This window comes from Ovis canadensis, chromosome 21 (genome assembly GCF_042477335.2).
Source record: "Ovis canadensis isolate MfBH-ARS-UI-01 breed Bighorn chromosome 21, ARS-UI_OviCan_v2, whole genome shotgun sequence".
NCBI classification, from domain to species: Eukaryota; Metazoa; Chordata; class Mammalia; order Artiodactyla; family Bovidae; genus Ovis; species Ovis canadensis.
In genome coordinates this window covers 62584205-62654553 of record NC_091265.1, presented here as the reverse complement: position 1 = coordinate 62654553, position 70349 = coordinate 62584205, and the positions used below count along the sequence as shown (strand labels likewise).

Below are 70349 nucleotides of genomic sequence, written 5' to 3'. Positions count from 1 at the left end.
GAGGTCCGTATAGTCTAAGCCATGGTTCTCCAGTAGTCATGTATGGATATAAGAGCTGGACCATAAAGAAGGCCAAGCTACAAAGAATTGATGCTTGCAAACTGTGGTGCTGGAGGAGACTCGAGAGTCCCTTGGACAGCAAGGTGATCAAACCAGTCAGTCCTAAAGGAAATCAACCCTGAATATTCTTTGGAATAACTGATGCTGAAGCTGAAGCTCCAATACTTTGGCCACCAGATGCGAAGAGCCGACTCATTGGAAAAGACCCTGATGCTGGGAAAGACTGAAGGCAGAAGACGAAGGGGGTGACAGACGATGAGATGGTTGGGTGGCATCACCGACTTGATGGACATGAGTTTGAGCAAGCTCCAAGAGATAATGGAGGACAGAGGAGCCTGCCGCGCTGTGGTCAGTAGGATCGCAAAGAGTCAGACACGACTTAGCGCCTGAACAACAGCATAACACCTCTGCTGGGGGTCAGGTTTGTCTTTTTACTCTGGATCTGGGCCTTCACCTCACCACCCAGACCTCCTCATTGACTCCCCATTAACTGAGTGGGGCGGGGACTTGCCAGTCCCTCCAGAGATGCCATCATCTCCCACTTCCACAAGGAGAAAGCTGGACACAGACAGGTTAGCTAACTTGCTCACAGTCACACAGCCTACATGCAGCTGCCCCCTTGCCTTTGCCCTCTGCCACCCCCGTCTACCTCTGCCTGTGTGCCCTCGCCTCTGGCACCACTGCCTTTGAACTGGTCTTCCCATGGCAGTTGGCGTGCATACCATCTGCACCGTCTACTCTGTGAGCCTGAGTCCCTCGAATGCAAGGTCAAGAGGCTGAGGACCGGGCCCTGCACGCTCCCTGTCATGCATGCCCTTGCCCCTTCTCCACAGCAGTGCTCAGAGCCGACTCTGGGCCTGAAACTCACAGAAACGGGAGGGTGTCGGGGACCCCCATACGACAGGAAGATCCTCAGAAGGAGCCTAAAGCTTGGTGAGCACAGTCCTGCAGGGAGGTCCACCAGTGAAGGGCAAGAGGTCAGTGAAGGGCCACGACATCAGAGCAACTGCCCCAGGACGGGGTGTCTGGCTCAGCCAGCGGGGAACAGAGCAGGGAGGGAGATGCCATGTCCAGGGGTGTCTTCACAGCTGCCCAGGGGGGCAGGCCAGAAAAAGGAGTTGCCATTTAGGGTCAAGCCAGGAGTTGAGGCCTCTCTTAGACTTTCATTCGGTGGAAACATAGAAAGTTCTAAGCACAGGGTAAGGGAGGCCATCGACCATTTAGAAGTGTCCCTGGAGCCCACAGTGCCCAAAAGAGGAAGTGGGGGTGGGTCCCAAGGCCAGGAGGGGATGCAGAGTGGGGCTGAGCAGAGGCGCTCGTTGTGGGAGGCAGGGCTGGCTGACAAGCTGGCGTGGTCCGGGACTTCGCTCACTGTGGTGCGTGTTTTAACATCTTGCCGTGCCTTTGGACTCTGCAAGAAAAGGATGTTTCCAGATCGTTGTTAGAAAGTTCAGTGGCTGTAAGAAATGAGCATCTGATTACGAGCGTGACCCCCTAACTCCCACCCGCCCACCGGCAAGCTGCCCAGCTCTTGATATTCAAGAAACCGATTTGGGAGACTTTCAACACAAGCAAAGCTTGCCCTTTGGCAGGAATTTCTTGTAGGGAAAGAACATCTAAGACGGAATTCAAGGAAGACGGAGCAGTGTCCCAGACCAGGCCCCGAGGCTGAGCTCTTGCAAAGAAGACGCCAGCCCCATCCTGGTGTGGGACATGGTGAGCAGAAATGGAGACCGCCAGACCAGAGCCTGTGTGCCTCCCCAGGGCTGGACACTCGCACCCTTGGGCAGATGAGGGGGTGGGAGGACTACCAGAAAGTAAAATTACACTTTTATGCCAGTGCCCGAGGGAGCCGGGGAGGGCATGGCCAGGGCCCCAGCCCCTGGCATCAGGAGAATTTGCTCCACCCGCTGCAAGAAGGCAGGCCTGCCCGGCCATGGCCCAATGGGTAGGCAGAATCAGCATGCTGGCCTGAGCTATCTTGGGCCAGAATGTGGATGCCACACGTAGCAAAGAGTTAATGATCAACCGGTCACCCCTCTCCAAAAGACTGAGGACTAATAGGGCCATAAAATGTGTAAGATGTCTGGCCTGGACCAGACTAGACACGACAGCTTGGGAGTACACGTTGCTCGGTCTCCCCTTTCGACAACCTGGGGCTAGAAGCTGGCGGCGGAGGTGTGAGTCCAGGGCCTGGGGGCAACCACTTATCTGGAGAAGATTCCCAGGCTCCCACCTCCCCTCTCTAGCCGAGACCTACCGCTCGGGAACACGTATCCTCTCCCAGGCTGTCGTCTGGGGAGACAGCCTGGAGTCATTTAAACAGAACGCACGTTGCCCTTCAAAGGGAAACGGCAGGACGAAGTCCCTGGACAGGATGGTGGGGCATCCTCCAGCCTCCGGTTCTGCGGCAGTGGACACCTGGGGAAAGGGCTTCCCGCAGAGCTGCTGACATGGGCCAATTTAAATGCTAATTCCAGAAATGACTCTTCTACCTTCAATAAAAGCTGAGGAATGTTCCAAAGGTCCGAACAGCTTGTACCATTAACAGACAAGGGAGCTGTGAGCGTGTGAACCTGCCTCAGCCTAAACTTAGGCCCACGTGCTCCTTCAGCTGACTTGGCCCGAACGAAACTGCTTCAGCATCTGAAGCCTCCAAGTGTCCATCTTGACCTTAAGGTCCCTTTCAGAGTAGCCTACTAAGAGAGCAGATTGTGAGATAGACCTGGAGGTGCTGGTGCCCCCAGCATGGCTGACGGACCCCAGAAGAAGTGAGCATGGTCAGAAGATGCAGGAGATGGCTCCCCCATCCACGGCCGGGCCAGTACCCCTGCTCCCCACCCCCTCCCGCCGCCCCAAGGCCTTCCGTCTCCAGAGGCTTGGCACACTCTGTTGCCCGCTCCACTTTCTTGACCAGGTTCCCCTGAGTCATCCCACGTACAGGCCCCTTCCTCAGAGAAGCCCACCCTGACCACCGGAGGGGGTGAGGCCACGGTCATCCACTCAGCGGGAGCTCCACCTTCCCACCTGGTGAGCCTCCGAGTTCTAGCACAATTACGATTTGTGTGCTAAAGTGTTCCGTGTCTTTAGCTACCCTTCAGTGGTGAGAGCAGGGGCCAGGTCTGCCCTATATCCTCAGGGTCTAGAAGACTGTTTGCTGTAGAATATGGGGGGAGGATGGATAGACAGATGGGTGAATAACTGAATGAGCAGTCGGCTGGATGGATGGATGATGGACGGACAGGTGGATGGTCCTCCCTGAGCCTCCATTTCCTCATCTATAAGAAGGGCATCCCATGGGGAGGTGGTGAGGATTAAGTCTAGTAACACGTGCCAGTGCGGTGCCTGGCACACAGGAGATGCTCAGCACACAGGGAACACACGTGTCAACTCATTGATTGTCTGAGACTCCGAAGGGAGAGCTGCTCTTCAGGGAGGCTGGGTCAGAGACGCCCTTAAACATGGCAGAGCCCTCAACCCCCATGACCCCATCGTTACATCTCAGCCCCTGGTTGGTGCTGAGCCTGATCCCGCCTTGAAGAGAACAAGGAAACAGATGGGGCTCCCGGCTTTGCTTTCAGTTGTTCACGGTGCCTGATTAAAGGGGTTGCTCTGACACCTCAGAAAAATCCTGGAGCCCAGGGTCGTGAGCAGCCCCATGGACGCTCACCTCCAACTGCCCAGCTCATGGATTGCCAACTGTCAGTGTGAGCATTAAAAACGTGCATTGGCCCATATCCCCCCTTCACTCAGACCCTGCATGGGCTCCCTGCCTCCCTTGCCCACAAAGCCTCGTGCCAGCCTGCAGTCCCTCCTTCCCCTGAGTGCCTCTGTGCCCCACTCAGCCCCCTGGGCGAGCCTGGACGCACCCAGTCAGCCCGCCTCAGGGTCTTTGCACAGGCTGCTTGCTCTGGGCCATCCCACAGGTCTCCGCCTGGTTCCCACCCATGCTTCCTTCAAGCCTTTGCTGAGATGGCCCTTCATCAGAGAGGACTTCGTTGGCACTGAAAACAGCAGCGCCCCTGGCCTGAATCCCCACCACCACTAGACACACTGAACGCTTCCTCTGCTCCTCTCCACCCGCCTGCCCCCGCCAGAACACTGGGAGAGGCGGGCACGCCTGTCTGTCCTCTGCTCAGCCGCATCCGCAGCCCTGGCACCCACTGGAAGCGCCAGTAAACGGTGTCCAAGTGGATGAACGGATGAATGGATGGGTGGATGGATGGATGGATGGATAAGGGATGGGTGGGTGAGTGGGTAGATAGATAGATGCATGGATGGATAGATAGATGGATGGATAATAGATGGGTGGGTGGGTAGGTGAATGGGTAGTTGGATGGGTGGGTGAGTGGGTAGATAGATAGATGCATGGATGGATAGATAGATGGATGGATAATAGATGGGTGGGTGGGTAGGTGAATGGGTAGTTGGATGGGTGGGTGAGTGGGTAGATAGATAGATGCATGGATGGATAGATAAATGGATGGATGGATGGGTGGATGGGTCAGGTAGTTATTCATTCACTCACTAATTCAATAATAATCAAACCATTCAACATCATAGTAATCTAAGTCTCTGCCCCAAACGCTAATGCTGAAGAAACTGAAGGCGAGTGGTTCCATGAAGACCTAGAAGACCTTCTAGAAATAACACCCCAACTTACATGTCTTTTTCATCATAGAGGATTGGAATGCAAAAGCAGGAAGTCAACAGATACCTGGAGTAAGGGGCAAGTTTGGCCTTGGAGTAAGAAATGAAGCAGAACAGAGGCTAACAGAGTTTTGCCAAGAGAACGCGCTGGTCACAGCAAACACCCTCTTCCAACAACACGAGAGACGACTCTACACATGGACATCACCAGATGGTCAACACCAAAATCAGATTGATTCTATTCTTTGTAGCCGAAGACGGAGAAGCTCTATACAGCCAGCAAAAACAAGACAAGGGGTTGACTGTAGCTCAAATCATTAGCTCCTCATTGCAAAACTCAGGCTTGAATTGAAGAAAGCAGGAAAAACCAGTAGACCATTCAGGTATGACCTAAATCAAATCCCTTATTATTATAGAGTGGAGATGATAAATAGATTCAAGGGATCAGATCTGATGGAGTGCCTGAAGAACTATGGACAGAGGTTCGTGATGTTGTACAGGAGGCTATGACCAAAATCATCCCCAAGCAAAAGAAAAGACAAAAGGCAAGATAGTTGTCTGAGGAGGCCTTGCAAATGGCTGAGAAAAGAAGATAAGTGAAAAGCAAAGGAGGAAAGGAAAGATATACCCATCTGAATGCAGAGCTGCAAGGAGAGATAAGAAAGTCTTCTTAAGTGAACAATGCAAAGAAATAGAAGAAAGCAACAGAATGGGACAGACTAGAGACCTCTTCAAGAAAACTAAAGATAACAAAGGATCATTTAATGCAAAGATGGGCACAACAAAGGACAGAGAAAGTATGGACCTAACAGAAGCAGAAGATATTAAGAAGAAGAGGTGGCAACAATACACAGAAGAACTATACGAAAAAGGTCTTACTAACCCAGGTAACCATGATGGTGTGGTCACTCACCTAGAGCCAGATATCCTGGCGTGTGAAGTCAAGTGGGCCTTAGGAAGCATCACTATGAACAAAGCTAGTGGAGCTGATGGAATTCCAGCTGAGCTATTTCAAATCCTAAAAGATGATGCTGTGAAAGTGTTCCACTCAATATGCCAGCAAATTTGGAAAACTCAGCAGTGGCCACAGGACTGGAAAAGGTCAGTTTTCATTCCAATCCCATAGAAAGCTCATCTGACATGCTAGCAAGGTAATGCTCAAAATCCTTTAAGGTAGGCTTCAGCAATATGTGAACTGAGAAATTCCAGATGTACAAGCTGGATTTAGAAAAGGCAGAGGGACCAGAAATCAAATTGCCAACATCCATTGGATCACAGAGATAGCAAGGGAATTCCAGAAAAACATCTACTTCTGCTTCATGAACTGCATGTGCTTCTGACAGTGTGGATCACAACAAACTGTAGAAACTTCTTAAAGACAGAGGAATAACAGACCACCTTACCTGCTTCCTGAGGAACCTGTATGCAGGACAAGAAGCAACAGTTTCAGAGCGACAGGCTGGGTCAAAATTGGGAAAAGGGTACATCAAGGCTGTATATTGTCACCCTGCTTATTTAACTTATATGCAGAGTACACCATGCAAAATGCTGGACTGGATGAAGCACAAGCTGGAATCAAGATTGCCAAGAGAAATAGCAATAACCTCAGATACGCAGATGACACCACCCTTATGGTAGAAAGCGAAGAGAAACTAAAGAGCCTCTTGATGTGGGTGAAAGCAGAAAATGAAAAAGCTGGCTTAAAACTCAACATTCAGAAAACTAAGATCATGGTATCCGGTCCCATCATTTCATGGTAAATAGATGGGAAAAAAATGGAAACAGTGGCAGATTTTATTTTCTTGGGCTCCAAAATCACTACAGGTGGTGACTGCAGCCATGAAATTAAAAGACACTTGCTCCTGGGAAGAAAAGCTATGACCAACCTAGACAGAAAAAGAGCAGAGCCATTACTTTACCAATAAAGGTCCATCTAGTCAAAGCTGTGGCTTTTCCAGTAGTCATGTATGGATATGAGAGTTGGACCACAAAGAAGGCTGAGTGCCAAAGAATTTATGCTTTCAGATTACGGTGTTGGAAAAGACTGTTGGGAGTCCCTTGGAGAGCAAGGAGATCAAGCCAGTCAATCCTAAAGGAAATCAACCCTTAATATTCATTGGAAGGACTGATGTTGAAGTTCCAATATTTTGGCCATGTGATGCAAAGAGCTGACTCATTGGAATAGACCCTGATGCTGGGAAAGATTGAAGGCAGGAGGAGAAGGGGACGACAGAGGACGAGATGGCTGGATGGCATCACTGACTCAATGGACATAAATTTGAGCAAACTCCAGGAGTTGGTGATGGACAGGGAAGCCTGATGTCCTGCAGTTCCATGGGGTCGAAAAGAGTTGGACACGACTTAGTGGCTGAACAACAAGAACAAATAATGATCAGTATGTGAGTCCCTGTGGATCCATGCGTGATCGAGAGCCGCCTGGGGATGGGGACAGAGCTCCTAGGTAGGTGCAGAGCTGGGAGGGCAGCAGGGCTCCCCTCTCTCAGAAGTGAGATGAAGCTGCAGCCTAAAACGTGGGCTAGAGGGAACGTGTCAGCACGTCCTGGTGCGGCAGCGACAAGGAACACCATCCGGGGCTCAAAACAGCAGAAAACCAATGCTCTCCCAGCCTGGAGGCCGGAGCCTGAGATCAGGGTGTAGACGGGCCTGGCTCCCTCCAAAGGCTCTGGAGGGGCATCCTTCCTGCCTCTCCTAGCTTCTGGGGGCTCCGGGCCCCCTGGGCTGTGGCCTCGTCTGTCCAGCTTCGGCCGCGTCTTCTCAGGACCTCCTCAATCTATGCTCTCTCCTCGTCTGTCTCTTATAAGGATGCCTGTGATCCCCTGACTTGGCTACCTCTGCAGAGACCCCTTATAGACCCAAATAGTGTCACATTCACAGGTGCATGGGTCGGGGCAGAGGGAGCATGACCAGGTGTGACTGTCCCGCAGCGCTGAGGAGTGGGGGCCGCAGGAAGCCCGCCCCATGGATGCGACCTGAAGTAGAGGAGACAAAGCTCCCCAGAGGAGCATCCAGGCACGGGCCATGCCGGACATGTTCACCGCAGGTCCCAGGTGGGCACGGCACTGACATATCATCGTTCAGTCGCTGAGTCACGTCTGACTCTTTGCGACCCCATGGGCTGCGGCACACCAGGCTTCCCGGTCCTCCACTATCTCCCAGGATTTGCTCAAACTCATGTCCACTGAGTCAGCGATGCTAGCAAACCATCTCATCCTCTGTTGCCCTCTTCTCCTCCTGCCCTCAATCTTTCCCAGCATCAGGGTCTTTTCAAATGAGTCAGCTCTTCACATCAGGTAGCCATAGTATTGGAGCTTCAGCTTCAGCATCAGTCCTTCCAATGAATATTCAGGACTGATTTCCTTTAGGATTGACTGGTTGGATCTCCTTGCTATCCAAGGGACTCTAAAGAGTCTTATCCAACGCCACAGTTCAAAAGTATCAATTCTTTGATGCTCAGCCTTCCTTATAGTCCAACTCTCACATCTGTACATGACTCCTGGAAAAACCATGGCTTTGACTAGACGGACCTTTGTTGGCAAAATAATGTCTCTGTGGTGCTGACGTGGGGCTGAGCACACCCCAGGCCCAGCGCACGTTTGCAGCGTCGATGGCAGAGCCTTCCTTGAAGTCTCAGCACAAACAGTGTCTCAGGCCCTGGGGCACATGCCGTGGGGGGGCCCGAGGACCCTCCCTGAATGAGCTCTGGGCATGGGGGGCAGGATCTTCCCAAGCAGCATGGCCTGGGATGTCTTCTCCGTCCCTCACTGGGTCTCGGCTTCCCCAACTCCAGGGGTCCGAGACAGAGGCCCCCAAAACCCATTCCTGCTTCAAGTCCTCCAATTTCAAGGACATGTGGGGCTCGCTTTGCCTAGACACCCACTCGCTAGAGACGTCACCCACCGGCTCACGGAACAGAGAGCTCGTGCTCTGGGCGTGAGCCCCCAGGCGTCCCAGGGGCCCTGCCCAGCCCCAGCCCACCCCCCTGCCCCTGAACCCGTCCATAGGGTCCTGGTCCTGCTGCTGCCTGAAGTCTGTGATCCTTGAAAGCCCCATCACCACGGGCCCCTGTCCCCTCTGCCTTTCTGAGGCCGGGCTCCCCGTGGCCAGACACTGTCTCTGTCACCGTGGGCAAGGGCTGGCTGGGGAGCTGGCCTCCGAGCAGCCCCAGGTTGGACAGCGGTGAGAAGGAGGCCTGAGTCCCCGGGCGGGGGTGGGGCAGGAGGCCGGAACAGGCTCCGAGAATCGCCTGGAGGCGGCTTCCCACAGAAGCTTCCCCGGGCGGCCGGGCCAGCGGGCCCTGGGGGATCAGCCAGTTCGGTTTGGCTTCAAGGATCCGGATGGACTGGAAACGCGCAGCTCTGCACTGGGCGTTCCAAGCCAGGCCTGGAAACGCTTCAAAGGCCCGGGAGCAGGGTCAGGCAGCTGGGTCACAAGGGAGCGGTCACTCCTGCTGCCCGCCAGCCAGCAGCTCCCGGGCCCTGCCCTCAGAGTGGGGGCCTCCGAGTGCCAGCCAGGCGCGGGCCCCTCTCTCTCCACGTCGGATATTAATCAAACGCATCCTGATCATGATCAATGGAGGCGGCTTGGCAGCGCAGGCCTGGCCGGGCTCCAGGCCCACCTCCAGCCACAGGAAAGCCGAGGATGGCAGAAGTGATCTTTGGCAAGGCCACCACATTGTCCTGGGCTGTGGGAAAGCGCTCCCTGCGCAAACGCTTCCTTAAAGCCAGCCACAAGGAAACGTTCGCGATGGCCTTGGCGATGACTGTCCGCTGGGCCGAACGGGACGCAAGTAAATTAAGCCCTCGTCCACAGCTCTGATGCCCAGAGCTCACGAGTCACCAAGTGGAGCCCTGCGGCCTCCAGAGCAGGTGGCCGGGCCTTTCTTTCGGTCTATTTTACTTGAGCATGTTTCCAAATTGCCACCTCTCGGGGAAGCCCGGCCCCCTCCTACCCCAAGGGCCCTGAAGCCCCCTGAGGGCTCCCTGGCTGGCAGGGCTGGGCAGGGGCTGCAGGCGGGGTGGGGGTGGTGGGTCTCGGGGTCGCCACGCAGGAATGTGGAGCCTGGCGCCTGTCCGAACTCGCCAGATGGTCCTGCGTCCAGGGACCCAAGGCGGGGAGCCAAGGAGGAGCCCTGGGGCGAGGTCCGCCCTCCCGGCCCCCCGCACAAAGCCATTTGTCAAAGGTGTTTCCCAAATGTCTCTGGAAGGGGCTGCCCTCCGAGAGGCTGGCTTGGGCCTGAGCCAGGCGGAGCCATCGGGGGCTCTTGGCAAAAGCGACAGCCTTCTTGAGATCAAAAGCCCCCCTCTTGCTCATCCCCCTTTCTCTAGGCCAGGTGAGTCCACTGCAGGGCACCAGGGGGCAGGTGAGGCCAGGGATGTCTGACCCAGATGACCACACAGGGGTCCCATGAAACCCCGGTCACACAAGATCCACAGAGGGGGGTCCCTGCAAACAAGAGCTCCCCTAGAACTGCTCCGTTGGGATCATTAGCTCATCTTATCCCTGTTTTCAGATACAGTCATATTCTAAGAGTCGGTGGGACATGAATGAACCCCGCAGAGCTTCTGGTGGCCGCGTGCTGGTCACAAGAGGACTCAGCCTGGGGGGCTGCAGGAATCAGTATGGTGCCTGATGTTCCAACACCAGCCGCTATTTGACAGAGCCCCAGGGTGAGGGGCTGGGACGCCAGCAAGAAGGGAGGCTCTGCCAGCCGACGTGGCGTCGACACCAGCAGGAAAGACAATTGTGTGAATGCAAAGGGGTCCTGGGAACCCGACACAACGTGAGCTCCGCTCCACGGAGCCCCGTTTCTGAACAAGGGGGCTGGGTGCAGACAGATGCCTGCGCCTCATCGTGCAGGGGTTACTCCCGCTGGTTATTCCAAGGGTGTGGGCACCACACGGCCCAGCGTTCCCGCAGCCCAACGTCCAAGGAAAGACTCTGCGATGTCGTCGATGCCAGAAACCCTGCCCTTCCCCCTCCCCTCATCTCCCAAGCCAGCCGTCCAGGACGGCCCATCTCCTGAAGTGCTGAGCGTCACCATAGTCGCCCAGGTTCAAGCTGTTGGCACTCACCACTCGTAATGCAGACAAAACCCATGTTGGACCAAGACATTCAGGGATCCGGAGGGACAAGCGCCAGGCACCGGTGACGGGCCTCCTCCTGCTGGTCTCTGCTCTGCCGTCCCTGCAGGCTGGCCAAGAGGGTATGGCTGTAACCCCATCTGGCAGGTAAGACGGGGTTTGCACGGCCACCCACGGCAGGACTGGGCCCCTCAACCATTCCCAAGGATGCCGTTCCTGGTCTGATGTGATTTCTTCTCCGTCTTCTCTGTTTCCTTCAGAGGGTCAAGCCCAACGTCGATGGGGGAGGAAAACAGCAGACCCACTATACAGACCAAGACACTGAGGCCAACCAGCTCAGAGATGCACCGACCTAATGGCAGGGCCGGCGCTGGACCCACACCGGGCACCGAGCTCCTGCCCTGATTCCGGCAGCCCCCCCAGGCTGTGGCGTCTTGTGACTAGCACGCTGCCACCAGAAGCTCTGCGGTGTTCATTCACATCCCCTGACTCTCAGAATATGACCGTATCTGAAAACAGGGATAAGATGGGGTCCCTGAGTCTGGTGAGTCCTGAAGCCGACGACTAGCATCCTTACAAGAAAAGAGGACACAGACGGACGGCCACGGGAAGATGAGGCAGAGTTTCGCGGGATGTGGCTACGAGCCAAGGATTGCGGGGGGAGTTGGGGGAGAAGCTGGAAGAGGCAGGAAGGATCCTCCCGCTGAACATCCAGAGGGAATGTGGCCTTGAGCTAGGACTTCGGGCTCCAGGCTGTGGAGGGATAAACCTCTGTCGTTTAAAGCCACCCTCTTGTGGCTCTCTATCACAGCCCCCCCCCGCCCACCACAGGACGTTAGTGAAGCACCCCAGCGTCCCGTGTTCCAAGCAGAAGGGCCAGGCATGTCAGCTCCCACCCTGCACATGACCCTTGGCGGGGGACGTGGGTGGGATTTGTTCTGAAAAAAGAGGAGCAGGTGTCAGAACCCGGCCCTGAGGAGCATGGGTCCCAGGTTGCCCCTGTTGGGTGGCAGGTGTGATCACCCAGCCCAGGCAGGATCGGGGTCCAGCAGGGTCAGCAGAGGAAGGGCCCTGGTCATCGGCCAGGGCTGCGTGTCTGGTGCTCAGGTCTAGGGTCTCCTCTTAACTGGGAGGTTTGCTGTCCGCTGGGCCCAGTCTCACCTGGTTGGTGGAGGGACTCGAATCTGGCTATTCTGAGCCTGGAGGTGCCAGGCTACACAGGCGATCCAGAGACCCTTGGGGACCGTCTCTGGCTCAACTCTTGTTCCTGCCCCTGGAGCGAGAGAGGGGGCTCTGCGGGGCGGAGGCCTGGCTCAGCAGTGCCCAGAAGTCACCCAGGATGCAGCCAGGAACCCCTGCTCCTCCCACCAGAGGCCCGAAGGGGCCCTTCGCCAGCCTGCGCCAGCCTCCTGCCCTCCTCGGGGTCCAGCCTGGAGCCCCGCCGTCCCCGGCTGAGGTCCCCCACAGACCGGGGCAGAGCTCCAGTGGCCCGTGGTCCCGAAGTCTCTGCCCTTCGGTTATGCAGCAAAGCTATGTGCCCAGTGGAAAGCAAATCCATCCAGGCCCAAGCACCCCCAAACACATTCCTCGCATCTCAAAACGCTGCCAAAGGCCTCTGATGAGTGAGCCTGCTCCCGGAGCCGGAACACCCTGTCCTCTGAAACCTTCGTAGAGGCCCCAGCATCGACCAGTCCCCTACCCGCTGCCAGCCCCTCGGGTCTGTAAGGGAATAGGCCCGTTTTCCCCAAGCCCATTGCCCGACAGCACCCTCACACTCTTCTGACAGCGACAATGTCCGCCTCGTCCTGAGCCAAAATCAGTCTCACTGGGGTGACCTTTAACCCTGGACAATCCCCAAAGTAAGTGGTCAATACTTTGCTTTCTGGAAGCAGCCGGCCAGGCACGCACAGGAGGGGGGGTGTTAAGGCTGGGGGTGGGGAGGGGTAGTTCTGGAATGTTCTCAGCCCCTGTTTCTTCCTCTATAAGACAGAAATGAGAACACATAAGCACGTGGGGGCAAAAAGACCCCCAGCAAGTGCCGGTCTGCCCTGCTGCGGGCCCAGCCCCCAGGGGTTTATTTCCGTTTCTCCACAGACATGGGCTTGGACCCTGTCACTGGCCCCCTAACCTCGCCCGGACCTGGGGGGCTGGCCCTGCACGGAGAAGAGGCGGGATGGTCCCCTTGCCTCCTTGTGGCCAGTTGTCCTGGCTGCATCCTGGGTGCCCTCTGGGCACCACTGAGCCGGGCGCCCGCCCCGCAGAGCCCCCTCCCCCGCTCCGCAGCAGGTACAAGAGTTGAGCCAGAGACGCTCAGCCCTCCCTGACCGAGGTCTCTGACTCACCTGTGGCCTGGCACCTCCGGGCCCAGAGTAGTCAGACTGGAATCCCTCTGCCAAGCGGGTGTGACTGGACCCAGGGAACAGCTAGCCTCTCCAGTAAGAAGATGAGCAGGCCCCAGGCCCGAGCACCAGGCGCGCAGCCCTGACACACAGCCGGGGACCCTTCCCCTCCCGGCGCCCCCGACCCTGCCTGACCCTGCCCGAGCACCGGGCATGCAGCCCTGGCCCACAGCCGGGGGCCCTTCCCCTCCCGGCGCCCCCGACCCTGCCTGACCCTGCCCGCGCAACAGAGGGGCACCAGGAAGAACAGCCAGTGCAAAGAGGGAGCTTCCTCCTCTCATCTCACCTCACCGCCCACCCCCCACCGCAGCTCAGGAGCTGGGTGCGGGGCACAAGGTCAGGCATCCATCCATCCATTCTCTGTCCGTTCCGTCGACAGAGGCTTACTTATGGAGTACCCGCTCTGTGCCGAGCAGTGTTCTGGGGACTCGGCCATGGATACAATAACGTCCTTGCCCTCACGAAGTTTACATTCCAGTAAGGAAGGCAAGCAACAAACAGACGCCCCCCAAAGATACGCCAGAGGGAGAGAAATGCCACAGAGAGAGTCAGAGTTGGGGGGGTGGGTGGGGAGTGACAGCATGTGCAAAGGCCCCGAGACACAATCAAGGCTCCGTGGGGAGGGGCCACACCCAAGGCCAGGGGTCACGGCAGAGCCCACCTGAGGCCCAGGTTCCTGGGGAAATAGGGCCGTGTGAATCGAGCATCCTTGGAAGCGCGAGGTCTTTCCAGCCATGATGGAGGGACCCGCACTGTCCCCGCCCCCAGCACCCAGACTCTCGCTGCAGGCGACGGAGGTGCCCGCCCCAGAGAAACGGGGTTCCAGGTGCCTCCACGGGGGCTGGCAGGTGGGGCCGGCACCAGGTCACTCCAGACCTACCCAGAGGGGTCCCTGCCCCCAGAGCGGCCTGGGCCATGTCCCAGCCCTCCGAGCACAGTCACACGTCTCCCCACTTTCAGGCCGAGTTCCCCTGGCCTGCAATTCAGCACCTGCTTCCTGTGCACCCAGTGCTGGCCCCGACACATCCCTGCCACCTCGCTGGTCCTCAGACGACTTAAAATAGTGACAAGTGAGCCCTAATGTAGGCAGCGTCCACCCCAGCAAGTTCCCAGCACAGGCCTTGGGGCCAGGAAGGCTCTGAGAGGAGACCCTTTGTAGAGAGGGAGAGGGGAGGTTGAGAGCGGGGAACCTGCTTTGGGCTGAGCAGGGCCTGGGGCTGGAGTTGGGCTGAGGTGGGCAGGGGTGGTCCAGGCCTGGCCTCCAGGGACCCCTCTTGCTGGGGCTCTGCTTCCCTCTGCTGGCCAGCTCTGGTACTGCGTGTATGCCTGGCCACCTCTCCAGGTGTGTCCTACCTGGCCCTGCCCCAAACACCCAGGGCCTCACCTGTATGCAAATCACCTGTGGGGCCCCCAGCTCCCTCCCAGTAGGGGCAGCAGGAGGAACCTGCATCTCTTGGCACCTGAGCTAGCTCAGCCTTCTGGTGGACGGACAAGGTGCCCACTCCAGGCCCCCCTCACACACCAGGAAGCTGAGACCAGAGGAGGGAAGGGGCCTGGGCACAGAGCGGCCTCCTGCAGGGCTGGAGTCAAGCCCCAGCCTGTGTGACCTCCAATCCAGACTGTCTCCTGGGCTTTACTGTGGATCAGCAAACCTCCCCCTCAATCAGTGGGCCCCCTGGGAGGCCCCCCAGGCCCCTGTGGCTTCAGGGACCACACCAGGATGGCTGGTCACCCACGGAAGGCTGGAACACTCACCTGCACCGTGCAACAGCCTGCCTGACCCATGGACCCGTGCCTTTGGGCCCAGGGCAGGCTGTTCAGGTAGCTCTCAGTACCTGGAAGCCCTGCAAGTCACCCACCCTGTGCATCTTCTCCCCGCTGGCATCTGCACCCAGGCTCCCCGCAGGCCACCACTTAGAGCAGGGGTCCCAACCCCTAGGATCTAATACCTGATGATCTGAGGGCTGTGTGTGTATATGTGTTTGTTGCTCAGTTGTGCCCAAGTCTTTGTGACCTCCATGGATTGTAGCCCACCAGGCTCCTCTGTCCATGGAATTCCCCAGGCAAGAATAATGGAGTGGGGTGCCATTTGGAGCTGAGGTACTCATAATAGAAATAAAATGGACCAAAATGCAATGCACCTGAATCATCCCCAAACCACCCCCATGCCCTAAGTCTGCGGAAAAACTATCTTCCACAAAACTGGTCCCTGGTGCCAAAAAGGTTGGGATGGCTAACTTAGAAGAGTCTCAGACCCAGGCTGCTTGGGCCTAGAGGTGTCCCAGCAGCGGCTTTGGGTCGCCTCACTACGGGCAGCGGGGAACAGGGCAGAACCCCACCTGGTGCTTTTGCCCCTTGAGCCCTGGTCCCTGTGGACGGGTCTGGGCTGCCTGGAGCTTGTGAAAGGACGTCTCCACGAGCTTCGCGAAAACCAAAATCTGCAGCCACTGTGTGTGCTGTGAGGGGCTGCATGAGTGTCCACAGGCGGCCGTGACAAGGTGCCATGGACGGACTGCTGGCTCGAAATAACAGACTGATTCCCTTCCCGTCTGGAGACCAGAGTCCAGAATCAAGGTGCGGGCAGGGCTGCGCTCCCCGCCGAAGGCTCTAGGGGAGGGTCCTTCCCTCCTGCTCCAGCTTCTGGGGGCTCCAGGCATCCCTGGGCTCAGCGGCAGCGCCCCTCAGCCTCCTCTCTGTGTCTCTCGTTCTCTCCTCTTGTTGTCAGACACCCCACTCTGTTCAGGGTGCACCTTGAGTCCAGGGTGACCTCACCTAAAGACCCTTAGCATACTCCCTCCTGCCAAGACCCCATCTCCACATAAGCTCACCATCACAGGCCCCAGGGGTCAGGAGTAGGACTCAGATTTTACGGGATCACCACTGACTCCCCTACAGTGGTGCCAGGGAAGGGAGCACCCCCAGCGGTTCTCAGAGCCAGCAGCAAGAGAAGCTCCCAGAAACTGGTGAGAAACGCAAGTTCCCAGGCTGGTCTCCCCGGGCCTGATGAATCAGAAACTCAGGTGGGGCCCAGTGAGCCATGCTCCATGAGCCCTCCAGGCATCCTAAGAAGCGCTCAAGCTTGGGGACCACCTGAGAGACCCCAGAAGCCTCCCATTCTGCCTCACAGACCCATACACACAAGAGTCTCGCGGGGGGGCCAGTGGCTAAGACTCCGAGCTCCCAACGCAGGGGGCCCAGGTCTGATCCCAGGTTAGGAAACTAGGTGCCACACACCGCAACTAAGAGTTCCCAAGCCACAGTTGAAGAGCCTGCGTGCCGAAACAAAGCTGGAAGACCCCGCACGACGCAACCAAGACCTGGCTCAGTCAAATAAAATAAATGAATCTTTTTAAAAAAAAAAAGTCTCGCTGGGAGTTGCACTATGTTGAAGACTGTGCATGCAGCACGTGGGATCGTAATTCACCAGCCAGGGATCTGGTTAGTGTCCTTGTATTGGAGAGTGGAGTCTTACCCACTGGGCCACCAGGGACGTCCCCGTGTTGTTTAGGTTACGGGTTCAGCAGGTGCCCAAGGGCCCTGGCACCACAAGAGCTACAGACCGGAACCCTCTAGTTTGATAGAGCTTTCTGGTTCATTGCGAAGCAGTTTGCACCTACATTTCCAAAACGGGGGCAGAATTAGCGGGGAAGGGTAGACATTCAGCCCTTTCTGTGAACAGCCCAAGGACAGCCTCACCGGCCCAAGAACTTCCAGGCTTGCATCTCTGCAGACACACCTGCAGGGGACGCCACAAATGACGTTTCCACCTGCACCCCAGCGCTGGGGCATCCCACGGTCACAGCCCTTTGGACTCAGAAACGATTGACAAAGGAGTCGGGTAAACCAGCTCCCCGGTTCTTACGATCCTTTATCCTCCTGAAACTAGAAAGTGCCCAGAGGGGGAAGAGTTGGATTCACAGCCCTCCCCCATCTGCCAACACCACTTCCTGTCCTGGGGCTCGGGGCCACTGGAGGGCCGTACCCCATGACCGAGGACCATGCACTGAGGCCAAGGCAGCCTGGAGGCACCCCCAGCCTCCAGTCGGGGGGTGGGGGGGCAGGAACACCTGAGGCTTTCCGGGGCCAGGTGTGGGTGAAGGGGGAATGCGCGGGGACCCTGGGGTGAAACTGCCTGAAGATCTGTCCAAAGGGACCAGGGGAGGACGAGGGTCTCCGGCAGCGAGCGTCGTGTCAGAGGACAAGCAGGGCGCCTGTCACAGGAGGCAGTGCCCTCTCCGTGATGCCATGGGGCAGGAGAGAGGAGGGCACACCAGCCCGTGCCATCCTGCCCTCGCTCACAAGGTCCTCTGTGCCCGCCCCTGCTGAATGGTGGGACACCCAGGAGGACTTCGGAGCCTGACCTTCAGAGCCAGAGTCTTACCTTCCATCCATTCTAAATGGGGGGCCCATGACATCTTGGAGAGGCTCAATTGTCTGTGGGCCTGGGTGGGCCCCTCAACCCCGCCCATGTCCAGGACTGGACCCTATCTTTCTCCTAAGCGAAAAAAGGAGCTCGTGAAAGCTCACGGGGATAGGGAGGTGGCAGATGAAACCTCCAGAGAGGGGAGCCCCTGGCCTCGGTGACCAAGCCCAGGAGCCTGGACTCTGTCCCCAGCAGTGGAGGGGAGACTTCGAAGCATCCAAGTACAGGTGACGCCCCAGGTAAGACCAGGTGCCCAGCACTGGGGCAGGGGGACTCCAGAGGAAAGGTTCAGCCCTTCCGGGGGGAGCACACCTGAACCCCTCCCTGCCTCAGCCGCCCCCGAGCTCAGGGTGACAGAGTGCTCACCAAGCAGCCCATCGACAGCTGAGGACACGAGAGAAGTCAGTGATCCACCGAGACCCACAGTCTCTACGCTTGAGCCAAGGGCTGGAAACCCGGAGCCAACAACCCGGGAACCCGTGGCTGCAGCCGTGAGGACAGAGGACTGAGGGGGGCTCCGGGCCAGCCCCGGGCCCGCCCTCTGCCTTGCCACTGGTGGGTGGGTATGGGTTGCGCCTCAGTTTCCCCACCTGCAAGGGACAGTGAGCCCCGCCTCCAAGGAGCTCAGAGATGGAGCCACGTGCCTGCAGAGTAAGTCCTGCACCAGAGTTGGCACAAGGGCCTCCTCCAGCCACCCGCCCACCTCCTTTCCCAGCGAAGGAAGCAGGGTGCCAGGAAGCCCAGGCCAGCGTCAAGGTCACGGCAGGCGGCCAGCGGGGGCGCACACCCAGGCTGGGATTCTGGCTGCCCCGGGCTCCCCTGAATGGCAGCCAAGACGGGAGAAAGTCACAAGCAACCCAGCCTGTGCCCCAGAGCTCGCCTGTCACCTGCGTGCCACCTCCCGCCTCCCGTGGTGACACGCGGAGCCTGCCGCGGCCGTGCCGACGCTCCTGGTCCTGCAGATTGCATCTGACGCTGCAGCATCGGCTCTCTGCATCCCCCCCGTGATGTGCGGGCTTCCCAGGTGGCTCGGACGGTAAAGACCCCGCCTGGCAATGCTGGTAGACACAAGAGACACGCGTTCCATCCCTGGGTCGGGAAGATCCCCTGGAGGAGGGCCTGGCAACCCATTCCAGTATTATTGCTGGGAAAACCCCACGGACAGAGGAGCTGGGGGTGCTGCAGTCTACAAGGTCGAACAGAGTCAGAACACGACTGAAGCGACTTAGCAGGCACGCTGACAGATGGGGGGATGGAGACAGAGACAAGCCCAGTAAAAGAGGCGACACCTTCACCCCGTGTGACCAGGAGCAAGTGACTCAGCCTCTCTGGGCCCTCGGGCCACCCCCGCCAGGGGTGCCACAGCCAAGGCCGCCTGAGGATTAAACAAGACAGCACACTGCTGCGTCAAGCGCTCAGAAAAGCGCCTGCAGTGAGCAGCCCCCAAAACAGCGGCTCTCCTTGTTCCTAATGATCATGATCGCTGCTACTGATTCTCGGGAGGGTCCCTTGAGGGACATGCAAGGCTGACACCCACTGTGTGCGCTGCTTCCCAGAACTGATGGGAGGTGACTGCACATCGCCACCCCTCGGGCCCCCACCCCAAGCCCTGAAACTCACGGATGACCAGACCAAGGCTGAGGGTGCTGCTGCGGGTAGGGGCTCACTTCCCAGGAGACGGGTCTGGTCTGAGGCTGGGAGTTGGTGGGTACCCGGCAGCTCCCCCACCCAGCCCAGCCCAGCCCCGCCCAGCACGCCACTCCCCCACCCCCAGGCTGGTGAGGGACCTGGCTCAGCAGCAAGAAGCCTGCTGCCTCCTCCGGCAGAAACTTTTTCCCTTTTCCCACGGGCTGCCAGGAGGCTCAGAGCTGGCCCAAGCATCAGCTGCACACCAATACCACAGGCCCTGAGTGCAGAGGAGATAGTGGAAGCATCCCACTGTGGGCAGGGGGAGCCCTGAGGGGGTGGGCAGCAAGGGGATCCCAGGACTGCGGAGCTGGGATGTGAGGCTGGAGCCCAGCTCTCCCCACTTCGCGCCCAGGGGCCCTTAGTGGGGGTGCGGGACCCCCGAGACTGGGCGGGACCCTAAGAGTCCAGTCAGCTGCCCACGGCCAGTCATGTGGTCTGCACACGGGCCTGAGCCAAGGATGGGCAGCCTGGACCCTCCCGACCAGGACATGTGTCCGGTTGAGCTGGAATCTCCCTGAACCCTCTGCCCAGAGAGGATGGATTGGACAATTCTGACCACCAGGAAGAGGTTCTCTCCATAACGGCCCCCTCCCAAAAGGTTGCTTTTTAAAAATTCACAGAGACCTCCCTAATGCTGGGAAGGATTGAGAGCAGGAGGGGAAGGGGGCGACAGAGGATGAGATGGTTGGATGGCATCACCGACTCGATGGACATGAGTCTGAGCAGACTCCAGGAAATAGCGAAGGACCGGGAAGCCTGGCATGCTGCCGTCCATGGGGTGGCCAAGAGTCAGACACGACTTAGCAGCTAAACACCAACCAGTAGTTAAGAATCTGCCTTGCAATGCAGGGGACGTGGGTCCAATCCCTGGTCAGGAAACAAAGGTCCCACATGTATCAGAGCAACTAAGCCCGCACGCTTCAACTAGTGAATCCATGCTCTCCAACAAAAGATCCCGCGTGACACAACAAAGATCCCGCGTGCCTCAACTAAGGCCAGACACAGTCAAATAAACAAATAACTTTTTAATTTAAAAAGCAAAAATTGATCAACAACAGCTCTGCGTGCTTGTTGCTAAAAGAAAGCAAACTGGAGATGAGGAGGAAAGTTCCCTATGTGTGGTCACCGAACCAGCAGCGGCATCACCCGGTAACTGTTAGAAGTGCAGGTTCCTAGGCCCCCAGATGGCATGTGGGTGGGGCCCAGGACTGGTGCTAACCAGGCCTCCTCCAGGGGATTCTGAGGCCCCAGGAGGTCAGAGCCAGTGGCCGAGACCCCTGCCCGACGCCCAGCCCTCGGCAAGCACCAGGCTTCAGAAGCGGGTGCCGCTCAGAGTGGCTGCGGGTATCCAAGGCTCCTGTCTCCCCACACGTCTTCGTGCCCGCTAACCGCGATGGAAAAGCAAAGTTGGAGGGCGGGTCTGGCAAGTCTGGCTCACCTGGCGACAGGTGTTGCGGGGCCCAGCCACGGATTAGGCAACTGCTGTGGGATCCGGGGCAGCGGCCGGGACCCGCAGGTGTGGGCTGACTGCCCGGGGTGGCTCCGGTTCTGTTTCCCAGGAGAATAACTCAGCCACATGCTGGGGGGCGGGGGGGAGGAGCTGGGTGGTGTGGCCTCTACCAGCCACTTTGATGTGGGGGGTGTCGTGCGCCCCACGCCCCCTTCTTTGGTTTTTAAGAGCAGCGAAGGCGCCTGCCTTCCCATTTTTTTGTTTTAAGCGAGGAATCGGTCTAACGTTTTGATAAGAACCACCAATTATCAGAAAGGCAGGAAACCAAACCCTGGCCATTTTGGTGAAAGACAAGATTCGGAGCAGACCACATGAAAGGCCCAAACTCACCTGCCAGGGCTCGGCTCTGAGGTTCCAGCGACAGATCGGGCCTGCACTCACACCCCGTCCAGCTGCCGGGGCTGGGGGGCGGCCTGTGGGCAGGGCCTGCGAGAGGACCTCAGTGGCCGCTGTTGCTCCCACGAGGACCCTGGGCCTGCGGGGCTGGAGGATACTCACAGATGCTGCCCAGGACCCCAGAAGCACGCAGATCGCCCAGCTGGCCCCTACGCCCTCGCCACCTCCCTCTGCCATCATCCAGGGGTCACACCTGTCCCGCACCCACAGCCAAGTGACTGCCGTGCCCATCCTCACTCCTGTGGCACTGGGTGCTGCCCGGCTGGCCACACAATTTCCCCACATAAGTAACTGACCTTCTCCTGACCCCACTTCAGTGCAGGTCCGTCACTCAGTCGTAACTGACTCTTTGTGACCCCATGAATCGCAGCACACCAGGCCTCCCTGTCCATCACCAACTCCCAGGACTTGCTCAAACTCATGTCCATAGAATCAGTGATGCCATCCAGCCATCTCATCCTCTGTCGTCCCCTTCTCCTCCTGCCCCCAATCCCTCCCAGCATCAGGGTCTTTTCCAATGAGTCAGCTCTTTCCGTGAGGTAGTCAAAGTATTAGAGTTTCAGCTTTAGCATCAGTCCTTCCAATGAAGACCCAGGACTGATCTCCTTTAGGATGGACTGGTTGGATCTCACAGTCCAAGGGACTCTCAAGAGTCTTCTCCAACACCACAGTTCAAAAGCATCAATTCTTCAGTGCTCAGCTTTCTTTATAGAAAAAAAGAAAGCTGACCGCACTGCCCTCCGATGTCACCCCCTTCTCTGCTCCCCTGGGCAGCCAATTCCTGGGGGAAGCCACCCACACCCTTCATCTTTCACTCCCCTCCTCTTTCCATCTTTCTTCATTATATTCTAATATGACATGTGGCTCATATATAAAAGAATACTTGGGGCTTCCCTGGTGGGCCAGGGGTTAAGAATTCGCCTTGCCATGCAGGAGATGTGGTTGGATCCCTGGTCAAGGAATCAGATCCCACATGCCGCAGAACAGCTAAGACCACGAGCTACAATAACAAGATCCTGCATGCAGCAACTAAGACTCAACATGGCCAAATAGATTAAAAAAATTTTAAAGAATGTTTGCAAATGTGTGTCCATTATAAAAGGCTTCTCAGGTGTCTCGGCAGTAAGAATCCGCCTGCCAAAGCAGGAGATGCAAGAGATGTGGATTTGATGTGTGGTCTGGGGAGGTCCCCTGGAGAAGGGAATGGCCTCCACTCCGGTGTCCTTGCCCGGAAAATTCCATGGACAGAGGAGCCTGGCGGGCTGCATGTAAGTTCAATTACATGCCCACTGCATCCAGATGGGCCTTCTCACCTTGCCCCTGTCTCCCTGGACCCAACCTCCTGGGGCCTCATATTTCACTTTTAAGTCATCCTAATGCCCACGTGTACATGCCCACACTATAGTGTTTAACTGCGGTTTTGAATTTTGTAAGTAATATGATGCCACGTGGAGTCTTCTCAACACTGTGCTTCTAAGACTTGATCATGAGGTTGTTTGTGGCTGGAGTTCACTGGGTTCGGTGCTGTATAATATTCCATGGTGCATACAATGCTACTGGGGGCGTCTGTGTTGTGTACAGCTCTCTGCTGGACTCCCTTTGCCCTTTTGGACACTTTACCACCTGTCTCATGTGGACAGGCTATTTCCCTTGAGTGTGTTCGTAGCAAGAGAATGTTGTTGCTGTTGCTGTGTTAGTCATTCAATCATGTCCAACTCTTTGTGACCCCACGGAGTGCAGCCCACCAAGCTCCTCTGTCCATGGGATTCTGCAGGCAAGAACACTGGAGTGGGTTGCCATGGCCCTTTCCAGGGGATCTTCCTGACTCAGGGATCAAACCCAGGTCTCCAGCATCACAGGCAGGTTCTTTACTGTCTGAGCCACCAGGGAAGCAGGGGAATAGTGTCTGTCATATTCCACTAAAACGAATAAAGTGAAATGGTTTTCCAAAGAGAGCTAGACCTGTTCGATTTTGACCTTGTAGTGACCGTGAAATGATGGCGGTGGTGTCGCTCTATGCCTCACTTATCATTCGTGACATCACATTCCTGCCACGCTTCGGAGTTTGTTTTCCTGTGAAAAGCCAGTTCAAGCCCCTTTTTTAAAATTAACTTGTCTGTATTTTCCTCGCTATCTTGTAGGGGCTCTTTATGTGGTCTAGAGACAAGTCCTTGATCAGTTATATCTGTTTCACATACCTTCTTCTGGTTGTGCCCTGCCTACTTTGTGGTATCTTTTAAAGAAAGATGTTCTTGATATGACTGTATTCATTTGATCAATATTTCCTTTTCTGTGTTGTCTTCTAAATGTTGAAAAGTTCACCCTTTATATCTAATGCCTTAATCCAGGTGGGATGTATTTTGTGTTAAGTGTGAGACCAGGACATAATTTCACTCTGTTTTCCACATAGACTGGAATTCCCAGCATTTCCTGGGTAACCTATCCTGTCCCCGTGATTCTCTGCTGTGCACTGAATTTCTATGAATGCGCAAGGCTGTCTGTGGGCTCTGCATTCCATTCCATCTGTCCATCTGTCCATCTGTCCCGCACCAGCGTCAGGCCATCCTGGCTACCACATACCGAAGTATACCGAAGTGCGCGCATGCTAAGTTGCTTCAGGGACGTCCAGCTCTTTGTGACCCCATGGACTGTAGCCCACCAGGCTCCTCGGTCCACAAGATTCTCCAGGTGAGAATACTGGAGTTGGATGCCATTTCCTCCTCCAGGGGATCTTCTCAACCCCAGGGATCAAACCCAGGTCTCTTACGTTTCCTGCATTGGCAGGAGAGTTCCTTACCACTAGCGCCACCCGAGAAGCCCCAAGAGTAACAAATAGAAGTAACTTAGGTGTTTTTTGCATGTAAGTTTCATGTCATTTTTCAGTCAGTTCTTCCATCAATTAGATTCACAGCAAAAGAAAACCAGCACATTCTCTGTTCAAGCCTACAATCACAGATTTTAAAGAAATGGTATAGTTTTCCTATACAGGCCTTGACCATCTCTTGCTCAATTTAAGGACCTTGAAGATTTTACTCTGATTCAAGTAGTACTTTTTATGGTGTCTTTTAAAATAAACTTAGGACAGATTGTTGCTAGTGTTTAGAAAAACAGTGGACTTCAGTGTATTAATCTTACGATAAACCATCTTGCTGAATTCTTACCACGTTTGATAATTTTAGATTTTCTAGCTAGACGATCACCTTATTTGTGAATAAAGTTACATTGCTTGTAGTTCTATTTATTTACTTCTTTAACCATCTGGAAAGCTCTTTCCTGGAGGTTTCTGATCCGGGTGTCCACAGAGCACTAGGTGGGGTAAGGAGGACATCTCTGTGGGGGCAGGGTGGCAGTGGTGATGGAGACTAGTTATTTACGGGGAAATTGATCGAGTGAGTGCATAGATTAAGGGAAATGGGAATCATTCTGAGAAAAATGCTTAATAGCTGTGGAAGGGGAGAAATCGGAGATGCTGGTTGAAATCAGAGGGATTGGTGTAGTTTAGCAGTCAGTACAACAGAGATGGATAGATAGAGATAGATTAGATAGAGAGACAGACAGATGAGCGCATCGATTCCCCAGCTCTGTCCCCTGAGGGAGTCTGGGTGCAGCAAAACCTCAACGGCAGTGAGCACATCTCAGAACCACACCTTGGTTCCTAAAGCTTTTCTCACTTAAAGGAACAGGGGTCCTTGGAGAAATGGCTCGTACCAGGGCTGGGAGATGGAAGGTACAAGATAGGCCTGAAATACCTTTTCATGTCAGAAAGGAAAAGAAATGTTCAAAGGACAGTAGGTACATAGCTAACGAACACAAAAGCTAGGGTGAAGGCCTTTCCCCCTGCCAAAATGATTTGAGCTTGAAATAAAATCCAGTAACAGACTATAACCCACTGAATAAAAGAAACCATGATCCACACAGATGTAAGCAGGGCGGGAGAAGAAAGCTGAGTGAGAAACAGGATATTCACACGGGGTCAAAGCTCCTCCCCTACTCATTCATCACAAATGGAGAACAAGTTACCTTATACGAGGCAGCCTAGCATCCACCACCCCAACCAAGTAGGAAGGCTGCCATCAGCCGTGGAAAACAAAAGCTGCACACCACCTGCCAGAATGCACTCCTGCGGTATTCCTGCAAGGACCGCAGGACCTGCAGTGCATAAGGAAACCTCACAAAAACCCAGTTTGGGAGCCATGCTATTATCACTGGCTGCTCTTCAAAGCTTTTGAGGTTGGGACTTCCCGGTGAGCCAGTGAATAAGGCTCTGCTCGCCCACTGCAGGGGGCCCGGGTTTGATCCCCAGTCAGGGAACCAAGATGCCACATGCCTGAGCTAAGACCAGCACAGCCAAATAAATATTTTAAAAGTCATCTGTCCTGGGAGATCGTAGACATGACCTCAGCACCTCCAGTGGGAAGCTGGGGTCACAGGAAGTTCTTGAGCTAGATGCCCAGGTGTGAACCTGCTCCTGCCAACCCCAGCCCTCCCCTGCAGATCAGGAAACCAGCTCACAGCCGAGGCTCCAGGCAGCTGGTGGTCCCAAGCTGGGTGGGGCGAGAAGTGAGACACAACACCTCCTCCGCCAGATGGGGGCTGCACATGCCAGCTGGACTAGACTCCAGCCCCAGATCAGCCTTCACTTCAGCCCTAGCTCTTTTAGACAAAGGTTCTGAGGCTGACATCACTTGACGCAGGGAAACAATATGCAGAGGTGCCCCAGCCAGCGGTCACGAGGCACCAGCACAGTGGGACCAGCGCCAGCTTCAGTCACTCCCCCCCCCGGGCAGAGCCAGCCTCTCTGGACAGCCCTGTCCCCGCGCCCAGCGTGGGTTGTCTGGAGTGATCTGCTGAGTGACAGGCTAACTACAGGGGGCTTCTTTGCACACAGGCCATGGAATGGGGAGGTGGCGGACCCTCAGGGCTGGGACCAGCCTGAGGACAGGGCAGCGAGCACACTGCCCACTAGAACTAGGCCTGGGTGGACAGGCTTGCAACCCGGTGAGGCCAGGCCCCAGCCTTGTGCCATGAGAGGGCCAAAGAGGCAGCAGGTCTCCAGGGGTCTGGGGGAAACAATGAGCTAACCCCTGGGGATCACGTGTGCGTGCATGTTAAGTGAGTTTAGTCGTGCCTGACTCTAGCCTGACTCTAGCCTGGCAGGCAGCTCTGTCCGTGGGATTTTCCAGGCAAGAATACTGGAGTGGGTTGCCACTCCCTCCTCCAGGGGATCTTCCCAGCCCAGGAATCAAACCCAGCATTGGCAGGTGTGCCACCTGGTTAAGCCAGGGATCACAGCGTTAAGCTGACAGTCATTTGAACCTGAATCCACCACTAGATGGCGCTCAGACCTTGAGCTGGGGTGGAAATACACTGGGCAAACAAGGCAGCCAACCAAGCTGGGTATGACTTCAAAACCACTGTTCCGCAGAGGTCTCCCCACCCAAAAACCAGCCTTTCAGGAAGGCAGACTGCACGAGGAGCAAGCCTGGGAGAGACCTCACTACCCCCAGAGGTCCCCTAAACCTGAGGAGCATCAGATGAATACCCAAAATTTCAGATAAACTCTGGGGTCAGAAACTACAAGGCAGTTAATACACAAAACACTACCAGGAGTTAGAACACCTCAAGCACTGGGGTTTGCAGCCATTTTAGAAGTTCCTTTTTTTTAGCTGAACTTTCCTCTCATCCCATTTCCCAGACAAGCTGGGGACGACGGGGATCACTTCCTGCAGCAGAGTCAGCATCCATGCCCTGGTTTCCCCCTGGGGCTCATGGCAGACATCACTAATAGATCCTAGCACCCCTTCCCACGAAGATTCCAATCCTTCTCAACAGGCCTTCTGGGTGCTGCCACCAACAAACCACTCGAGGCGGCCCTTGAAATGAGAATCCTGTTTATCAATCTGGATCTTCGATGGACCAAATGGCAACGTGGCCTGCCACACACTGCTCGCTTTCCCCTCCTCCCCACTCCAGCCCCGTCACACACAAAGTAGGGCCATCCCTGACTTACATGTGTCTTTATGCAAATTAGAAAGAGGGTCCCTCTTATGGGGTAGACAGCCAAAGCCAGGACACATTTGTAGCTGGCTACTCTTGTGCAGTGCACAACCTATACGACCATACCTGGGGCAGCAAAAGCCCTAGCAATAGTTTTCTTAAGCTTTGATTACAGAGGCATCCACTTCAAACAGAGTATCTCAAACACACTGCCCACCTTTCTGCTCTGAGATTTGTTTTAGAAATCTTTGATTTTGATAACTAACCATTTGGGCCACTTTTTTTCTTCCTTCACTTTAAATTCCTGCTCTTATGTTTTAAATCCACCAAGAGTGAGTCCCCTGAAACCCTCAATCCCAATAAAAGCAGAACCCCAGGCCCATGGTCTCTCTCCACCTGTGACCTCACTGTATGGGCCCAGGTGCAGTAGGTAATTTCCAGGTCTTGTAGATAATAAATCTTTATTTTTTTTCAGTTTCCTGACAGCTGTTGCTGAAAGGCTTCTTGCGAACACAGTAAGAACCACGAGGGCTGGTCTGGCCACAACACTGGTTTCTGACTGGCTGAGCCCTGCCAGCCCCGCTCCACAGAAGCAGTCCGTTCCAGTAGGCAACAACCTCACGTTTCCTGAGGCCTACTGATAAGGATGACTGGCATTCTCACCCAGAAGGAAACACACTCGATCACACTCACACGAGCCGTAAAACAATAAAACAACAGCCCAGCTTCCTGTGTAAAACCAGGATCCCAAGCTTCATGCCCCAGAAAGCTGCCAGTCGGCCAGTGTGGGCCTTGCGCGGGCCCCCGGTCCCTGAAGGCCACCAGCAGCAAAGGCACCACGGAAACGGCAGGGCGTGAGGCAAAGGCCGCTGCGTCTCCTTTCACACGTCAGTGGTCCCTGTTGAGTCACCCGCTGTACTTAGAAAAGGAAGTCCCTCGGAAGCAGCTTATAAAGGAGAGTGGCGCGAACAGCGCCCAAGGGGCTGCGGAGCGGTCCTGCTCGGCTGCGAATCAGGGCCTGCGCCTGTCCAGCCTCGGTCCGCGCAGCGGCTCTGCCCAAGGGGAAGGCCCCTCCTCTGGGCCGCGGCCGCCTCCTCCTGGGCCTGAGAGCCTCCCGAGGCCCCCTGGCCGCCGGCCGCCGCAGCCGGGAAGGCGTCCGGATGTCACCTGCACAGCTGCAGGTGCGGGTGGCGGCTCAGCTTCTCCACCAGCTCCTCCTCCGTGGGCTCCTCCAGGACGTCCCTGCGGAACGGGGGAGACGATGGACGGGGCTCCCTGGGCGCCTGCAGGGGAGCAGGTGTGCAGGGACGACGGAGAGGCCTCATCAGCGCTTCTCGGGACCAGGAGCTGCGCGGAACCACCCGCAGGGGGCTCGGGTCCACCTCTGGGATGTCTACGGGGTGTCCCTCAAAGGCCGGGAGAAGCCCACTCTGTGCGGTTGCGACACACACAGACGCTCAGGGAGGGCGGTGCGGCCGTCGCCCCTCTGAGCCACCAAAGGAACAAGCTCCAGGTTACCATGGGAAAGAGGGGCCGAGGTTTCACTCCACCCACCAACAGGGTCACCTGGAGGCTAACGGCACCTGAGGAGGCTTCCCTACGTACGCTCATGGTGAGAGGAACTCAGCTCCACGGCAGGAGGAGGTCCCACAGGGAGCACCTGCCCACTGCCTCCCTCCCTCTCGGCCCCGCCTCTCGCCCCACGCCCCGCCTCCCGCCCCACCCTCCCTCCTGGCCCCGCCTTCCGGCCCAGGCCCTGCCCCACCTTCTCAGCCCCGCCTCCCGCCCCGCCCCCCTTGTCAACCCCGCTTCTCCTCCTACACAGCGTCCTTTCGCCCCACCTCCTGGTCCTGCCCCACCCCCTCTCAGCCCAGACTCTTGCCCCACGCCCCGCCCTCCCTCTTGGCCCACCTCCCGCCCCAGGCCCCACCCTCCCTCTCGCCCCGCCTCCTGCCCCAGGCCCCACCCTCCCTCTCACCCTGCCTCCCGCCCCGTGCCCGCCCCCACGCACCTGAACGGGAGCTCCTCGGTCATCTCAGAGGTGTCCTCCAGCTCCTCCGTGAGGGACTGCAGGTGGCTGCGGCGGTCCCACTTGTGAAGGAAGTTCTGGCAGAAGGGACGGAGGGATGGGTGGCGGGTAGGCCCGGGCCCTGCATGAACCGCGCCCGTGCCAGCCTGGCTGAGAAGCTCCCCCTGGATACAGGGACCCGAGGCCCGACAAGACCCCCGGCGGCTACAGGAGAAGTTCCCTGAGGGCCACCCCACAGGTCAAAGGTCAGGAGCCTTCAGGATGAGCGGCCCCGAGGGAGGGCACAGCCGCACCCCAGAGCCATGGGAACCCAGCACAAGCTCTTCGACCAAGTTCTAGGTGAACCCCACCTCATCAAGTTAGAAACTCCAACTAAGAAGAGTCTGGGCCAGGGGTGTCCACTACCTCCAAAATCAGAGCCAGAAACAGGTTGACCCAAATGACCGAAGACACCAGCCACCAGAGCACAAAATACACCTCTGACCACCTGTGGAGAATGAGGAGGCCGGGGGCGCCCCTGAGTCCAGCGCAACCCTCTTCCGGACCCACCGCTCCCTGCTCCAAGTCACTGTTTCTGCCCGAACCCCCAGGCTGGCCCAGCCTGGCCTTTAGGGGCAGTCGGCCAGGAAGAGCGGGGCTGGAGCTCAGACCTGGCCCAGCGTGGGGGCCGTCTGAGCTCTCGGAGCTCCGGGCTGGGCCCCTTCACCCCAGGTCACAGGCCCTCCCAGGAGCCACCTGCTGCCCCACAGGCCCTGCGACCCCAGGAGGTTAGACACAGACGCGCACCCCGCGCAGAGCCGCGGTTGGGGCAGCCAGGCCGAGTCACTCACGGGCCCGCGTAGCGCCGGAAGGCGTCCAGGAACACCTGCCAGTTGTTCACAATCATCACGTCCCACAGAGTGACCAGGGCGGCCTGCAGGGAGCAGACGGGGCTTCCAGGAGGCCGCGGGGAGCAGGGGCAGCGGGTGAGGTACCGAGGGGCAGGGGGCACAGGACTCACTGCAAAGTCATCGAAGTTGTTGGGCCAGTACTCCAGCTGCTCAAAGCTCCCGCAGGGCACGGAACCGTTAACAGAGGCTAGGCTGCGGGGAGGGGTGGGAGGGCACAATCCAGTCAGTGTGGGGGCCGCGGTGGGACACACGCCCGCGTGTCCAGCCCCGGCTCAGCCCCTGCTCTGCATAGACCTAGCGGGCCCTTGAGAAAGGGGGACAAAGAGGACATGCCCCCCCAACCGAGGAGGTGCCGAGGGCAGTGAGGCCAGTGCTGTGGACACACGGGCAGATGCGGGTGGGGGAGGGCTGCACAGTTTACGCCAAGTCCTGGACATCCCTTTTGCAGCAAGCAGCCTGGGCTGCAGGTCAAGAAAGGGGCCCAGGGTCAGGGGTCATCCTCAGTTCAGATTCTAGAGGGCTGCTAGAGCGGGGGTGGGGGAGAAGAGCAGGGAGACCAAGTAAGAAAGGGGACCCAGGAGGTCCCTCCTGGGGAGCTGACCCCACAACCACCTCTGAGGCCTCACCCTGGCTCCAGCGTCCCCAGAGACACTCCCCCTACACCCCCAGGACCCAGCTCACCTGCTGTTTCTAGGAGCCACGACGACGCCCCGGAACAGGCTGATGCCAATGATGGCAAAGACGTAGTAAATCACCTGGGGAGGCAGGCGGGCTGTTGGTGTCGCACGCCTGCGGGGGCCCCACACAGCCAGGCAGGGCCTGCTGGGGTCCACATGCCAGCAGGGGTTTCTCCCCAGGGATACGGGGACTCTGCTCCCAGGCACCCCTCCTGGCCACCAACCTGTCCCAGAGGGAAGCCCTGGGGATACACGGGAGCCTGGGGGGAGAGCTGGGGCTGTGAGCCCTCCTCCAGGGCAGGTGCAGCAGAAGGCGGGCCCCACGGAGAACTGGGCAGCGGGGGCCGCAGAAGGCATCCTGGGAAGAGGGCCAGGAGTGGCCACGCCCCTCTGGGAGAAGCCTACCGCCCTCCCCACGCTCAACAGCAGGCGTCTGAGACGCACCCCTGGGCAGCTGTGTGCCACAGTCAGAGAAGCGGCTGCCGGCTGCCCCTGACCCGTCGCTAATGTGTCTGGGGGGCGGAGGACGAGGCGCACCCCCAGGCTAACCCAACCCCTCTCTGGACCTGTTTCCTCCACAAGGCAGACTAGGGCCTGCGGGCAGTGCCTGAAGCAGCTCCCCTGAGCACCCCATGACAGCCCCAGGAGCCCCCTGGTGTCCACAACAGCAGGGTTTCATCACCCTCTCTCCTTACTGCCAGGCCTCGTGACTAGAGCATTACCCGGGCCCCCTGCTCAAGGCCTGGCTCGGGGAGCGCCTGGCCCAGGGTAGGGTATATCGAGATTCTCTCAGCAAAAGCAGCTGATCCTCAAGCAAGGATGGCTGACCACTCACGGGCCTCGTGGGTCCCGGGGGTCCCTGGTCCCTCTGTTTTTCATCTTCTCAGTGTGGCCTAGGGCCTAGGACACATGAGGGATTCGGAAGTGACCAAGAGGCTCTCTGGCCTGGGAAGGCGGTATGGTCGGGCCATGCCTTCCACCAGACCACCCCAGCTCCTCTCTCCAGTGTCCTGCCCTGCCCTGGGTTCCCCAGGCCTCGGTCACCCGCTGCCACCTGAATGCAGGGACCTTCCTTCTGAAGGCCGCCACTTTCCACGGAGCTCTAGCTGCCCACCCAGCGGCCTGGCCTTGTTCCCCCGAGAGGCCAGCACGGGTGGCCAGACTCACCACCAGGATCCCGCCGAAGGCCCGCATGTTCTTGATCAGGTCCAGGATGGTGCTGGCCACCAGGGACATCAGCTGAGACGGCAAGAGAGCGGGTGACCTGCCTCACTTGTACACACACATGCACACCCACACACCACCTGTACACACACCTGCACATGCACCCACAGGCTTCACCTGTACACACACCTGCACACAAACACCTGCACACACATGAACATCTGTACACACACTTGCACACCCACAAACACCTGCACACATCCACACATCGCCTGTACACACACCCACACACCCCACCTGTACACACATGCACACCCCCCTCACCTGCACACACACACACCTCACTTGTACACACACACACACCTGCCTCATCTGTACATACACCCACGCCAACCCTCACACTCTCACAACTATACACACCTGCCCACCCCCACACACAAACCCCTATACGCGCAGACACCTCCAAGACTGCTGGTGAAGCCACGATGTGCAGGGCCTTGGCCCACACTGCCCACCGGCCCACGAAAGCTGATCTGGAGGCTCAAGAAAGGCCGACCTGGAGACGGCCAGTCAGCCCTGGGTGACGGGATCTGAGGTGTGGGGCCTCAGAGACCCAGCCAGGGACCCTGATTCACGTGAATCTAAGCCTCAGAGGCCAGCTTTCCAAGCAGCCAGTTTCCCCACTTGGTAAGTCAGGAGAAACAGCACCGGACGCTAGCAGGCAGGAACTCCGCTGTACGTGTGCACACACGTGATTATACGCACATGCGTACATACGTGTGTGTGTAGATGGCCGTGTATCTGTGTGAGCATGCACACGTGTGTATACATGCACTTGTGCTTATTTTGCGCCCGACTGCATGATTATGTGTATGTGTGGTTACACGCATGTGTAATTGTGGTTACACGCAAATGCACCTGTTGGTGTGTGCATGCGTGTGTGTGAGATGATGTGTGTGATTATATGAGGGTGTGATTACGTGTACATGTGTATGATTTTGTGTGTGCTCTGGGTGTGTGTGATCACGTGCCTGTGTGCATTGCACATGTAGGGTCACACAGGTGTGTGTATGGATGGAGGGCTCAGGGCCACAGTCCTCTGCACCCAGGAACCCCTTCAGATGGGAAATACTGCTGGGTGATGACAGGTCACCCCCGGCCAGGCCAGGTGCACAGCTTGGCAGGACGCACACAGGGGAAGGACCTGGACACTCAGAAAGGGGGCAGGCGTCCTCTGGTTCTTTTCTCCTGAGAAGTGCTCGGGAAAGCAGATGGGAGAGACCCATTCTGCCCTGTGCCGGGTCGGGGCTAGGGGGAAGTGTACACTCTGGACACTCAGAAAGGGGGCAGGTATCCTCGGGTTCTTTTCTCCTGAGAAGTGCTCGGGAAAGCAGATGGGAGACACCTGCTCTGCCCTGTGCCAGGTGGGGGCTAGGGGGAAGTGGACACTCTGGACACTCAGAAAGGGGGCAGGTGTCCTCGGATTCTTTTCTCCCGAGAAGTGCTTGGGAAAGCAGATGGGAGAGACACTCCCGCCCGGACCGTCCCCCCACCCCAAAGTTGGGGCTACTCCTGGCGGGAACATTATGAGAAACCAGGGCTCAGAGACAGTCACAAGCCACTCCACTCCCGCACTGGAGGTCCTTGGAGGGGGCACCACTAGCCACCGGCAGCCCATGCCAAGGCCATTCATAAACTCAGGATGCCTGAGGGCACACTGGCCCCACACAAAGGTCAGGGACCCCGAGGAGCATGTGACCTCCCCCGGGTCCCACCGACATCTCCCTGCTGTCTGGGCTGGACGCCCTTATGCTCCCAACCGCCTCCAGCATCGCCCAGCCAGGACGCAAGGCTGGGGCGCATGCAGAGGGACCCCAGGTACTTGGGGGGACGGTGCTCAGCCCCGGTCCCTGCCCGGCAGGCAAGCCCACCCCCAGAGCGAGGCCCGGCAGGCGCCGGTGTACCTTCATGCTGGGGATGATGCGTAGGAAGCGGAAGACGATGAGCACGTTCACCAGCCGCGTCATGTCCCACAGCGACAGCAGACCCAGCATCGCCGGCTTCCTGCAGAGACACGCGGAGGCGGGTTAGCCGGCGAGGGGACGCCGAGAGACGCGCAGTCCAGAGACAGAGACGCAGAGAGAGCCACCAGGGGTGCCAGGAAGTCGCCCCACAGGCGCCACCGACCGGAAGAGCTCCGCCGAGACGAGAGGGCAGAGCCTGGGCCCGCAGCCCAGGGCGCTCATGGCAACACCTCCCCGGGCTCAGCCCCCACGTGGTGCAGGGCAATGTAACGGGAGAACCCTGGGGCTCCAGACGCCCAGCTCCGGCCCCAGCAGAGCTGGCAGAGACGTGGCCCCAGACCCGTCTCCTATCCTCTGACCCTGTCCCCTGGGTGTCTCTCATGGGCCTTACTGTGCTCTCGTTTCTATTTAAATTTTACCCATTCTCACCCAGGACACACCCCTCACCGCCTCCCAACAGAAGCGTCCTGTGGGTTTTCAGTGCACGTAAGAAACACAGAGCGCTGGCCCCACAGCCGCCGGGCGGCCTCAAGACTTCACTGCTCCCGCCTCCGTCCCCCTCGACACAGACCCCTGCTGAGACCCCAAGGGGCAGGACTCATCCAGCCCATCCTCGTCAGACGACTCAGAAGCGCGCCACTAAGACAAAGGCAGCCCAGCCAAAGGACCAAGAGGCCCCCTGAAGGCGCGAGGTCAGCACGCAAGCTCACCAGGGCAGCTGTGCTTTGGGCAGCAAGACCCCCAAGGCTGCCACACACCACGCTGCAAGGCACCCTGGGACCCCTGGCCAAACGTGTGGCCAGAACTGGGGGCAGCGTGAGTTCAGCAAGCCCTGAGCCACCCAGACGTCTACAGGGAAATGAACTGATGCCCAGAGTGGGAAGTGATGGCGGGGGCCTCCCTGCTTCTGGCCCCCGGCACACCTGGGCCCCAGGTCCAGTCGCAGGGGCACCTCCAGAGCCTCCCACCCCAGCTCTGGGAACACGATCGTCCTGCAGGCGGCCACAAGGCCTTTAAGGCAGAGTCCCCAAGAGCGGAGAAGGCGTCTGACCCCACAGGCCATGGCGGGGCAGGAGCTGTGGCCACTCGCCTGCAAGTCAGGCCTTCGGCCCTAGAGGGGCCTGCACCAGTGGCTGGAGGCAGGACGTACAACCTTCCCTGGGGCGCTAGCCAGGCCTCCCCAGGTTCTCCGTGACACATACCAGCCCCGGTGTGGGAAGCCGTACACAGCCAGAGTGGAGATCTCCAAAACCTTTAATCACAAAAGAGAAGAAGGCTCGCTACGGCAGGCCCACCAGCGGCTCTAACACGTGGGCCCCAAGGGGATCTGGGGAGAAACCACAGCCGGTCCTGCCCCTCAGCTGGTCCTGCTGCTGAGGAGGCCCTGGCCTCAGGAGTGGGGCTGCACGTGCGGAGGGCAGGGCTGGGACAGGGCCTCGGAGTTCCGGGCTCAGGAGAAACTGCGGTCCAGGATGGACCGGAAGGCCCTCCTCTCAGCTGCCTCCCTGCTGCTGCCAAGGGCCCACGGCTCTGATCCATCAAACGCGAATACGTATTGCACTAATATTGCTGCTGTGATGTGCACACCAGGAGCAACCCCTCACTCCCCCGGGATCCAGGGAGACACTTCCCAAGACCCCCGGTGCTTGAGACCTTGCCCGTCCCTCCGCACGCCGAGGCCCCACTGTCCTTGGGGGGGCTGGGCTGGCTGGCGGGGTCTGCAGGTTCCTTGCAGGCGTCCCTGGGGTGTCAGGAGAGGCAGCCTGCCCTCACTCTGCCCCAGCCCCAACAACCCACAGAGGCAGCGGAAACGAGCCTCCTGTAGCCCCCCGCCAGGCAGCTGAACCTGGGGGAGTCAGCCCCTTTGTCACCGGAGGCGGGAGGCCCAGGCCCTACGGCCCCCTGGGGTCCAGGGGCAGCCGAGAGGCCCTGTGCACAGGCTGAGTGCACACCGCCCACCCGAGAGGCTGCGCCTCAGCCGTCTCAGACTTTACCAGCAGGACGATGGTGAGGAGCCCGTCAAACACGTTGCTGGAGTAGGACAGGTAGCCCTGCAGGCCCAGAGAGAACGCCTTGAGCAGCATCTCCAGCAGGTAGTACAGGATGAAGATGCAGTTGAGAATCTGAGAGGGAGAAGCGCGCCCAGCGTTCAATGCCGGCGCCACCCGTGGGTCCCGCCCGGCTCCCCGACCTCCCCAACGTCCCCACCCACAGTGGGGCCGATGAGATCCATGCGCCTCTGCCCACAGGGCCCCGTGGGTCCTGCCCAGCTCCCCAACCTCCCCAACGTCCCCCACCCACAGTGGGGCCGATGAGATCCATGCGCCTCTGTCCACAGGGCCCCGTGGGTCCCGCCCAGTTCCCTGACCTCCCCAACGTCCCCCACCCACAGTGGGGCCGATGAGATCCATGCGCCTCTGTCCACAAGGTCCCGTGGGTCCCGCCCAGCTCCCCGACCTCCCCCAACATCCCCCACCCACAGTGGGGCCAATGAGATCCATGCGCCTCTGCCCACAGGGCCCCGTGGGTCCCGCCCAGCTCCCCGACCTCCCCAACGTCCCCCACCCACAGTGGGGCCGATGAGATCCATGCGCCTCTGTCCACAGGGCCCTGTGGGTCCCGGCCTGCTGCACATGGTGAAACCCGTGGCGCACAGACACCCCCTCCCACGCTAGAGCCACGTGACCCTCCCCTCCCACTTCCTTGATGCTCCTCACACCCTTCTGGGAGGCTCTTCCTGAGCCCCCTACCCCCAGACATGGGCATCGCAGCACCCCCTTCTTGCTCCACATCCTCTCCTCAGGGGACCTGTACCCCAGGCACGGCTTCAACCACAACTGGCACACCTGTACCCCCCAATCCAGGCTCCCCCGGCCATCAGACAGGCCCTCAAACCCCACGCGCTACGTCTCCCTACTCCACAGACGGCTGTGAAGCACCAGGATGGCCTTGCCTCCCAGGGACCGGGGCCCGAGGTGGGGAGGCTGTGTGCTCTGCCTCCTCACGCCCCATCACCCTGGATGACAGCCCCACGACTGCAGAGCTCACCCCTAGCACGAAGTCGTCACGGTCCTTGGGCAGCACGTGTGCGTCCAACACCAGGAACACCTGGGGAGCCAAAGCGGTCGGCAGCTCAGCCCGGGGGCCGGTGAGAGAGCCACCGGGCAGCGACGCCAGGGCAAACCGCACTCACGCAGATGGTCACGAGGTTTCCGAGGGCCATGAGGTTGCCCAGGTAGTCAAAGTAGTGGTGGCCGAAGAGGAACTGGGTGGTCCGCAGAAACGGAGACCGGTACTCGGGCCGCGGCGGGTGCTGGGGGGACACGCACACTCAGAAACACAATGGAGCCAGCCTCGGCCACGGGGGACCGAGACGCCCAACCCTCTTCTCCTGGGACTCAGTCTTCCCACCTTGCCTGCCACCCAGACTCTCCAGCCTCAGGAAAGCCTCTCAAACGGCGTCAGTTTTATGCACAAAGATGATCGCCACAGTCGTCTAACACCGAGAGACGGGGAAATAACCCAGGGCACTGATGCTGCAAGCAGCCCAAGATGGACAGGCATGCAGTCGTCTCAAACGTATGCCAAGTGTCACGTGAAAATGTACGTATAAATTATTTGCTAATAACTATGAAAACTTAGCACAGAACGGAAGTAACTCACACACTGTCACCAGGCTGGAGTAGAGCCTGATCAGAGGAGGGCAGCTGGGCAACAAATACACCATGAAGATGCCTGTGAGACTCTGCACTCCCATGCCACCCTGCTCCCCCTCCCAGAGACCCACGCCAACCTGCCCCCCCCAGAGACCCACGCCAACCTGCCCCCTCTAGAGAGGCCCCTGCCTGTGCACCAGGACAGAGGCGCAGAGCAGTCACTGCAGCACGAGATGGGCTATCCCACAGGGCAGCCACTCACTGGCCATGACCACTTGATTCAAATTTAAATTTGATCAAACTGAACACTTGGCTCCTCTGTCACAATAACCACGCCTCAAGTCGGGGAAGGACACCTGTGGAGCTCTGACCCAGCCCCACACTCAGACGCACGGTTCCCTGGTGACCTACAGCACAGCCTGACCCCGTAAGAATGTCCTCCACGTGGGTACTGGTGCCCAGAGGCCGCCAGCCGGCCCCAGTGCCCAGTTCCCTCTGCACTCCACACGCTCTGCTCATGGCCAGCGCCTACTGCACCCTAGACGGTGGCATCCTGCTTGCCTAGTGACCGCAGAACAGCTCCAGCCCAGGTAAACCAGCAAACATCTCTGTCCCCCTGGGCTCTGGACCACAACTTCTCCAAAGGCGTCCAGACCCTGGCCTTGGGGAAGGGGTCCCCTCCCAGATCTGTTCTTCCCCAGGCATCTTCCTCCACCCTCGGGGACCACAGAGCTTCCCCATATGTTACAGTGACTCTCTTATCACAGTTAATACTTCTCGATGTTAAATTTCTACGTGACTCCTGTCTCCCGCCTGAACCCAGACTGATACATTGGCCAAGAGAGACTCCAGCATTATCCGTTATGTTAAACTATTACAAAAAGGATGAATTCATTCATCACATCATTATTAGGAAAACAACAGACCCTGAAACGATTTCCGTGAAATGACTTCTCGGAAGGTGGACAGTTAGGTGGCTTTTTCTATTTCTTTCTACTATCTATAATGAATGCCTACTGTTTTTAACCTCAAAAGCAACAAAAACAGGGACGTCCTGGTGGTCCAGTTGTTAGGACTCTGGGCTTCTACTGCAGGGGTCACAGGTTCGATCCCTGGTCAGGGAACTAAGATCCCACATGCCGTGTGACGCAGCCAACAAAAGTAAGAGAGAAACAGGCTTTCAGAAGCTGGCATGGTGCCTTCTCTGCAGCCAACTGGCACGGACTGACAAGCGCTGGACCAAGGCCTGGGTGATGGCAGAAGGTGACCGTACGTGGGAGGACTCTCACGAAGGCTCCTGATGTCCTGCTATCAGCCACCTAGAGAACGCCTCTCTTCAGAAGTGATTCCAAAGTCACAGCCTGTCAGGGCACCTGGGACAAGCACTCACGTGCTAACAATCCTTGAAGCACCTGCCTGCCCGCTGAGGGGGAAGGAGGACGTCATAAAACGACGACAAGGACATCACAGCTCCGCAGACTTCTAGGACCCAAACTCCCGCCTCAAACCATAGCTCTGCACTTTAGATCTAGGGCGTATGGGAAGAGAGCATCTCATTAACCACAGCAGGAAAGGCGTGGCCAGCGGAGGGTGTGGGACGAGAGGGGTGTGGTCCGTGGCGGGGCATGGAGAGCGGAGGGCGTGGTGAGAGGAGGGGCGTCACCAGTTGAGGGTGTGGTCCATGGAGGGGCGTGACCAGATGAGGGTGTGGCCAGATGAGGGGCGTGGCCTGCACGGGCGACCAGTCATCAGCCACCACCACAACCAGGAACCTCCTTTTGATATCAGATCCTGACTGAAGACAAGGGGAGAGTTGGTCTTGGACGACCTGGACCCAGCAGCATCCTACAGGCCAGCTGGCAAGTGCCCAGGGAGGGTCTGGCTGGCCCAGCGAACCTTGAGAAAGGAGCCCACCTTCCCAACATTTTCTCACCCAGGTCAGGCTGCACCCAGAAAAGGGCTGGATCACAGCAAATCAAAACAACAAACAGCTGCCAAGAGCTGCCTCCTGGGCCCCAGGACCATCATCTAGAAAGGTGTTTCCGGATTTACTATCCTTTGAAAACCATCGTCATGGTTTCTATAAAACCTGCACGTACTTACTATCTCCTTCGAGTCACCTGGACACAGACAGTATCATGTATGTTAACATACCAAGTGCCCGCCTGTCTGTCCCCATAACCATCTCCTGTCCCCCATGGGTCCTGCAGTGAGGATGCTGCTGACCACCCAGAGGCCAAGGGTACAGCTCCAGGCCAAACAGGACTTGCCTCTGGGGGGACCTGGAAAGGCCTCATGTTCTCAGGGAAAACCACCTCTGACTGGGGCCTGATGCCACAGAGGTTGACCACAGACCTGGAGAACACACTTGTGGGCTAAGGTGCATCCCCCAAAGTTTATATTTTGAAAGCCTAACCCCAGGACCTCAAATGTGACTGCATTTGGAAACTGGGTCTTTCAAGAGCCAACTAAGTTAAAATGAGGTCACTGGGGTGGGCCCTAATCCCGTAGAACTGCTGACCCTAAAAGAAGGGGAGATGAGGGCACAGACACACAACAGAGGGAAACCCACACGGACACAGAGGGAGCAGACGGCGTCCACACACCGGCCCCGCCCACGCCTGGGCCTCCGACTCCAGCCTACGTCCACACACCAGTCCTGCCCACGACTGGGCCTCCGACTCCAGCCTCCGTCCACACACCAGCCCTGCCCACGCCTGGGCCTCCAACTCCAGCCTCCGTCCACACGCAGGCCCGGCCCACGCCTGGGCCTCCGACTCCAGCCTCCGTCCACACACCGGCCCTGCCCATGCCTGGACCTCTGACTCCAGCCTCCAGACCTGGAGACAGTAAGCCCTGGTATTTAAGTACCTCCAGGCTGTGATACTCGCTACAGCAGCTGAGCTGACTGGCTCAATGGTGACACTGAGCTGCGAGGGATTCGATCAACAGGAGACGACTGACTCCACCTCTTCAATCCGCATTCAAGCCCAGCTCGGCCCTGTCAAGGCCAGGTGGCTGGAGCGGCTGGAGCGGCAGCCCTCTCCACGGCCCCACAGTCCGCCTGGGAACAGCTCAGCTGTCTGCCTGCACCTCCTCCCCTGCCGCCTCCTAGACACCTGCCACATAAAATGCAGGCAGGCCGGGGTCTTGTGGACACAGTGTTAAGCTGGATACTGAAGCCCACCTGCTAACCTTAAAAATCAGTGTCAAGGACAACAGACAAAGGTTTTGGACAAACTCAGGCACCTCCAGGGTTAGGACATGTGAGAGGAGAAGAGAAGTCTATCCTGAAGAATGGAGAAAACTGGGAAGTTCCTCTGGGTCAGGACTACGGTCCCTGTGGCCTGGGAATTTCATGAGATCACAAAATCTCCCCAGTTTCCAAGAGCCACACCAGCTCTGCTCCCACGAACACCCTAGGGGCCAGAAACCCTGGGAAGATGAGTCCCGGGGCCGGTCACTAAAAGTGACCCAGGCGATTAACGCCAAGAGACACCGAGGACTTCCCCGCTAATCCCAGGTGCCCCTGGCCCGGCCATAGTTACCTCTTTAACCACCCTCTTTTCAAACTCGTCAAAGAGTTTCTGAAACTCGTCAGTTGATAGCAGGCCGCCGCCACGGGAATGCAGCTTCTGCAAAGCAGGAGCACACGGGTGTGCTGGGCAGCCAGGCCACAGGCAGGAAGGGAGCCGCCCGAGGCCCACCAGGACCCAGCCAGCCGGGCTGGTCTGAAATAACACCCACATGGCCTAGGGAGCCCAGAGGCACAGGTGGGGCGGGGGGAAGGGGGACCAGTACCTCTGTGATGGCCTGTTTGTGGTCACTGTCCAGCTGGACTTTCTGGAGCACTTGCAAGAAATCCTCAGGCTTCACCCCAAGTCTGCGGGGAAGATGCCCTCAGTGAGCCCAGCCAACTCAGCACCCTCAGGCGCCCTGAGGTTGCCCCGAGCAACCCGGGCAGTGACAAGTTCTCCAGGAAGGAGCGCTTGATGGTCCTCCTGTCTCCAAAATCCCGAGACCCCGTGGTCCTGCCTTAAGAGAGGAGCGGCTGAGGATGCTAGAGCGTGCAACCCACAGGCCCTGGGGCCAGTGAGTGGTGGGGACCAGAGCTGCTCTGTGACACTGCCTCCAAGCTGTCACGGAGTGGGGGGGGCAGAGTGGACGTGCATCCCAGGCCTTTCTCGTCCTGGACCCCAAGTCACAGCTCGGGTGTGGGAAGGGCGCCAGGGGGACAGGCCAGAATGTGTGGCCCCCGCCAGACCGGGATCTCAAGCAGGTCATGAGGACATGAGTTAACTCGGACACCAGGACCATGGAACCCACCCAGGGACGCTTGACTCCAAAGGAGCCTTTCTATCCACTGCCAGCAGGGATCTCGGGAAGCGCCCCTCCATGAACACCCCTCCCAGAGCAGCCTCGGGAGAGGGGCGGGAGCCCCCGCTCTCACCGCTCGGGGTGGGTTTCTCCCTCCGCTGTCACGGACGAGAGGACCTTGTAGGCAGCCCGGGTCCCCAGGCGTCTCCGCAACAGTGAGGTCTGGAGAGACATCTGAAGAGGGGATGGGGCTGAGGGGCTTGGCCCAGCCCTGTCCCTGGCCACCCTGCCCCTCGCCCCAGACAGCCCCGGCTCACTCGCAGCCCAGGGAGCAGCCCCTCGCCCTGTGGGCATCGGGGGGCAGTCACAGAGGACAAGGGCCAGGCCCTGCCGGCAGCCACCGCTGTGAAGTTCACTAAGGTGCGCATCCCTTCTCAGGGGACTTGGGGCCCCTGGCCCACCTACAAGGCGGGTGGGGGGGTGGTCACTGCCCCGGGGGTTTTAGTCTTCTTGCTTTCCCCCCAGAGGAGGTGGGGCAGGGAAGGGGCCAGGGGTGGCTGTGGGGCCAGCACCCCCGGGGAGCAGAGAGGGAGGTCACCCACGGCAGAGAGGTGGGGGTCATGCCGAGACCACCACAGGCCCCGCCCTCCCACCCACGTCCACACCCACACAGCCCCAGGCCACCCTGCCGGCCAGCTCCCTGCCAGGCCTCCAGGGGCAGCTCCAGGCACAGCCGGGCAGGGGGGCAGCTCCGCTCACCATCAGGTAGCCCCGGAACTGGTTGTAGATGATGGCCGTCATCAGGTTCATCAAAAACAAGCTCCCTTGGGAGAGGAAAGGCCATGGTCAGCGGGACCACACGGCCAGCGAGGACCGTGCGGGCAGGAGCGGCCGCCAGCCCGCCAGCAGCAGGCTGGCTGAGGGAGCAGGGCAGGGACCCGAGGCCCTCATGTATAGATGGGGGCGCCACCTGGCCTGCCCAGCAGGCACTGAGGCACTGGCGGTCACACAGAGTCATGTGGAGGGGAGGTCGCAGGGCTGGGGAACACACCTAGACCCTTGCCCCAGGTGACCCGCCCCAACTCACCAATCAGGGTGAAGGCTATGAAGAAGATGGCGTAGGCTCGATTCCTGGAATACACAGGGATCATCACTGAAAGAAATCAGAGAAAATAAAACACTCATAAGCCCAACATCCAGCTGACCCCTTTCATCGTCTTAAACCACTGTCTTTTCAACAGAAAGGAGGGCCCTGTGTTGGTGGACCTGGAAGGCCGTCTTGCCCAAATTCTGCCCCTCGCACCTCTGCCTGCACACCAGTGGGGGTGGGGAACTCGCTACCTTCGGGGGATGCTCATCCTGTACACATCCCTGTGAGCACTCCCTGCAGACAAAGCCCAGCCCTCCCTCAGTGACTGGAGGACTCACAGGACATGTGGGGGCAGTGCTCAGGGTCCCGGGCACAGCTCTCACCCGGTATGGAAGCCAGTGGCTGACCTCTTGGGAGGGTCTCTATGGTGGGTGACCACCCCAGCCCAAGACGAAAGGCCCCAGCCAGGCTGGCCAGGCCACAGCTGAGCCCAAGGACTGCAACACCCTCACCTCCTGGCCACACACCCGGCCTAAGCAGACCAAGGCCCTATCAACAACCTTGACACAGTCAATGTCACAGCCACCAGAGACCCCGGGGCCTCACACATGGTAGGGCTGAGCCTCAAAGAGGAGGAGGCCACCAGGGGCCCGCTGAGCCCAGGGGCCTGCTGAGCCCAGGTCGGTCCATCACCACAAAGAAGAGTGTCCACCTCGAGCTTCTCAGGACTCAGAAAATGAGCAGAAGAGGAAAAGGAACAGAAAAAGAAGACCAGAAAGAAAAGGGAAGAAGAGAGTGGAGAGTAGGAGAGAGAAGGATACTCGAAAAAGGGGAAAGAGAAAACCAGCAAAGAGGAGGCAGGGGCTCCACCTTTAATCCCCAGCTCTCGACAAAGACGCTTCGGGGGCCCCCACGCCCAGTGCCAGGCTCAGCTCTAGCTCCGTGCCCCCGCCCACCCCCCAGTGCCGCCCTATTCCCGGCCCCCGCACCGTCGGGATTGTTGGCGGTGGTCAGCAGCACCAGGAGGGTGGTCAGCGCCTCAGGCAGGTTGAAGAAGTAGGTCAGCCGCTCCCGGTCCTGCCCGGCGTCCTGCAAAAGCAGACACAGCAGCACTGAGGAGTCACCGGGCCTCGGGCCGCAAAGCTCAGGCCCCACACCCAACAAGCGCGGACCTCCCGCTACGGCTGCGCAACCTCAGAGCCCATCTCTCCATCTCCTCCCTGTGGGCTCCGAGCTCCAGGCCGGGCAGACCACACTCAGGACCTCTGGGCCTGAGAGACAGTGTCCAGGGATGCCCCACACGGACACCGGCCACTGGGCAGGCCTGCTCGGAGCCACAGTGAACAGCTCTCACCAGCCTGGCAGGCAGCATCACAGCCTGGGCCACGAGGGCCCAGCGGGGACCGGCCCACCCGCTCTCAGCCGGAGTCCACGGGCCATGCGTGTGCCCTGGACACTGCGGGCGGGAGGCGCTCACCCAGGCACAGAAAACCACCTCATCACTCAGGGAGCCTCGCAAGGCCACTGTCCTAGCTGCCACCCGAGGGCCAGCCCTCCACAGACACCTCGGGACCCTCCGTGTTCCCAGGTCAGAGGCCCACCCCTCCCCCACTCCCGGGGGGGCACCCTCGCCCACCCCACCCGTCCTGCGCTCCATAAACAGCGGTGACACTGGGCAGACACGTGGGTCCTGAGACACTTACTGGTCCCACCTCCCAGCCGAGCTGCCCCTGCCACCCAGACTCACACACACACACAGACACCCCATGTGTGCACACACAGTGACACACACACAGACACCCCCATGCGTGTACACACAGAGAAACACACAGCACACACACAGTTACATACACACAGACACCCCCATGCATGCACACAGAGACAGAAACACCCAGCACACAGTTACACACACACACACACACAGACACCCCCATGCATGCACACCCAGAGACACACACACAGCACACACAGTTACACACACACACACAGAACACACACAGACACCCCCATGCATGCACACAGAGACAGAAACACACAGTTACATAGACACACACACACAGACACAGACACCCCCACACATGCACAGAGATAAAAACACACACACAGCACACACACAGTAACACACACACACAGAACACACACACAGACACCCCCATGCATGCACACAGAGACAGAAACACACAGCACACAGTTACACACACACAGACACACACACAGACACCCCCATGCATGCACACAGAGAAACACACAGCACACAGTTACACACACACAGACACACACACAGACACCCCCACGCATGCACACCCAGAGACACACACACAGCACACACAGTTACACACACACACACAGAACACACACACAGACACCCCCATGCATGCACACAGAGATAGAAACACACAGTTACAAAGACACACACACACAGACACAGACACCCCCATGCATGCACAGAGATAAACACACACACACACAGCACACACACAGTAACACACACACACACAGACACCCCCATGCATGCACACGGCAGAGATAGAAACACACACACATACACAGTTACACATACACACACACAAGACACCCCCATGAATGCACACACAGATAAAAACACACACAGTATACACACAGTTACACAGACACACACACAGACACCCCCTTGTGTGTACACACACAGAAACACACACAGCACACACAGAGTCACACAGACATACACACAGACACCCCCATGCACGTACACACAGAGATAGAAACATACACACACAGTTACGTAGACACACAGACACCCCCGTGCATGCACACGCAGAGATAAAACATACACACACACACAGGGCACACGGTTACACATACACACACATACCCCCACGCGTGTACACACAAAGATAGCAACACACACACAGCACGCACACAGAGTTACACAGACGACACCTCCACGCAGCAAGAAGCTGCCGGGGGCTGGGAAGCAGTGAGGGGCTGAGAGGGGAGGGGTCCTGGCAGGAAGGGGTCCCCTCTGGAGAAACAGGCAGGGGCTGAGAGGGGCTCCCTGATGGCCAGTCTGAGAGGCCTCCATCTAAGAGGGGTGCAGAGAAGGAGGGTCAGTGAACAGCCAACTGTGGGTCACCTGGCAGGGTGCTGCCTGGCGGAGCAGAGCAGAGAGCGCAATACCTTCTCGCCGGTGAAGAGCAGCATCCCAAACACGGTGAAGAGACACAGGTGCACGGCCAGCAGCAGCCCGACGCTGGGGGCGGGGGGAGCGGCACTCAGCACCGGGCGGACGCGGTCCCGGCTCTGCTGACCCGGCCCAGCGGGGAGCTCCCTGCCCCGACCCAGCCACCTGCTCAGCTGCTCAGTGCACTCTGGCAGAAGTGCAACCCGAGCAAACCTGTCCCAGGACAGATAGTTCCAAGGACCCCCGGGACTTGCAGAGGAGAAAGGCCACTGCCATCAACCTGGCCCAGCAGTGAGGGGTCAGCCACGTGAGCCATGGGGGTGGGGGTGCAGGGAGCGGGTGGGGGGCCAGGGACGGAGGGAAGTCAGCAGCCACAGCCAAGGCAGGAAGCGCGTGCAGCATGGAGCAGGGGGCAGGGGTCAAGCAAGGCCGTTACGAGGGCTGCCTTAGGTGCGAGACAGAGACCCCCAAGTGCCTCCTGCCCATAAGCCCCCCTGGCCAGAGGAAGGGAGCCCCAGGCCCCCAGCAGGGAGCAGAAATCCCCGCCCCGCCCTGCCAGCCCACTTGACTCAGCGCCCACCTGACCCCAGCGCCCATCTGACCCCGGCGCCCACCTGACCCCAGCGCCCACCTGACCCAGCTCCATCTGACACCAGCGCCCACCTGGCCCCATGCCCACCTGACCCAGCACCCACCTGACCCCAGCGCCCACCTGACCCCAGCACCCACCTGGCCCCATGCCCACCTGACCCCAGCGCCCACCTGACCCCAGCACACACCTGGCCCCATGCCCACCTGACCCAGTACCCACCTGACCCCAGCGCCCACCTGACCCCAGCACACACCTGGCCCCATGCCCACCTGACCCAGTACCCACCTGACCCCAGCGCACACCTGACCCAGCTCCCATCTGACCCTGGTGCCCACCTGGTCCTGGTACCCACCTGGCCCCATGCCCAACTGACCCCATGCCCACCTGACCCAGCACCCACCTGACCCCAGCGCCCACCTGGCCCCATGCCCACCTGAGCCCGTACCCACCTGTCCCAGGGCCCACCTGACCCCATGCCCACCTGTCCCAGGGCCCACCTGGCCCCCATGCCCACCTGACCCAGCTCCCATCTGTCCCCAGCGCCCACCTGACCCCACGCCCACCTGACCCCATGCCCACCTGACCCCACGGCCCACCTGGCCCAGCACCCACCTGGCCCCATGCCCACCTGACCCCACGGCCCACCTGGCCCAGCACCCACCTGGCCCCATGCCCAACTGACCCAGCGCCCACCTGGCCATCTCCGGCAGCGAGCGCCTGATGCACTTGAGCGTCTTCTTCATCATGGAGGAATTCTGCATCAGGAAGAAGGGGCGCAGCAGCCGGCGCACTCGCAGGGGCTGCAAGAGACCCGCACCCGGGACCCTGAGCACAGCCCCCAGGATGGGCCCAGAGGCCCGACGCTCTGTAAGGACGGCCACGGCCCCGGCTATCCCCAGGCTGCCCACTCGGCCGACCTTGACTTCGACGTCCCTCCGAGCCCAGGTCAGAACCCAGGGCCCTCGGGCCCCCCGACGAGCCAGCACCGGGCCAGAGGGTGACCAGCCTGTCTCCCCAGCCCCCCTACCCAGCTCTCACAGATGGGCGCCCTTGGATCTGTCTGGGAAGCCACTGTCCTGCCCTCCAGGGGCTGTCCCAGGCCTCCTCAATCTGCGGCCCCCAGGCCCTCATATGCTCTGGGTCACAGCCTCCCACACAGACCAGACCGGCAGAAAGTGAGCAGGAACCCCACACCACCACGCTCACACACACACTCACACACCTCCACGCTCACACACACCCCCACACCTCCACGCTCACACACACGCACACACACACCTCCACACTCACACACACCCCCACACCTCCACGCTCACACACACACTCAAACACCTCCACGCTCACACACACCCCCACACCTCCACGCTCACACACACACACCTCCATGCTCACGCACACACACACACACCTCCACGCTCACACACATACTCACACACCTCCACACTCACACACACCTCCACGCTCACACACACTCACACACCTCCACGCTCACACACACCCCCACACCTCCACGCTCACACACCCCCACACCTCCACGCTCACACACACCCCCACACCTCCACGCTCACACACACACACACCTCCACGCTCACGCTCACGCACACACACACACACCTCCACGCTCACACACTCACACACCTCCACGCTCACACACACACACCTCCACGTTCACACACACCTCCACGCTCACACACACCCACACCTCCACGCTCACACACACACCCACACCTCCACGCTCACACACACACGCACCTCCACGCTCACACACACACGCACCTCCACGCTCACACACACCCCCACACCTCCACGCTCACACACACACACCCTATACCTCCACGCTCACGCTCACACACACGCACACCTGCACCTCCACGCCCACACACACACACCCGCACCTCCACGCTCACGCACACCTCCATGTTCACACAAGTGCACACACATACCCTATACCTCCATGCTCACGCACACACACCCTATACCTCCACGCTCACACACACACACACACGCACACCCGCACCTCCACGCTCACACACACACGCACACCCACACTTCCACGCTCACACACACATAAACACCTGCATCTCCATGCTCACGCACACCTCCATGCTCACACACGTGCGCACACATACACTATACCTCCACGCTCACACACACCCCCACACCTCCACGCTCACACACACACACCTCCATGCTCACGCACACACACACACACCTCCACGCTCACACACATACTCACACACCTCCACACTCACACACACCTCCACGCTCACACACACTCACACACCTCCACGCTCACACACACCCCCACACCTCCACGCTCACACACACACACACCTCCACGCTCACACCCCCACACCTCCACGCTCACACACACACACACCTCCATGCTCACGCTCACGCACACACACACACACCTCCACGCTCACACACTCACACACCTCCACGCTCACACACACACACCTCCACGCTCACACACACCTCCACGCTCACACACACCCACACCTCCACGCTCACACACACACCCACACCTCCACGCTCACACACACACGCACCTCCACGCTCACACACACACGCACCTCCACGCTCACACACACCCCCACACCTCCACGCTCACACACACACACCCTATACCTCCACGCTCACGCTCACACACACGCACACCTGCACCTCCACGCCCACACACACACACCCGCACCTCCACGCTCACGCACACCTCCATGTTCACACAAGTGCACACACATACCCTATACCTCCATGCTCACACACACACACCCTATACCTCCACGCTCACACACACACACACACGCACACCCGCACCTCCACGCTCACACACACACGCACACCCACACTTCCACGCTCACACACACATAAACACCTGCATCTCCATGCTCACGCACACCTCCATGCTCACACACGTGCGCACACATACACTATACCTCCACGCTCACACACACACACACCCTATACCTCCACACTCACACACACATACACCTGCACCTCCACACTCACACACACACACACACCACCCCCACCCCTCCACGTGCTTACACACACCTGCACCTCCATGCTCACACAAACACACACATCAACACACACCCCTTCCTCTCCCCCTCCTGTCACACCCGAGGGCCCTCCTCCCTGTGCTCAGGGCCCTGGCCCCTCAGAGGCCCCCCCCAGAGCTCTTACCCCGTCCCCACATGCACACACACACCACGTGCTTCAATACCTTCCACTCACAACAAAAAAAACCACACTCCCCTTCGCTCATCTGTTCCTTGTCCTTGTTCCAGCCAAGCCGCCCTCCTGCCCGAGGGCACTGGACAGGCCCGCGGTGACTGCCAAGCCTCTGAGCCCAAGATCACCTCCTGTGTTCCAGCCTGGCCGGCAGGCACCTCCCCCTGCCTGACACCTGGGTCACCCACTCTGTGCCCAACCATGTGCTGGATCCCGAGCCCCTCCTCCCCTCTCGCTGGCCTCACAGCCCAGGGAACTGGTCTGTCCTTGCAGTATTAAGAGCCCCTCCACATTCAATCTACAACCCAAGCTGTCAACTCCAGACATGTCCTAGTGGGCATCTTCTTGTCTCACACATACAAGGCTGATGGCCTCCCCTCCCTGCCCAAGCCCTCCACGGCTGCCTGGAAGCCCACGGCACCCTCCCCTCACCTCCGGCTGGCAGCCCCACTGGGCACCCTCACCCCCGCCTCTGCTCAGCTGGTCGCCTGTCCCCTGCAGCTTGGGGGGATGGGGATAGGGGTCACACCCAGGGCCAACAGTACAGACCTCCCCACCCTGGCCACTGGCATGGCCCAGCACTGGCCCCACTGTGGCCCCCAGGGGGGGACTCGCCAGCCCCACCCCAAGCAAGGCAGTCAGCTGTCCTCAGCAGACAGGCAGGTGGGCGGGCATGGACTCTGCCCCCTGCCCCCCTACCTCTCCCAGGACCACCCCCGAGGACAGTATTTCTGTACCACAGCTGTCCGTGAAGAGGACTCGGGGCCGGTAGGCAGGGCGCAGAGCTCCAGTTACCACGGCGGGCTTGGGAAGCTGCCGCCAGAGGAACAGGGAGGTCTGTGTGGGCTCCGCCGAGGGACATCCAGGACAAACAACTGTCACAAAATTCCAGGAATAAAGAGGCAGGACTGCCACGGACTTGAGCCCCTCAGGAGTGAAGGTCCTTGTGTACAGAGACCCAGGGATGTGGGGCAGGGGCAGGGAGATTGCAAGTGTGAGTTCGGGTCCCCAGCCCCTCAGCACATAAGCCACGCAGTCCTCCCTGCTGGTCGCACGGTCAGTGTCTGTAAACAGTAAGGGCCCTCATGCCTCTCTCCTCCCTAACTTCACCGGCGACGCTCACCCAGAATGTTCAGGGGCACTTGATGGACACCGTGACCACCACTCACAAATGGAGCCGGCGGTGGCTGGGCTGGCCTCTGCCCCGTCTGGGGAGGCGGCGACCCTTCTCTCCGGTGGGGAGGGGCAGCAGCTCCTCAGGGAGGAGGGTGCTCATGCAGGCACGTGGAAGAGGCATGGGGGTGGGGGCAGCTGCAGGGGGCACCACCCCCCGCCCCCGCAGCCCTGCTGTGAGCTGGGAACCCACCCCTAACACCCCTGACACCTGCATCGGCTGCCCCACTGGGCAAGAGGGCACCAGGAGGGGCAGGGGTGCCCCTCGGCCTCTGTCCACGTGCCATTCCCGCTGGCAGCACCCAGGGTGTCCCCCGTCCCCGGCCTCCAGCACCCTGAGAACTAAGTCACCGCCGCGCCTCTTGGGAGCACCAGCACCCCCCAGAGGACCAGAGCCTCTCCCCTGGGCTCCACAGCCCCAGGGCAGGGGCTTTTCCCTCTCGCTTTCTTACTCAAGCCCTGTCTGAGCCCGCACAGTAAATTCTTTTGAAAGCACCTCGTGGGGCTTCTGTGTCCCCAGCCGGCCCTCAGGGCTACAGACGCCCCCAAACCCACATCTGCAAGCTCGGATCTATTGAATCACAGGGCGGTGCCTCTGGGTGTTCTGGGCAGGCAGCGCACCTGGGGGCAGGATTGCAGATGGCAGGCAGACCGGACCCTGGAACTTACCCCCAGGGCCTCACGCCTTCCCTGGGCCTGAAGGTGAAGACAAGGCTTGGGCCTGTGGGTGACTGACATGGGCTGGATGGCGCAGAGCTGGGCCAGAGGGACGCTGGGCCCCAGGGCTCTCCCCTATAACCCACACCATTCATCTGCGCCCCTACCCCCAAAATCTCCCTGCCACCCTCGAAGCCGCCTGGCCACACCCTCTGCAGGGCCCCAGGGCTCTCTGCCATAACCCACACCGTTCATCTGCGCCCTCACCCCCTCTAGAGCTCCCCACTCCCCCTTGGGGCCGCCTGACCACCCACCTCCTGGCAGACGAGACTCAGCGACACGATCCAGTCCAGGAGAGACACAACCAGCACCACGAGGTAGGCCAGCAGCCAGGGGTTCCTCCGGAACTGGGCCCACCCAATCAGGTAGCTCTGCAAGACAGACGGCGGCTCAGCGGGGGCAGCCGGTGCGAGGCCTGCACCGTGTGGACGCGGGGGTCGCTGGGCAGCCTTGGGGAGCCGCGTGGTCCCCACGTGACTCAGAGCAGGAAGCTGGGCGCCGGGTGGGCGGGAGGCCACACGCCTCGCCCAGCCTCCTCGTGACCACAGGCGCGGCACTGACCCGCTCCACCCAGTCCTCACAGCCGTCCTGCCTGTCCGGTCAGCACTGAGGCTTGTGCGTGGGGACAGTTCCAGAAACACCAGGAACCAGCGCAGTGGCCCAGGGGCCAGCCTTGGGAATGTGGGTTTGTCATCTGGGTGGCCGCCGCCTAACTTTCTATCACTGACCCCCCCAGAGGTCACCACTTGCAGATAAAACCCACCCTCTCTCCCACCTTCCAAGACTTCCCCAATGGACCGGCCACTCAAAAAAGGCCAATGAAAACTCACCAGTTTCAGTTCCAGGTTAAAACCCCCAGACCTCCTAACCACATTATAGGCTAAAAAAGGAGAAATAAGACACTGCCCGGGGCTCTTGGTCACACACGCACTGAGGCTCACCCATGCCCCTTGGGGTCAGACCACAGAGGCTGAACCGCCCCCGAAAGGGACCGCAGGCAGGGTGCAGCTGACTCAGCCCTGGACGTGCCCATGAGGGCTGGCGCAGTGGCGTCACCGCTGTTTATCAGAAGTGACGGGAGGCGTGGCCAGCAGCGGGGTCTCACTGCCGAGTCCCTGTGGCTCTGACGCCCTGACACAGCCCAGCTCGCACCCCGCCCCGGCTTCTGGAAAGATCCGGGTCACGGAAGCCAGGCTGGCACACTGGCTGGGCATCTGCCCCGCCCCCCACGCCGGCCCCTCCCCTCTTGGCCGGGGCAGTGAGGGCTGTGAAAAGCCCCCCTCCAGGGCCCGCTGTTCAGCAGGGGTCTCTCCCCAGGGTGGCACTGTGGACGCTCAGCCGCACCCTTGGCGGAAGGGTGAACCCGGGAAGCTGCGGCAGGGCGGGAGGGCAAGATGGGCGAGGTGGCCCCTCACCTTCACGGAGACGTCGGCCGCGAAGACCAGCAGGCAGAGCGCCTCGACGCCCTCGGTCAGGCCGCAGGGCGGCTCCCAGGGGGCCAGGCGGTAGCGCACGTCCGAGGTGCGCGTGAGCGAGGAAGGGGTCTCAACGAAGGCCAAAGCCAGGATCAAGAAAATGGTGACGCTCAGAATCCTGGAAAAGGAACCGAAACTGGTCAGAAGGCACGAACCAGCCACGCTCGGGGGCCCGGAGAGCAGACCAGCAGGCGGGATGCCTGGAAAGGGCAGGCGCCACGGGTCCGAAGGCCGGGCCACCTCCTGCTCTGGGGCCACCCGCGTGTGGTCAGACTACACACACCGAGTCCAAACTCAGGTGCCACGGCTGGCCGGAAGATTCTGGAAAGGAGCCCTCACCAGAGAGGGGCCCTTTCTGCCTCTGCTCCGGTAAGGAGGGGAGACAGCAGCTCCTCGTCCACCCCAGGGAGGGGAGCCTGCCTGCCCCCCGAAACCCCCCCCCCCGGCCCGGCCACAGGAGCCCCGTGGGGCGCGTGCCCGCTCACCACTGGCTGCTGCCGGAGTAGTACCGCCTGTAGAGCCACAGAGACCGGGCGTCCATGCGGTGGTTGATGGAGCGATACTGGAAGTGGAGGCCACACGGGGTGGTGAGGGTCCCCTCGGGGCTGCACCGCACAGCCAGCCCGTGCAGGGCAGCCCCTCACCCCACGACACGTCCACAGCGGGGGCACGACCCGGCGATCACAGAGTCCGCTCCACAGAGACTGGGGGCTCGTGGCCACCTAGCAGGGTCGCGCCCTCCCAAGCCACAAGGTTTCCCGGTAGAGGGAGAACACCCGAGGGCCGGACCCCGGGGCTAGCCGGTGGACGGACCCTGGCCTACTGGATGCACAGCTGTGCACACAGCTAGGTCTGCCCGTGAGGCTCTCCTCACTTCTGTGCAAGACCGACCCCGCCCCGCCTCAGCTGGTCACCCTCCAGGATGCCCCCAGCCTCATCCCTCACAGAGGGTACTGCCGGCTTCCACAGTCCATCTCCCTGATTAACCCGGGGTGTCGTCTGCAGGTGAAGGAAGGTCATGCCACCTCTGGGTATCTTTCAAAGAACCCAGAGCAGTACGGCACACGAAGGCCGGGGCAGATAGTGAACCGGCGAAATGAGTGGCCACGGACCCAGAAGGGCACCTGGCGCACGTCTCCTAAGGAGGGCTGGAGGGGACCAAGCCTTAAATCCCGGTCAGCACGGGGGCGACGACCGTACGGCCCAGCAACCGCAGCCTGGCCCCAGGATGGCAGGGGCGAAGGGGCCAGTGGGGCAGCGCCCGCCCAGCCCCACGAGCCCCAGGGCAAGCACAGGCCCACCCACCTGGATGGCGTCTTCGATGAGGACCACAGCCTGGTCCAAGCACAGATCCCGCCTGGCTGCGGCACCTGCGGGCAGAGGGGACATGGCAGGTGAGGACTGGGATCGGGAGACGATCGCCCAGCCCAGGACTCCTGGGGAAAGCAAGGCGAGGACCCGGATGCGACCTTCCGGAGGCTCTGGAATGAGATGCCTGCGCCCTGGCGGGGGGGTCAGGGTCTGAACGACAGGCTCCGGGCCCAGGACAGGAGCGGCCCCCACGGTGCCCATCACCCCTTGTCCGAGGGGTGTTAACAGCCACCCAGCTGGGCCCCCAAGGTGAGTGCTGGAGCCCCAGGGCCGGCGTGGCACACAGACTGTGTTGATCGCCCTCCCCACCCCGCCCCGCCGCGGGCCTCCGGGCGGCCTTTGTCAGGACACCGCGGCCCAGCTGCCTCAGCTGTGAGATGGGGTGGTGCTCCCAGCCAGCCCTCTGCCAAACAAGGGCACGGGTCTCACAGTGACACGCCACGTCTAGAAGCCCGAGGTGCTGTGTGACCTCCACCGGATACGGAGACCTAAGAAGGGCCTTCTGGGGTCATCGTGTCCCCCTAACTGCCCCCACCTCAGCTCGTGTCACGGGCCCACAGGGCCAGGGGGCCACAGCCGAGTCACCCCAAAGGCAGGAGCCAAGGGAGCCTTCGCCAACCAGACAGGGGCCCTCAGAGGCCAGGGAAGATCGACTACAAGGGGCCTTCGGGCAGGACGAGTCGGGCGGCTCCAACCTCAGCCCGGCACCCCAGGCCCCCCATCAGGGAGCTCTGGGCTGCGCACCTGGTCGGTCCCCTTGGCCGGGTGTGCTGCCTGCCGCCTGGTGAGCACGGGCGCCGCTCCGACTCTGCACGGGACCACTCCCTGACACAGGGGTGTGAGAAAGGCGTGAGGAGCTGTAGCCCAGGGCGACGGGGAAGCCCCCGGGAGAGGCCGCGGGGGGCGGGCAGGGTGCAGCCCAGGTACCCAGGACAGCAGAGCCGGCATGCAGCCCCCAGCAGTTCGCGGGGCTTTGAGACGAGCTGAACTGACCAGTCACCATTCCTATTGAAGACTCTGCTCTCACCTCTGGGCCCTGGAGGTCGGCAGCTGCCAAAACCACCCTTCACGGGTACCGGGAGGAGACAGAGAGGCAGAGATGTGCCCGGGAAAGGGGACGCTGGATGCCTGGGCAGAGCTCCAGACCACTGCCGACTCCTGTCTGCCGTCCCCAGGGAGGCTGTGCCACTGTCCTCTGGGACCGTGCAGCGGGGTCCAGGGACCAATGGGGGACATGGGGGACCATGGACAGAGACCGGGGACAGGACTGTGCCATCACCTTGCTGTGTCACCGAGAATAAGCACCATGTCCGTCAGCACCTTGGGGTCCCCCCACAGACAACCTCCACACTCAACCCCAGGGGCCCAGGCATTCCCCCGGGGCAGGCTCTGAGGGTGGCAACCGCTGCTTCCCCGGAAAGCCTCCCGGGCACGCTGCGATCTGAGGGCGCTCGGTTTTGCTCCCTGCTGCGTCCACTGAGCCCAGGCCGCCGCAGGGCCTGGCACACAGTGGCTGGGGACGCCTGTCGACCCACAGCCAAGGGGTACCCGGGGAGGCAGCACGGTCTGAGGGCCCTCATATCGTGAAAACCCAGGTGAGAGATGGAGCTCGGCCTGAGGGGACCCAAGGAGACAAGCTGCCTGCATAAGACGGGCAGCCAGAGGCCCCAGAGCTCGCTCCAGGACCCAGACTGGGGGCCGCTGAAGGGGCTCGCTCAACTACAGCCACCCGGCCCTCGAAGCGCCAGATCCCCCAGCGCCCTCCCGCCCTGTCCCCCTCTGCAGCAGCCTTCCACATGCACCTCATAGCTTCCCCTGGGTCCCCCCCACCCCAGGAGAGAGTCCACACTCCACCCGCCTCCTCCCCTGCCATCGCTTCCAGCCTGTGCCCTCCTCGACACTCACCCCGAACTTGGCTCCACCGAGGCCAAGCTCTCCAAAGCCTCCACACCCTTGCCCAGGCCCCGTCAGCCCTGCCAGGAGCACCATCCTGCAGCTTGGCAGTCTAGGAACTCATTGCCCCGGGGTGGGGCGCGGGGGGGTGGGCAACCACCTGTCCATACCCCCGTCTCCCCACTGGGCACACCAGGGTAGGATGTCAGAGTACAGGGGACAAGAGGGTTCAGAAACTGTGCCCCACGTCAGCCCTGCTCTGGTCCCCCTGCCCCAACATCCCAGAATAAATCCCCTCCCCCACTGGCTCCAGCTCCCCTCACCCCCTGGCTGGGCCCGTATGACGCTGGGCGAGTCCCCTCACCTCGCTGTGCCTCAGTTCCTGCAGCCCCTACACATCAGGAATGCCGCACAGGCTGAGCGGGCTGCTGCAGCTAGTGTGCTCCACACAGTAAGCCCTGCATCAGCACTTACTGTCAGTGTTCTTCTCACAGCCCCTTCCACAGCACAGCAATCCCTTGTCCTCTGACTTTTCCATAACCAGTAACAGGGTCATTCCCTGACCAGGAAGGGGAAGAGAAAACAACTATCCCCACCCTGAAGTCGTGGTCTGTGAGGAGGGGCTGCATCGGGACCTGACCACAGGGGCCCACTGGGGCCCGAGGGGCACCCAACAGCAGCCTTCCCCCACCTTTGCTCCTAGGACAGTCTGGCTGTAGGCCAGAGAGACCCTGAGTTCAGGGTCCTATCCAGCAGCCCTGCATGGGAGCTGGGGGTAACCTCAGTGAGGGTCCCCAGAGCCTGGCTATAGAGCCTGGCCAGGGGAATCCAGAACACAGGGTGTCTTGTCTGTGTTCACAGAAGCCCTCACCAAGGCCACAGTGTCGGGACAAAGAGCCCTCCCCAGAGTCCCCCCCGCACCAGCCACACTGCCTGCCCCAGTTCTTATCTGTGCAGTGAGGGTCTCATCTGCCTGGCTGTGCATTCTCCCGGGGCTGGACCTGCAATGATCACAGTTCTCTGCTCTGAACAGCTATCGGCACCAGTGAACACCAGCTCTGCCACCTGGCCGGGCACCTAGACCCTCCCTGAATCCTCACCAGGGCCCCCTTCAGGACACCCCTAGTGTCCACCTCTGTTTTACCAAGACTCAGAAAGGTTGGCATCATCGATTCAATGGACGTGAGTTTGAGCCAACTCCAGGAAGATGGTGAAGGACAGGGAAGCCTGGCGTGCTGCAGTCCATGGGGTCGGAAAGAGCCAGACACGACTGAGCGACTGAACAACCACAGAAAGGTTAGACCTGCCAAGGTCACACAGCCGGGCAGTGGCAGCACCAGAAAGGCACCTGGACCTCCAGACACAAAGTCTGCTCCCCCTGAACACCACCATATCCTATGTCCCTCTTCCGGGGCCCTGGGAGGCCTGGCTGGATGGAGAACTGTCCTGGGACAGGCTCTGAGATGGGCAGGTGGGCATGTTTCCTATCTCCGGTCAGGCACCCACCCCAGCAGTTGGGCACACGGCACAGACCCCTGCAAGCAGGAGCCCAGGAGGCCCCTTAAGGAGCACCCCGTGGAGGGCAGCAGAAGCCCCAGGGCTGTGAGCTCGCACCAGTTGTGGGCATTCTGGGGGTCTCAGCTTCCCCCTCCATAAAAGGAGGCTGAGGCCCTTCCCTCCCAAATCCAGCACCCAATGCCCCTGGGATCTGACAGGGACAGGCCTCCACCCTCCCAAGGCCTCCCCAGGAATAAGCAGTCTTTCTGCGGATAAACAGGAAGGGCAGGCCAGAGCTGCAGAGGGCAAAGGCAGGAAGCCGCCCGGGTTTGGGAAGCTTCACAGTTCACTCCCAGCTGGATTTCACCTCGGCCACTTCCTGGCTGTGTGACCTTGGGTAGGGGAACGCCCCTCTCTGTGCCTCACTTTCCCCGATAAGAACTGGAGAAAATGGAAGTACGTCCTCCTAGGAGTCACCAAGGCGATCCACGGAAAGTACGAGGCCCCGAGCCCACGGAGGGGACTGGGGGGTGCGGCGAGGGGGCGGGGCTGGCTGCTCCCGGGCTGAGCGAGGCCTCTCTGTCCAGCCGGTCGGTGGAGCAGGGCGAGACCACCACTCCCCCCAGCGACCCCGCGCCCCCAGCTCCATGCCCAGGCCGGGATCGAGGTCCGCAGGGCGCAGCCGCCCAGCCCTCCGCAAGGCCCGATCGGACCCCGGCCGGGGGAGGCGGGGCGCTCCCGCAGCGACAGCAGGGGCGCGACTCGGGCCGCGGGGACCCCGACGCGCCGCCCCCGCGCGGCCCAGCCCCTCCCCAGGCCGCGGCTCACCAGGGCTCTCTTGGACGCTGCTGCAAGCGGGTACGCCCCTTGGGCAGTCGCGGCCGCTGCCGCCGCGGGCCCGGCTCAGAAGGGGTTCCGATTCTTCCCGGGTGTCCGCCATAGGGTCTCCGCCTGCCACCCGGACCGCGCAGAGGCGCTAAACGCGAGCTCCACTGCGCAGGCGCAGTGCCCCTGCCCCGGGTTCGGGCGGAGGCGGGGACAGCACTGTGATGAAGGGGCGCCCCTTCCCACCAGCCAGTAAGGATGGAGAGCTTGCTCGTGGAGGCGGGACTTACCCGCCCACACGCCCCCTGGTGGGCGGGGCTCAACTTCCTGGTGGGCGGGGCTATAAAGGCCAAGAGGCAGGGAAAAGCGCGTTCTTAACGGGTGGTCCAGCCGGCTCAGTCCGCCCCAAGTGGGCACAGGTTAGGAATGCTCATTCTTGGGCCGGCTCGACCCGCCTTCATTGGAAGGACTGATGCTGAAGCTGAAACTGCAATACTTTGACCACCTGATGCCAAGAACTGACTCACTGGAAAAAACCCTGATGCTGGGAAAGATCGAAGGTGGGAGGAGAAGGGGAGGACAGAGGATGAGATGGTTGGATGGCATCACTGACTCAACAGACATAAGTTTGAGTAGGCTCTGGGAGTTGGTGATGGGCAGGGAAGCCTGGCGTGCTGCAGTCCATGGGGTTGCAAAGAGCCAGACACAACTGAATGGTACCTGATTAGCATCCTTAATTACATCAGCAAAATCTCTTTTGCCATCTAACCCACAACAACCACAAGCATAAAGGAGAGGGAGAGGTCATGGGACCCAAAATTCTGCCTCCCACAGAGTTCTGAAAGATCAATAAGAAAAAGATTAAATTCCCCATAGGTGGTGGCGTTCAGTCGTTAAGTCTTGTCTGATGCTTTGTGACCCCATGGACTGCAGCACACCAGGCTTCCCTGTCCTTCATTATCTAGAGTTTGCTCAAATTCCTGTGCATTGAAGTTGGTGATGCCATCCAACCACCTCATCTTCTGTCCCCCACTTTTCCTGCCCTCGATCTTTCCCAGCATCATGGTCATGGGAAAGGGGCAAAGGATAAGAATGAGAAGCTCACAAAAGAAAAAATATGAATAATGAATGCTTGAAGCAAAGCTCCACCTCATTAAAATAAAGATACACAAATTGCAATAACAATGAAATCAGTGAGCCCATCACTTGGCAAATATTTAAAAGATGATACAGTCCTGAAGGGCAAGACTGTGGTTATCCCAGGATGGTAGAGAAAAATCGCAGGATGTGTTTGTGGGTTTGGTTTGGGTTTTGTTGTTGTTTTTTTTAGTCAGTTTGTATCTTCAAACCTGGGAAAAAGTAAGATATTTTTATTATGAAAAAGCAAATAATAGATGTACACAGGTCTGAGCTTCCCTCTTGGCTCAGACAGTAAAGAATCTGCCTACAGTGCAGGAGACCCGGGTTTGTTCCCTGGGTCAGGAAGATCCCCCAGAGAAGGGAATGGTAACCCACTCCAGTGTTCTTGCCTGGAGAATCCCATGAATAGAGAAGTCTGGTGGGCTACAGTCCATGGAGTTACCAAGAGTCGAACACAACTAAGCAACGAACACTTTGCAAAAATGGCCCATCCCCCAAGCACTCGTCTTTATTGCAATTAAAGAATTCCTTTGGTGTTTATACAAACTCACGAGGCCACAGTGGAATGCAGTGCTGAGTAAGCATTTACGTGGACTTTTTGGTTCAAGAAAGGCTGGTCTGGATACTGAACACAGGGTTAACAGAAGGAGCTCTAGGAAAAGGGAAAATAGGAACAAGGCTTCTGAGATGCCAGTGTATGTCCTTGGTACAACCAAACTGTCCCTGGGGCGCAGACAGATGGCCTCTGGGCCATGTCCATTACTAGCTTTCAGTTAGTCGGTCAGCCTTATGCTTCAGGGTGACTGTGGGCAGAGCAAAGCCTAGGAGGGTCCTCTGGGTAGGCTGCTGGCAGTGCCATGTGTGGACCTCCTGGGAGGGGCAGGGCGAAGGCAGCAGTGCTGGCCTGGGAGTGAAACCAGAGAGACACCAGCCTGCTCTCGATGTGACTACTTCAGGCAAGTCATGGCCCTTCCGGGTGCCTCAGTTTCCTCTTCTATGAAATAGGATCGAAACAAAACCAAGACAGCTGTGAAGCTTTGCATTGGCCCTCAGGAGTCCCTGGGTACTCACAGCTCCCCGCCTCCCCACCCGTCAAAGGCAATGTAACCTTGGCTGAAGTCCAGCCCTTGGGTGAGCTGCCTCCTGCAAGTCTAGCCACTCTGTGAGGTTGACCAGGAGCCGTCACTCAGCCAGTCCTGCCCAGCACGTGTACTGAGCACCCACTGTGCCGCAGACATCAGGCTGGGTGCTAGGGTGCAGCAGTGAACAAAACAGCTGCTGGGGACGCTGACACTGTGACTGCTGCTCCTGCTGCTGGACTGTCTGAGGGCATGCCACACACCCCCTCTGCCTGGCTCCCCGTCTATAATGTGGGGAGAGACTTACAGCAGCCTCACGTGGCTGTTAGATTTCCCTGGTGGCTCAGATAGTAAAGAATTCGCCTCCAATGCAGGAGACCGGAATTCAATCCCTGTGTCAGGAAGATCCCCTGGAGAAGAAAATGGCAACCCACTCCAGTATTAGTGCCTGGAGAATCCCATGGACAGAGGAGCCTGGTGGGACACAATCGTTGGGATCACAAAGAGTTGGATGGACGCAGCTGAGCAACTATCATACACACGTGACTGTTGAGAAGGTTCAAGCAAGGTGACGCATGTCAGGCACCGGACAAAGTGGGGCGCTCAGTGACGAGGGCCAGCCAGCCCTCTGAGCTCCCTGTCTGTCTGTCCAATGGAGGAGGCCGACAGAAAAGGAAAAAAGGGTGCTGTGGCGGCATTCCCCAAGCTTGCAGGGAGGGAGGCAGACTCAGCGGGCTCTCTCACACCCCCCGCAAAAGGCCATGGGATGGGGAAACTGAGGCCAGAGGTGACAAACCTCGCCAGGGCCTCCTGCTATCTGTGGAAGAGGTTGTAGGAGGTCACCAGGCTTCTTACCAGCTCTGTCCGTGGGTCCTTCTGGTGCCCCAGACTGGGAAGCAAGCCTGCAGGAGACCCAGGGTGTCAACTGACACCTCTATCCCCATTTTCCTCTCTCCTTCCTCTTTCTGCCACGGACCTGCTGGCCCTCATCCTCAGCCTGATGCTGAGCAGGGCCCCGTGGGTCTCCTGTGCACAAATATCCCAATTTCATGTGCTGTTTATGGGCTTTCCTGGTGGCTCAGATGAAAAGAATCTGCCTGCAATGCAGAAGACACAAGTTTGATCCTTGAGTCAAGAAGATTCCCCTGAAGAAGGAAATGGCAACTCACTCCAGTATTCTTGCCTGGGAAATCCCAAAAGGCTCCTCAGTCCATGGGGTCACAAAGAGTCGGGCACAATTTAATGACTAAACAACAATTAACGACAAGCAATAAATGTTCCAATTTCACATGCTGCTTATGTGTTTCCTAAGACACATTCAATGAAATATGTATAATGGCTATCTACAGCTGCGTAACAACCCCAAAATGTCACATTTTAAAACCACGTCTGTTGTCTCCCAGCTTTTCCAAGACTGGAATCTGAAGGCAGCTTGGCTGGATGCCTCCCTGCATCTCTTGCAGGCTGTGATCAAGGTGCAGCAAAGGCTGCAGACATCTGCAGGGGCCTGGCTCATTCAGTGGCTATAGGCTGAGTTCAGTTCCTCAAGGGCTGGTGGACAAGAGTCTCAGTTCCCTGGCTGATGGCCTCTCCATAGGGTTGCCAATGACAGGGCAGCCGGCTTCATCAGGACAAGAAAGTGAGAAAAGTCAGAGAGGACTCACACGATGGAAATCGCCATCTTCTAGAACCTAATCTCGGAAGCAACACCCATCACTCCTACTGCATTCTGTTGGTTAGAACGAGTCACCAGATCCAGCCCACCTGAGTCCAGGAGCGCAGGACCCACTCGGGATGGAATGCAGACCGGAGAGTCAGGCCGCCCAAGAGGACAGGCCACATCAGACCAGGCCTGGGGCAGGGCCAAGGGGGGCTGGGCATGGGCCCAGGTGACCCTCCAAAGCCACAGAGCAGCAGCTTCTCCCCTGCAAACAAGGCCAACCCAGAGGAAGCCACAGGCAGTCACAGAATCCCTGGTTTGCAACGCAGACAAGAAAGCGCCTCCTTGTCATAAACTCCATTTCCTGCCCTGCACCTAGGCAAGAAAACAGACGCGAGAGTCAACAGGGGCCAGGGTCCTCCTGTCTCCAGCCACCCCCCCCCACACACACACACACATGCCGTGAATGAATGAGGACTCCACCCACCCTCCAAAGCTGCCTTTCCAGTGTGGCTCTTGTCGTCTGTGTCCCTTGGAACCTGCAGTGGAAGAAGGCGTCCTCTTGGTGGGGACAGCGACTTTGGGTCAGCCCAGGCATCCTTCATGCCATATCAGCGCCACTGTTAGAGGCTCACACTGTCAACAGAAAATTTTCTCTCCCACAGGTCACACCAAACTTGGTTTGAATGATAGAAATGCCCCCTCGACTTCTGTATGCATGCTTGCAGCCATGTTATTTTGGGCAACAAGTTCCATGTCTCATTCCCACATTGTTTCACAGAGAAATAATGGAAACTCTGCCCTAATGAAGCTGAAGCTCCAATACTTTGGCAGCCTGATGCGAAGAGCTGACTCACTGGAAAAGACCCTGATGCTGGGAAAGACTGAGGGCAGGAGGAAAAGGGGACCACAGAGGATGAGATGGTTGGATGGCATCACTGACTCAGTGGACATGAGTTTGAGCAAACTCGGGGAGATAGTGAAGGACAGGGAAGCCTGGTATGCTGCAGTCCATGGGTTCACAAAGAATCAGACGCAACTCAGAGACTGAACAGCAGCAAGAAATGGAGCTGCCCCGGGGAGGCCGCCAGGACATGGAGGAAACCCGAAAGGGGCCCAGACACCCTCCCAGCCTGGGGCTGTGACCAGCGCCCTGGGCCTGCTCCTGACACTGCTTGGCCACATCCATTTCCTTCCTGGATGCACCAGGCCAATGCTCACCACGGGGCTGGGCCTCCCCTGTCAGCTGCAGGAGCGGCAAGCAGACACCCGTGGTTTGTGCACGTGTGCGTGTGTGTGCTCAGCCACTCAGTCGCGTCCCACTCTACGACGCCATGCACTAGAGCCCACCAGGCTCCTCTGTCCATGGTTTATGTGCCCATAAAGCCAATGTAGCTTCATGGTTTAATTCATTCCGTCACTCATTCATCCATGCATCTATTGAGTGCCTTCTGCATGCCAGGGATCATTCCTGTTGATTGAATAAGACAAAAGCTGCTCTTCAGAACAGTTTCAAATGATTCCTAAAAGCACCCAGGAAGGGCTTCCCTGGTGGTTCAGTGGTTAAGACTCAGAACTTCCAAAGCAAGGGACACGGGTTCAATCCCTGTTCAGGAAACTAAGATCCCATACGCAAGTAAGGCAACACCCAAAACAAAAAAGCAAGTAGAAAAACATTTAAATCACCCATCCTCAAAGGGAAAATCATTCAACTCTGAATTCACATCCTTGTCCACAACCACCGTCCTGAGCTCAAGTAGTCCCAACCCCTTGCCAAGCCTCAGTCTCTATTTCCATAAAATGGAGGCAACGAGAGTGGCCACTCCCATTTGCAGAGACAAAGGACATTCAAAGGGACCTCAGACCCCATTCCTGCTCCTCCCCTGCCTCCCTCCTCCACCATCTCTGGGAGAAACGTAACTCAGTGTTTTAAGATCACAAAGAATTCTCAAGGCCCTTGTCATATTTCATTCCTGAAATGACCACCAAGATTAGCAAAGCAACGATCCTACCTTTGCACTTCGGGAAACTGAGGCTCAGAGAGGCCGCATGCTTTGTCTACAGCCACACAGTGAGTGAGGGCCTCAGTGGACATCAAGCCTGCCTGAGCCTGGGAAGAGAGTATGTCAGCTGAGCATGGGGCCAAAAGCCGGGGCGTTGGTGAGCAAGACATCATGTGTGCCCTGGGGACCAGCCCCTGGGAAAACCGTCTGCTTCCCAGGCTGGGCAGACTGCACTGGCTATTTTGAGTTCTCCCACACGTGACACAAACAGCAGGAATCTGGGGAGACCCGGGTCGTTGGTCGCGTTGGGAACTGAGAGGCTTGGGGTGGCAGCCAAGGGAAGGGTTGTGGGTGATGAGGGTCAGCAGGGCAGGGGCAGGAGGGCAGAGCCCAGAAGCCTTTGCAGTTAGGGTGCCTGCTGGAGAGAAGGCCCGTTGGGAACCTGAATGAGAGCCTGGGAGACAGGGGGCTGTGTCAGGCTGGGAGGAATCTGAGGCCTTTCCAGGGAAGCAAGCATACCCAGGTCCCCCTGGGCTGGGAGCCCAAGACAGAGTTTGGGCAGTGGGTTGGAACGATGATGCTTTTGAACTGTGGTGTTAGAGAAGACTCTTGAGAGTCCCTTGGACTGCAAGGAGATCCAACCAGTCTATCCTAAAGGAAATCAATCCTGAACATTCATTGGAAGGACTGATGCTGAAGCTGAAACTCCAATACTTTGGCCACTTGATGGGAAGAACTGACTCATTGGAAAAGACCCTGATGCTGGGAAAGATTAAGGGTGGGAGGAGAAGGGGACGACAGAGGATGAGATGGTTGGATGGCATCACCGACTTGATGGACATGGGTTTGAGCAGGCTCCAGGAGTTGGTGGGCATGTTGCGTTCTTAGCCATGTGGTTGCGTCTGACTCTTTTGGATCAGGTGGACTGTAGCCCGCCAGGCTTCTCTGTCCATGGGATTTTCCAGGCAAGAGCACTGGAGTGGGTTGCCATTTCTTCCTCCAGGGGATCTTCCTGACCCAGGGATCAAACCCAGGTCTCCTTTGTCTCCTGCATTGGTGAGCATATTCTTTACCACTGCCCCACCTGGGAAGCCCCCGCAAGGGCATATCATTTAGCCATAAAAAAGAACAAGGTGCTGACTCCTGACAATAATTATGCTAAGTGGAAGAATCAGATGCATAAGACCTTGTATTGTAGGATTCCATTCATGTGAGATGTCCAAGAGAGGCAAACCCACAGAGATGAGACAGGCAGGTTGGTGATTGCCAGGGCCTGGGGCAAGGGAGAATGGGGAGTGAGTGCTGATGGATAGGAGGTTTCTCTTGTGGGTGATGAGAGCATTCCGAAATTAGAGGGCGATAGTGGTTGCACAGCCTTGTGGACATACTAAAAACCACTGAATTGTATAGTTAAAGGGGTGAGTTTTATGGGGTGTGGGGGTGTGGGGGTGTGGTCAGTTGTGTCTGACTCTTTTCAACCCCATGAACTGTACTCTTCCAGGCTCCTCTGTACATGGGATTTTTATGGTAAGAAAATTCATTGAATCTGAATTCTGGGGACTTCCATGGTGGTACAGTGACTAAGACGCTATGCTCTTAGGGGTTCCATGCCTGGTCAGGGAACTAGATCCCACAGGCTGCAACTGAGTTTGCATGTCACAGCTGAAAGATCCTGCGTGCCACCACGATGACTGAAGATCCCACACACCTACACTCAGGCCCGGCTCAACTCAATAAATCAATTAATTAAAACATAACAAAGCAAAACAAACAAACAAAAATCTCGATTCTAAAAAACCTACACAGAGAGACCATCTTTACGTGAGACGGTCTGGGAGGGCCTCTGGGAGGAGGCAACGTTTTAGCTGGGGTCTGAAGGATGAGGAGGAGTTGGCCATGGGTCAGGGCAGGAGAGGGCATGGCATTTAAGCGGGGGCGACAGCGGGCTGAGGACAGTATGCTGGAGGGGAGGGGCCGAGGTAGAGCAAGGGGGCGGCAGCAGTCCCCACAGCGTCTGGCATCTAAGCTAAGGGGTAGCTTCTTCTGAGAGCAACAGGGTGCATCTGGAGGGTCTGAAGCTCAGGAGACAAACATGATGAGATTTATTCTTTTCAAGTGTGGTGGTTGGAAGGGGTGGATTAGAGGGGGAGGGGGCAGACACCTCCCCCGCACTGGAGACCACATGGCCTATAGGAATCCCTTGGGACTGGAAGTGACCCAGTACAAATATGTCTCAACCCCATGCTTTAAAAGGTAAGGTGAGCCGGAGACTGCAGGGCAGGGACGGAGCAGACACTGCAACCGCCTGGAAGCAGCCCAGACTTTGAACCTGCTGCCAGGCCAGCTGCCCAGGCTCCTCTTGGGGCGTGGGCCCAAGGGACAGAGGCCACCAGGACCAGGGAACCGGTCCCTGGACAGGGAGGGGCCAGGAGGCATCCAGGCTGAGGAGGGCAGGTCCTGCCAGGGATCTAAGCCAGGCCAGCGGACCTGGCAGGTCATAGTCAAGGTCTGTTCTGTGGGTGGTGGGGAAGTCCCCACACAACTCAGTAACATATGAGCTCCTCGGAGAGCTGGCAACGTTCCAGGCAGCCGGAGCTGGGAAGGAAACGTCTCTGCCCTTCAGAGCTGGCTGAGGGAGCCGCACTGGACCCATTCATCCCGCATCAAGCGGCTTCGGGACGTGTGCCTGTCCTCTGGCAGGGCTGCAGGGGAGGACTTCCTGGAGGAGGTGACATTTGAACGGGGCCCTGAAGATGATGGAAGTCCTCCAGGGACCAGCAAGTAGGGGGAACTCAAGAGCACAGAGGTTGGAAAAGGCCTGTATCCACCAGAGAACTGAGCAACTGGGAACCGCCCCAGCTGTCTGGGGCAGAGGTTAGAAAGTTGGGGGGACTCCTCCTAGAGAGTCATCACCCTGGGGTCTCTCTGCCAAGAGGCCCCTCCAGCTGGGCTGACCTGGATGGACCGGCGAGTCCGTAACTAGCCGGATCCCTCTGACTCCTGGCTCGGCTTGTCCACCTGCCTCTGCTCCCCGAGGCCCTTCCCCACGGGTGACCACAGAGGTGAGGGAACCCTGAATTTCTGCTGGGAGGGATTAGGGGCAGTTCAGAGCCAGGAGGGCAAACATTCACCTGGGATGGCTCTAACCATCTCAGGGAGAGGCCCCTTTGCAGACCCCCTGGTAGGGAATCCCACCACAGAGTGAGACCTTCAAGACAGGCCGTCTCACCCTCCCTGTGGTCAGCGAGCCCACCGGCAAGGAAGGGGGAAGGCTGCAGTACCAGCACGGGGCCCAGGGCTCAGGCGGGAGCTGAATCCAGCCCCGCTCGCCCCTCTCAGTCAAGTGCACCGAGGGCTGTGACGGTAGCCCTGCCCACAGCTCTCTCCACTGGGCCTGGCAGCCTGGCAGTGGGGGCCCAGAAAGACCCAGATCCCTGGGGGTCTCATGCTGTGCTCTGTGGCACTGCTCGTCTCCTCTGAAGAGCGCACTTCAAGATGCCATCAACCCAGGACCTTCAGAACAGATTCCTGCTCCTGTTGTTTTCCACTCGCTAAATCGCGTCCGACTCTTTGCAGCCCCATGGACTGCAGCACGCCTGGCTCCTCTGTCCTTCACCACCTCCCGGAATTTGCTCAAACTCATGTCCATTGAGTCACTGAGGATATCCAATCATCTCACCCTCTGGCTCTCCCTTCTCCTTTCGCCTTCAGTCTTTCCCAGCATCACGATCTTTTCCAGTGAATCGGCTCTTTGCATCAGGTGGCCAAAGGACTGGAGCTTCAGCTTCAGCATCAGTCCTTACAGTGAATATTCAAGGCTGATTTCCTTTAGCATTGACTGGTTTGGTCTCCTTGCTGTCCAAGGTCAAGAGTCTTCTCCAGCATCACAGTTTGAAAGCACCAGTTCTTCAGAACCATTTCTATTTCAAGTGGACTCGAAGGCAGTTTGGGGAAGATGGAACAGTGATGCCATCATGTTTTGATCACCCCGAATTCCCTTATAAAAATGAACAGAGCACCAGGAAGAAGGACTTCAGGCTTGACTGATATGCTGGCATCGCCTGAGAGTAGTCAGCGGAAACTCTGCAGCTCCAGGGAGGTGGTCCTGAAGGGAGCGGGGACAGAATGTCAGACACGCACCTGGTTACTCCTTTTATTTGTAAGGAGAGAAGGTCAGAGATGTGGGTCCACACTGACTTGTCAGCAGGGCTTAATGGATGCTCAGGGACTCCGAAGGAACAAGATAGGACGGTTGGTCACAGGAGGTCAGGAGAAGAAGCCAGAGGAAGAACCTCTCGGAGTGGGCACAAGGCAGCTGGACAGGTGTCCGTGTCCCATGTAAGTGCTGACCAGAGGCCACCTTCACGGAGGAGGCTCTCTGTCATCAGAGGGACAAGATGCTCTGTCTGACAGCATCAGCCAGCCTGTGTCCCCAGCCACCCTGCTTTGCCTGGGCCCAGCAACCCAAGCTTCTCTGCACTGAAGCTGACCAGCACCCCCATCCCATTGCTGTGGGGCCAGCCACCCCATCAGAGGACATCATTCCCCAGGGGACTGCCATCCCCCTGGTAGCAGATTGATTTGACTGGACCACTTCCATCATGGAAGGGGCAGTGATTCGATCTTCCTGGAATAATCACTTGCTCTGAACAGGAATTTGGCTTCCCTGCCTGCAAGTTTTCTAAGGAAACCTCCATCCGTGCACATCTGGAATCTCCATGGCCATTATTCTATGCCCACAACGCACACTGCTTCTCATCAAGGAACCCACTTCTCCACAAATGAAGGGTATCATCAGGATTAAGCCCTCTGGCTCCTGTGGCTCACCACGTTCCCCATCGTCCTAAGCATCCCTGAATGAAGGGATGGCCCTTTACTGGCTGAGTGATGATGCTTTGCTGTTTCCAGAATACCGTTTATGCGCCTAAAGAAGAGATGAAGTAGGGGGTTACTGTACCAGCAGGCATTGACTGGTCCTGGTTCCAAGGGGGAATGCCACAGAGAGCCTACGCCTGGAGTCCAGAAGCTTCTCTAAGGCATCCCTGAGAACTCTCATGTCCTGCAGTACAAACCTAGGAGAAATCAAAATGACCCATGAAGGGCATAGATCCTTCAGGAATGAAGTGTTGGTCACCTCACCAGACAAAGAACCAGGACGAGCTGAGATGGGGCAAAGAGAATGGGTATAGAATGAATAGAGGAAAAAGAAGGTCTATCTACCTGGTTGGAATCACAGGACTAATGCTGTCTGTGTTTTCTCCCCAGATCCAGCGGATAGTCCAACGACTACAAAGTGGGTTCAGAGCAGCTCAAGGGACTTCCCTGGTGGTCCAGTGGCTAAGATGCTGCATTCCCAGTATAGGGCGCCCAGGTTCAGTCCCTGGTCGGGGAACTAAATCCCATACGTCAAAACTGAAGGTCTTGTGTACAGCAAGTAAGACGCAGAACACTGAATAAT

General features: G+C 58.7%; 1 protein-coding gene and 1 long non-coding RNA gene across 15 annotated transcripts; both read right to left on the bottom strand.

The window, feature by feature from the left end:
• Positions 1 to 27669: 27669 nt before the first annotated feature.
• TPCN2 (two pore segment channel 2) lies at positions 27670 to 59212 on the bottom strand. 14 transcript variants are annotated; one of them, XR_011251933.1, is made up of 27 exons: positions 59013 to 59186; positions 55539 to 55619; positions 54729 to 54793; positions 53909 to 53985; positions 53364 to 53541; positions 52203 to 52319; positions 47518 to 47624; positions 46229 to 46301; positions 44062 to 44161; positions 43070 to 43135; positions 42742 to 42806; positions 42116 to 42216; positions 41467 to 41548; positions 41214 to 41300; positions 37203 to 37322; positions 37058 to 37117; positions 36004 to 36132; positions 35212 to 35261; positions 33950 to 34049; positions 31989 to 32060; positions 31046 to 31179; positions 30826 to 30899; positions 30255 to 30336; positions 30041 to 30167; positions 29660 to 29741; positions 29237 to 29331; positions 27670 to 28467 (listed from the first exon to the last, which is right to left on the bottom strand). XR_011251933.1 is itself a non-coding variant. In XM_069566564.1 (26 exons), the coding sequence occupies exons 1-26, from the start codon at positions 59122 to 59124 to the stop codon at positions 28389 to 28391; spliced, it is 2421 nt and encodes an 806-aa protein (XP_069422665.1). In that variant the 5' UTR covers positions 59125 to 59183; the 3' UTR covers positions 27670 to 28388. The 14 variants fall into 14 exon arrangements, 6 of the variants coding, with proteins under 6 accessions (XP_069422665.1, XP_069422667.1, XP_069422668.1 ...); XR_011251932.1 differs by having other exon boundaries at positions 30085 to 30167; XR_011251934.1 differs by lacking the exon at positions 55539 to 55619 and having other exon boundaries at positions 30085 to 30167; positions 59013 to 59212.
• A 1422-nt stretch (positions 59213 to 60634) lies between these two features.
• LOC138426626 (uncharacterized) lies at positions 60635 to 64987 on the bottom strand. Its single transcript, XR_011251717.1, has 2 exons — positions 64901 to 64987; positions 60635 to 63263 (listed from the first exon to the last, which is right to left on the bottom strand). It is a non-coding gene; the product is annotated as an uncharacterized lncRNA (long non-coding RNA).
• Between the last annotated feature and the right edge of the window lie 5362 nt (positions 64988 to 70349).

Bases quoted from the DNA above. Each gene is read 5' to 3' on its own strand.
- TPCN2 (XM_069566564.1), bottom strand. From the start codon at position 59,124: ATGGCGGACACCCGGGAAGAATCGGAACCCCTTCTGAGCCGGGCCCGC. The intron at 30,337-30,825 runs GTGAGCTGGGTC...CCCTCCCCGCAG, and splicing joins GTGGCTCCTAGAAACAGCAG to CCTAGCCTCTGTTAACGGTT. The intron at 29,332-29,659 runs GTAGTGGACACC...CCCTTCTGCCAG, and splicing joins TTCTGGCTCTGATTTTGGAG to AACTTCCTTCACAAGTGGGA.